The sequence below is a fragment of the Cervus elaphus genome, chromosome 30 (assembly GCF_910594005.1).
Source record: "Cervus elaphus chromosome 30, mCerEla1.1, whole genome shotgun sequence".
NCBI lineage: Eukaryota > Metazoa > Chordata > Mammalia > Artiodactyla > Cervidae > Cervus > Cervus elaphus.
Genome location: NC_057844.1, coordinates 52325849 through 52397937, shown reverse-complemented (window position 1 = coordinate 52397937; position 72089 = coordinate 52325849). Strand labels below are relative to the sequence as shown.

The window sequence follows — 72089 nt, the reverse complement described above, 5'->3', positions numbered from 1 at the left end:
GCAGGAGGAGAAGGGGATGGCAGGATGAGATGGTTGGAGGGCATCACTGACTCAATGGACCTGAGTTTGAGTAGACTCCGGTAGTCATTGATGGACAGGGAGGCCCAGTGTGCTGTGGTCCATGGGGTTGCAAAGAGTCAGATACAACTGAGCAGCTGAACTGAACTGAACTGAAAGTGACTTAACACACAGAGTTATTCATAAGAATCAACATGAGTCCATACACTTTTCATCTAAGAACACTGGTTTAGAAAGAATGCTATGAATTAATATGCTAATTTATTGGATTGTAAAGTTATTGAGTGCAAAGACTGTCAGTGTGATTATTTTGGTTTTAGTAGTGGTCAGTACATGGCCTTGCACAAAATTAAGTGGTAATAAGTGAATATTGAATCAAGTTGATGCCCTCTGTTAGTAATACTCCAAGTTAGCAGCCTGTGAAGAGGTATGAAGCTTCCCAGGTCAATCGTCATGCTGCTGCCCTCATCCAGAAAATCTTGCTTTGAATAAAACCTCAATTGAGCCAAACACTGGGCTTAACATTACAGTTGATTAAATTCCAAGCTGAGGGGCTTATCTCTTCTTGGATTAATAGCACAGAGTTCATGGATCTGTTACTTTGAGTATCAGTCTTCTAAGTCCCTTGTGTCTACGGCGGAATACTGACATCCCCTGATGTGCTCAGTCGCTCAGTCATGTCTGACTCTTTGCCAACCCACCCCTGTGGACTGTAGCCCACCAGGTTCCTCTGTCCATGGGATTTTCCAGGCAAGACTAATGGAGTGGGCTGCCATTTCCTACCCCAGACACCCCCTGAGGGAGGACACAAAACTGTCCACTGGAACCTAAGCAGAAAGCAACCCTTTCTTTTCATTTATCTTTTTATTCTTGGAACTTCATCAGTATTTTATCAATAGGTTGATAGAAGTACAAGCTTTTGTTTTTAAGAGGTTAAGCTCTTTTTCAATAGTTCTTTTATTTATTAGGGTATAGTTGCTTTACAATGTTGTGTTAGATTCTGCTGTACAATGAAGTGAATTAGCTACACATATATATGTATATACCCCCTCCCTCTTGTACATCCCTCCCACCCTCCCCATCCCACCTGTTTAGCTCCTTTTTCTATTCAGCAGCTTCTTGGTAGCCATTTGACTTACACATGGCCCCGTATATATGCCAATCCCAATCTCCCAATTCATCCCACCCCCTCTTCCCCGCTCCCATGTCCACGCATCCTTTCTCTGTGTCTGCATCTCTATTCTGCCCTGCAAATAGGCTCATCTGTACCATTTTTCTAGATTCCACATACAAACAGTTCATGCAGCTCAATATCAAAAAAGTAACCCAATCAAAAACTGGGTAGAAGAACTAAATAGACACATCCACTAAATAGAATACATACAGCTGTCCAAGAGGCACATGAAAGATGCTCAACATCACTACTTATTAGAGAAATGCAGATCAAAACTACAATGAGATATCACTTCACACTGGTCAAAATGGCCATCATCAAAAAATTTATAAGTGATAAATGCTGGAGAGGGTGTGGAGAAAAGGGAACCCTCTTGCACTGTTGGTAAGAATGCAAATTGATACAGCCACTACGGAATACAGTATGGATATTCCTTAAAAAACTAAAAATAGAACTACCATATGACTCAGCAATCCTACTCCTGAGCAGATATACTGAGAAAACCACTCAAAAAGACATGTGCACCCCCATGTCCATTGCAGCACTATTTACAATAGCCAGAACATGAAGTAACCTAAATGTCCATCAGCAGATGAAGTGATAAAAAAGATATAGTACATGTACGCAGTGGAATGTTACTCAGCCATAAAAAGGAGCAAAGTTGGGTCATTTGTAAAGCTGTAGATGAACCTAGAATCTGTCATACAGAGTGAAGTAAGTCAGAAAGAGAAAAACAAGTATACAGTTTATGAATGAGTATATATTTAGGGTCTATCTCACTTTTTGTTGTTTTGTTTCAGTATTAAAAATGACTTGAGTAGCTGTCATAAATAAGATATTGTTCTGGATGGACATGGGGATAGAAAGATTAGAGACAGACCCTATCCTAAATAGATTTACAAACTAGTTGGGTAGACAAGCTATAACCGAATGAACTATCAAATACAAAGTGAATGAAACAGATCTTTAAGAAAGAGTTCAGAACAACAGCAGAATAATTGCCACCAGAAAATATTAGTCATTTGGACGTTATAACAATTTCGTGCTGTTGCAGTTCAGAGGATGGAGTTGTCAGTCCAGTTGGCAGTGGAGAGAGAAGAGGGTAAGCATTTTAATGTGTTTTAAAGGACAGGCAGAGTTTAGACAGAGAGGAGAGCATTGCAAAAGCAGGGGAACTGGGGGATCAAACGCTCAGATGCAAAGAAGTCTGGTAGCATGAGGAATACAAAGTAAGCCATCAGGTTGAGAAGTTTTTTTGTGTTGAGGAGAAATGAAAGAGGAGTCTTTAAATGAAGACAGCCTCCCAAATGTGAAGAGTCTTCAATTTTCAGGTAAGCACTATGGACCTTTTGAAGATTTCTGATTATGTAAATTATGTGATAAATGGAATGCTTTGAAGCTTTAGGAAGAAAATTTTGACATGTAGCAATAATATAATGTATATGGATAAAGAAATCTATAAAATAAAATATATATTCATTAAGTCCTTCATGGTGTGTGGTGCTGTGCCAAACAATTTTGTGCCTCATTTAATCTACTCAAGGTCATTCAGTGAATTAGTGAATTAGTAGCAGGTTTGTAAGTCAACCCAAGCACCGAGTTCAAAACCCATAGTCATAAACACTCTTCTGTAGTGAAGGGTGCTGGGTACAGGCTAGGTAAAAAGGATGAAAGAGAGTTGGGATGGTGAATGGGAGGAAGAAAGCAAGAAGACTTTTGAAAATTACTGTGATAAAGGTAATAAAAACCTGAAAATCTGTAAGTGCCAATTCATAAAGTAAAAACTAGATTTGAAAGACACGTCAAGGGTAACACAGTGCCTTGAACAGCACATATACCTTTCAACCGTGCATGGTAGACTGTCAATACATAGTGAATGAGTGAAAGAATAAATGAATAAATGGGAATGTTTTGGAAGCAAGGGTAATAGAGCACTGGAGATTATGGAACCATTAACAAATGTCATAGCAATATAGTTTAGCAGAAATATATTACTACTGCAATTATTGTTGATTAATTGAATAGAGCATGTAGTGGGGGCAAAAACCCAATCCAAACTTGTGCAAAGATGGGTATAAAAAATCTGATTTTGAATTGTTCAAGATTTTAAATATACAGGCATATTAAACAAAGGACAATGATTTCAATGGGCATGTGATGACTTTTACTGGTGCCATTATGTCATTTACTTTCTTATTTGATAGAAATAGTGACAGGAATTTGCCGTGGGTGCACCTTTAAAAGCAGGGTATTTTAATTGGTGGAAAAGAAACATGAAGAAAAATGAGTTTTCTCTTTGAAATGCAACTTCATTTCTCTTCTCCATGCAAACTAAGAAGAAACAGCAGACTGCATCTACATGGCTATATCACATCAGTTCTTTCACCCCAGGAAAATTCAAGAGCATATATTCATAGTTTGAAATAAAGCAAGAAATGAGAATCTGTTAAGTATTCTGGTGCCACAAAGCAGTATTACATTAATGCACCAGGCTTTTTATTTGGACTGAAGCCATATCACGAGAGAAAACATTATGTTGCATACAAATATCCTTACTAAAATTATAAGTTTATTTTTAAAAATCTCTTGATTTCCATTTAAGTCTTAAATTTTTGGCAATATTTTAAAATATTTAACAGTGGTACTTATCTTTGTTTAAATCAGAAACCTCTAACTTCCATAACACAACTCAAATAGAACAATGGACAAGATAAATGACCGTGTTATTTTATCTTGAAAATTGTTATAAATTTACAAAGAAGGTTTCACAGTTTATTTTTCAAAAAAGATTCTTATAGTTACTAAACTTTGGGAACTTCCCTGGTGGTCCAGTGACTAAGACTCAAGCTCCCGATGCAGGAGGCCTGAGTTTGATCCCTGGCCAGGGAATGAGATCCCACATGCCACATATGACTAAGAGTTTCATGCTGCAACTAACATCTGACACAGCCAAATAAAGAAATACATATTTTTAAAAGGAAACTAAATTTTGCACCTCGCTATTGCTTTTAATAGTCTGGATTTGCTTTGATGCAGCTTTCTCTGATATTGGTCCGAGGTTCTTTGTAAAACCTATCTCTGCCCCCCACCCCAGATATAGGGAGTTAGATACCCAGGGCTGGAGTCCAGGAATGTGCATTGCAGCAGTGTGCTTGAAGTGATCATCCCTAGGTCCAACCATGTTGCTACAAATAACAGTATTTAATGAAACAAACAGTAGTGCTTTTTTATGGTTGAGTAATACTCCATTGTACATATATGTACCACGTCTTCTTTACCTAGTCATCTGCTGATAGACATCTGCTGTTGCTTCCAGGTCTTGGCTTTTGTAAATAGAGCTGCAGTGAACATTGGGGTACATGTATCCTTTCAAATTATGGTTTTCTCCAGAAATATGCCTAGGAGTGGGATTGCTGCATCATATGGTAAATCTATTTTTAGTTTTTCAAGCAGTCTCCATAGGCTCCACCAGTTTATATCCCCAATGATAGTGTAGGAGGGTTCCCTTTTCGCCACACCCTCTTCAACATTTATTATTTGTAGACTTCTTGATGATAGCCATCCTGACCAGTGTGAGGTGATACCTCATTGTAGTTTTGAATTGCATTTCTTTAATAATTAGCCATATTAAGCATCTTTTTATGTGCCTGTTGGCCATCTGTATGTCTTTTTTGGAGAAAAGTCTGCTTAGGTCTTCTGCCCGTTTTTCGATTGTTTGCTTTTTGATATTAAGCTATATAAGCTGTTTGTATATTTTGGAAATTAATCCCTTGTCAGTAGTATGATTTGCAAATATTTTTGTCCCAGCCTGTAAGTTGTCTCAATGTTTATTTTTAAACTGTAGATGGGAAATAATTGTGAGTTATATCAATAAAAATATGTTGTGAAACATTTAAATACATGAATTATAGTGTTCATAATAAAGCAATGTTCATCATCAATAATTTTTCATTTCTCTTTGACACAGAAATGCAGATAATTTTCTACCTTTAGGAGTTCTCTTGGATAGCAATGAAAAATGTGATGGAAGTTCCACTCAGCCTCTCAGAATATGCTCAGTCGCTCAGTCATACCTGATTCTTTGCTGCCTCGTGGACTATAGTCCACCAGGCTCCTCTGTCCACAGAATTTTCCAAGCAAGAATACTGGGAGCAGGTCATCATTTCCTTCTCAGGGGGTCTTCCCAAACCTGGGATTGAATCTGCATCTCCTGCACTGGCAAGTGGATTTTTTACCACTGAAACATCAAGGAAGCCCTTTAGAATATTAAAATTTATAAATAACTGGGTCATGTTTATAGGATAAAATAATCAAGTAACAAAGTGTTTTAAATAATATTTTTAAAAGATAATGTTAAATATAAGCATGTTTTATAAAATAATACTCATTTCACCCACCAAGGTTGTAGAATTAGAAGAAAACCATTGAAGTTTCAAAGAATGGAAAGAGAAAATAGTTAGAAATAACTCATCAACTCCTAACGCTATTATTTATGGTCCTAATCACATGGTCTCTGTAAATAATGATTTTGGTGGATTCAAGGTGATCATCAGGGTCTTGACCTTGACAGATTTCTACACTTTATCTTTTATCCAAACGACTATGTGTTCATATGTTCAGAGGGTTCGTCCCCTATTTACCAGACAGGATGCAGACAACTTTAAAACTCTTGCAAGAAAATGTCTAGGAGTAGGATTTTGTACACAGGAGCAATTCTTGGAGATTTGTGAAATTGTATCTGTCTAAATTTTGAATAATTTCCAAAATATTTGTAGGTCCCAGTCAAATCACCAACAACAAAAACTAGTTTGCTTTATTTACCAACTTAGAAGTTCCAAGAATTTTCAAACTCATTTTAACACGTCACACAGTTAAGAGGTCTCTATTTTCTCTAAATGCTGGGAGATGATTATTTGCTTTAAAATTGAGAAACAATTTGCATTGACTTATGAGTAGTCTGAGTTTAATTCCTCATATCACTCATTACAGATCATGATGAAAAAAACCCTAGATTATATTACATGTATTTGTTATTAAAATCACTGATATGTGAGCAATCCCTCCACCATTTTATGAGGCATACTCAGAAACTGGAATTTTACTTGTCATCATAGGCTATTTGCTGTTTTGTAATGGATAGTGGCTAATTAAACTTGCGATGACCTTGTTGTTCTAGTTGCAAATACAATAGTGTCTTGAGTCATTTACTGACTTGTCAGTGATGGATGGAAGTGCTTCTCAATAATTAGGTGGTAAACAATGGTAACTGAGCAATAATTCACACTAGCATAGCGAAGGTATTTTATAGAAACATGGCAAATGACACATCACGGCCATCTTTGTAAAATGGTGCTAGACCCCAATAAATCATATTCTTCATTGGTACAGGAGACATTAGAAGATTATCATATTTCAAATAAGCCAAAGAACATATTCCTCTCTCAAGTTTGTCTTATCCATGGAAAGGGCTTTCTCTTACAAGCAGTCCTTATTTGCAACACAAATTGGCAACTTTTCCAGACTGGCAAGACAGATGGCAAACATTTTTATTATTCTGGCTTGCTTGTCATATTTGACATGAGGGACAGAACAAGAACACAGTGAAGAGAATTCTAAGGGTCCTGACAAACATTTGGAAAAATAATAAATTAGATAACATAAATTTGCTGATTAGAGCAAATATTCCCCTTTTTATCAATTCAGTTATCTTCCCTTTGAAAAATCCAATATACTTTGACATGCAAGTTTGTTCAGTGGGTATAATTCTTTAATTATATAATTCTTATTTCTCTCAAAGTTTGGTAGATACAATTGTTTCCTCTGTTTCATAGATCAAGACATTGTGGTATAGCATGCTTAAACAGCAAAGGTGACAAAGTGAGACAATCGGTTCAGGCAAGACAATCCAGGCCTTTAAATTTCAAGTTCCACTTCACTCTTCATGAGAGTATGTGATGGCTTACAATGGTGACTTCTGCAACAAATTATGTCTACATCGTTAAGGTGATTCTTAAACTTGATTGTTCACAAAATGTAGAAGAAATGAATTGCTACGGTGTGCAGGCCATCCACTCTTAAGCTGGAAGTGGAAAACTTTAGGAAGATCACCATACTCTTCATTTAGAGAGGAAGATATTGAAAGGCAGTGCATTTTTGCTTGCCTGAGGACATGAAAGTAGTTGATGGCAGAATTTTAACCACAAGGAAGAGAATAGAATTCAAATGACTTTATGGCCAGGCAAGTAGTGAATCAGTGAGCTAGGTATTAGACTATAAGGGTGTTGTGGCCACTCAGAGGAATGTACATTCTGACTAAGTATACTCAAACGTAGCCCATAGCCCACCTGCTTCAAGTACTTAGCTAGAAGTTGGGTTTTCTGACTTCCTATCTACAGTTGCATCCACATTCTTATCAAGTCATATGAACTCTATCAGCTTTTATGGGATTTTAATCAACTATTTTACTATTCCCTAAATAATGCAAGAATAATTGCTATTATCTTTTTCAATACAGATTTTATTTTGAGTCAAACAATACATGTCCCCAAAGCAAATTTAGGAGAAACTGAAGAAGTGTCTTTCAGTGTCTTGATGACGCAGATAACCACAATAGCTTAACCATTCACCTAAAGCCAGACATTCTGGAATGCAAAGCCAAGTGGGCCTTAGGAAGCATCACTATGACCAAAGCTAGTAGAGGTGATGGAATTCCAGCTAAGCTATTTCAAGTCCTAAAAGATGATGCTGTAAAAGTGCTGAATTCAATATGTCAGCAAATTTTAAAATCTCAGAAGTGGTGACAGGACTGGAAAAGATCAGTTTTCACTCCAATCCCAAGGAAAGGCAATGACGAAGAATGTTCAAACAACAACACAATTGCACTCATCTCACAACCTAGCAAAGTAATGCTCAAAATTCTCCAAACCAGGCTTCAACAGTACATGAACTGAGAACTTCCAGAGGTTCAACCTGGATTTAGAAAAGGCAGAGGAACTAGAGATCAAATTGCCAACATCCAATAGATCATAGAAAAAGCAAGGGAATTCCCGGAAAACCATCTCTTTCTGCTTCATTGATTAAGCTAAAGCCTTCGACTGTGTGGATCACAACAAATTGTGGAAAATTCTTAAAGAAATGGGAATACCAGACTGCCTGACCTGCCTCCTGAGAAATTCGTATGCAGGTCAAGAAGCAACAGTTAAAACAGGACATGAAACAACGGATTAGCTCCAAACTGGGAAGGGATTGTGTCAAGGCTGTACATTGTCACCCTGCTTATTTAACTTATATGCAGAGTACATCATGAGAAATACTGGGCTGGATGAAGCACAAGTTGGAATCAAGACTGCTGGGAGAAATATCAATAACCTCAGATATGCAGATGACACCACCCTTATGGCAGAAAGTGAAGAGGAACTGAAGAGCCTCTTGATGAAAGTGAAAGAGGAGAGTGAAAAAGTTGGCTTAAAACTCAGCATTCAAAAAATGAAGTTCATGGCATCCAGTCCCATCAGTTCAGTTCAGTTCAGGTCAATCACTCAACTGTGTCCGACTCTTTGCGATCCTATGGACTGTAGCATGCCAGGATTCCCTGTCCATCACCAACTACTGGAGTCTACTCAAACTCATGTCCATCATATCAGTGATGCTATCCAACCATCTCACCCTCTTTCGTTCCCTGCTCCTCCCACCTTCTATCTTTCCTAACATCAGGGTCTTTTCAAATGAGTCAGTTCTTTGCATCAGGTGGCCAAAAGTATTGGAGCTTTGGCTTTAGCAGCAGCTTCACCAATTACTGGCTGCAGTAATCCAAGTCTATGCCCTGGTCCCATCACTTCATGGCAAATAGATGGGGAAACAATGGAAACAGTGACAGATTTTATTTTCTTGGGCTCCAAAATCATTGCAGATGGTGACTGCAGTCATGAAATTAAAAGACACTTGCTTCTTGGAAGAAAAGCTATGACCAACCTAGACAGCGTATTAAAAAGCAGAGACATTACTTTGCCAACAAAGGTCCAGCTAGTCAAGGCTATGGTTTTTCCAGTAGTCATGTATGGATGTGAGAGTAGGACTATAAGGAAGGCTGAGCACCAAAGAATTGATGCTTTTGAACTGTGGTGTTGGAGAAGACTCTTGAGAGTCCCTTGGACTGCAAGGAGATCAAATGAGTCAATCCTAAAGGAAATCCATCCTGAATAATCATTGGAGGGACTGATGCTGAAGCTGAAGCTCCAATACTTTGGCTGCCTGATGCGAAGAACTGACTTAATTTGAAAAGACTCTGATGCTGGGAAGGATAGAAGGTGGGAGGAGACAGGGACAACAGAGGATGAGATGGTTGGATGGCATCACTGATGCGATGGACATGAGTTTGAGTAGGCTCCAGTAGTTGGTGATGGACAGGGAAGCCTGGCGTGCTGCAGCCCATGGGGTCCCAAAGAGTCAGACACAACTGAGCAACTGAACTGAACTGAAGTGTCTTTATTGAAGGGACAAAGCAGTCCAGATTTTCCAGGATAGCAGTTTTAACCTATCTTCTTATTTTCTTTTTAAATAGACATTTATCACAGTCACTTATTCCTTGGTGGCTCAGATGGTGAAGAATCGCCTGCAGTGCAGGAGACCTGGGTAAGATCCCTGGTTTGGGAAGAACCCCTGGAGGATGGCATGCTAACCCACTCCAGTATTCTTGCCTGGAGAATCCCCATGGACAGAGGAGCATGGCGGGCTACAGTCCATGGGGTCGCAAAGAGTCAGACACGACTGAGTGACTACACACAGTACATACCTCTCAAAACTCCTCTTGCTCAGTTTCTCTTAAAATTTTCCTCCACACTGACTCATTGGTTCAAGGCCCATCATTTTTCACCTGGAATGTCACATTAATATCCCATGTGGCTTCTTCATGAAGTTTGAAACTTGTTCTCCTAATTGTCAGCATCCAGCAGAGTACCCGGCATATAGTTAAGTGAAAGTGGTAGTCCCTCAACCATGTCCAGCTCTTTGTGATCCCATGGACTATAGCCCACTAGGCTCCTCTGTCCATGGAATTCTCCAGGCAAGAATACTGGAGTGGGCTGCCATTTCCTAGTTCTCCAAAATGTTGGTTAAATAAAACTCAAAACTGGCCAGATGTCAAAGCAGATAATAAAATGCCTATTTCTGTAACTGGATCTCAGCATCCAGAAGCCTAATTCTCATAGAATGAGAGAACATCACACTGCACCGATGAAGCAACAAAGGAGATGCCCACTCCATTACTAGTTTTGATTGCAACTGATACCTAGGGACCTTGCTTCAAGAAATGTTAAAGGTACATTTACCTATGGAAAAGTTTATTAAACTTTTGATCAAGGAAACTCTTGATCATTACACTGAAAATTGTCATTTAAAATGGATTTTATAGAGATGCATGCTGTTTTAGTATGGATATAAATGTCAAAGCTGTGTAGCTTCTTCTTTGACACTAGCTGTTCATTGTCATCAAATGACCCCTTTTGTCCCTGAGGTCAAAAGGAAAGATTATCTCTTAGTGTTCTTTCTACTTGTAGATTCACAATTTTAGGGTTTTAATGTTGCTTTCTTCATGCATACAATTAAGTCTGCTTACTCAACTTAGAATTAATTGAAATGGAAAAAATAACCGTTTTTTTTTTTTTCATGTGTTAATTCCTTTAGGGAATAAAAGGGCAACTATCTTAAGATCACATGTTATTACAGTTATGGGAACATTGGTCTTTGAACCCAAGAAGGAAGTTAGAAAATTATTTATTCAATAGAAAGGACATTTCTAAAAATTCCTCAGATCTTTGCTGAGAGCAATTTAACATGTTAATACACTCTTTGTTTTTTCAAGTTACTTTCCTTGTAAATTTGAAGGAAAAAATTCAAAGCCACATGAAACTAAAAGATGAGTACTCACTTTACATTTTTGGATTCTTTCAGTAAATATTTTGGAATATGACAGTACGTGTTAAAGGTTTCTAGACAGCAGGGACTAAGTACCACTCAACTTTAAATTGCTGGGATATTGTAGTTTCTGATACATGACTGGAATTTACAAATATTTTTTAAGAATGAAGAGACAAGGGAATGAGAAAATGAAAGTAACCCATTAGGACAGGCAGCAGAAATTTAGAGCAGGCTTAAAAACAGGAAGGCATAAACTGCCCCCACCCCGATACCCTAGGATGAAAATAAGCAAGCATAGCCAGTGCAAGATATTTTGTTTACAGTAAGAGTGGACCCCTGAGAGCTGACATTCCCCTTTCCCTTCCTTTTCTAGTCTAAGATGATATACAAAGACAGTGAGCTCATACATAATGCTCCCACCTGGTGATTCCCTCTTCTGTGTGGCTACTATGACCACTAACTTCAGGTCTACATTTACAAGCAACAAATGCCCTGGGGATCTGAGTCTGTTCACAACTCTATGCATCCTTAATCATGAATATGCCCTTGGCAGGCTTGCTCTTTGATTTGATAATAAACAATAAGAAATGTTATCTTCATCCCTTCTGAGTTAATATTCTTTCCTATTCTCAAATCTAGACCAAACTCTGTGAAGTCCAAACTCACACATCAAGAAGTCAGGAAGGATAAATATTAAGGCATGAAAGTATAACTTGAATCTAACTAACTTGAAAATTTTTATTAAAATTCCAGTTGGGATATATTATAAGAATATTCTTCACCTGAATCAAATAAGCTACAGGGAGATGCTGCAATGCTAAACACATCTCATACATATGTTTCAAGTGACACTTATCTCTTAAACTCTGTACTCTACTCTCTTAGATTCCTTGTTACTATGTAATTCAGGGTCATACTGATTTCATGGTTGATGGATCTTTTTCATGGCTGATTTTCTAAACTAGCATAGAATCTTTTCCTTAATATCCTCTGATTCCACTAAGATATATCTTCATCTGTTATTTACATGTTTTTAGTGTCATGTAAGTTACATATAGAGAAGTACAAAAGTCATAGAAAATAAATTATCATAAAATGAACACACTCAGGTGACTACCATGCAGGTCAAGAAACAGATTACCAGTGTACTGGAATTCCTGTTTGGGTCCCTCATACTCCTTGTACCAACATCTATTTCCTCTTTCTTCTTCCAAATCAATCAATCACTATCTTGACCTCCTGACCTCTAACACCATGGATTGTTTTTTGCATGTGTTAAATTATATAAATGGAGTCATTATATATATATAAGTCATTTTATATATATATGTATGTATATATATATGACGTGTGTGTGTGTGTGTGTGTGTGTGTGTGTGTGCGCTAAGTCACTTTGGTGATGTCTGACTCTGCCACCTTATGGACTGTAGCCTGCCAGGCTCCTCTGTTCATGGGATTGCCCAGGCAAGAATACTGAAGTTGGTTGCTGTGCCCTCCTCCAGGGGATCTTCTGGACCCAGGGATTAAACCCACATCTACTGCATTGCAGACAGGTTATTTTACCCATGATCCACTGGGGAAGCTCTGTATATATGGCATGCTGCTGCTGCTGCTGCTAAATCGCTTCACTCGTGTCCGACTCTGTGCGACCCCATAGACGGCAGCCCACCAGGATTCCCCATCCCTGGGATTCTCCAGGCGAGAACACTGGAGTGGGTTGCCATTATGTACATGTAAATATATATCCTTTCACATCTGGCATCTTTGGCTCAGCTTTACATTTGTGAAATTAATTCAAATTTTTGCATGTAATTTTGGTTTTTCTCTTCATTTTCATTATCATATAGTATTTCATAATCATATCACCACTTATCTAGTCTGTGTGTATAGGAATTAAATTCCCAGTTGTATAGTATGTGATTACCTAATTTGTTATCCAACATTAAAGATTGTTGTACTAACATTCACATTGGTTGTACTAACATTCACATTATATGGAATATGAATGATACTGACATTACCTACATCTCTGCCAATACAAGATAACTTCAGTCTTTCATTTCAGCTATTCCAGCAGATATAGAACCATCTTTAGTGGGTTTACTATCCACTGAGATATCATCTTTTGTGAGATTCCTTTTCAAATTTCTTGCCCCTATCTCTATTGAGTTGTCTCCCATTTTTCTACTGATCTATAAGTATGTTTAATCTATTTTGAATATAAATTCTTCACCATTTATATGTGTTGCATATATTTTTACCAATGGCATATATATTTACACCCATAGCTTGCCTTTTTATGATACATGAAATTTTACCTTTAATATAGTCTATTTTACAAATACTTTTCCTTATGGGCTTGCCTTTCATATTTAGATCTATCATGTACCTAGAATCGTATATGGCATCTGGTAAATGAATTTTTTTCTAAATGAATATCCAATAGACCCAAGACCATTTATTTAAAAAGTGACTTTTTCCTTGCTACTCTGGAGAGAATTTTTTTTATATAAATCAAATGTACATATATGAATGAAAGCTGAAATATTTCTCCTGTAAAGGCTAGGACTGGAAAAAAATAGTTATTTTTTATGTCTGACCAGTTGATTGTAAACATCTGCGACACAGTACCAGTGTGTCTCACAGAGACACAGTGATCCTGAGGTCACTCTCTGGGCTCAATGAAAGAAAATTACCATTGAGTAACAGTGACCACCTTTGCCTCAGGACACACGATGAAGGAAACAGCATCTCTTTCATGTCCTTAGACTAAACAATTACAAAGGGAAATAATATCACACGAAGAAAGAGGGATTAAACTATGTTTTGTAAGCTTTAATATCCCAATTTTTATTCTTTCCTAATTCCCATCTCCCTCTATGTAATGTAAGTAGTACCTGAAAATAAGACAGTATTCTCAAAGACCTCAAAACTCTATGACTTCTACCTACAAGAGCATGAAGCCAAGAGAGAGAGTAAATGTCTTCTCTCCCCACCTAATATCAACCTCGCCTTCTGTGATAAGCAGTCTCCAAGATGGCCTGCAATTTATCCTGTCTCCTGGATTTTAATTTCTGACCTTAGGTTATAGAAAGACCTGACTCCACCTTGGAAGCTCTCACTGGGTCTTGATTCACTCGCTCTAAGGGAAGCCAGCTGCCTTTCTAGAGGGAGTCCTGTGGAGAAACCCATATAGGTGAGTTTGGAAGGTGTCTCGCTGTTCACACTGTTTGCTGAACCCAGGGTAGTCTAGGAATGAACAGGGAGGCTGGAAGAAGATGTGAGGAGCTGTAGAAACGGCAGACATGTTTATTATCTCCTCGCTGGTGCGGCCCCAAAGGGGTTCTCAGGTGGAGCTAATATAGACAAACAGAACACAAGTGGCCTGGGGCCAAGCAAGCACATCGTGATGATCGTGCGCAGTGCTATAAGTGATCTCCGCTGTTACAGAATCATTATTTACAAAACGTGGAGCGGGAGAGAAAGGCCGTGGGATGAAAGAGCCTGACGACCGCCATATTGGCTAATTTGCTCTTACCCTCCAGAAGATGATCTTCCAAGGCTCGCCGACAGCGGGGAGTGGAAGAAGATCCTCCTTTGGCTGGTCTTCAGATATGACTTCACTGCTGTCTCCTGAGAAACGAGAACCCAAACCACTTATTCTTTAAACTGCTCCTGAGTGCCACTGAGACTGTGAGGTAATAATTCTTTGCTGTTGTAAGTTGCTAAGTTTATGGATGATTTGTTCGACAGAAGAGCGAACTAAGGTACTTCCTTAGTTCTGGTTTATGGTTTGAGCAGGCATCTCTAAAAACTACCACCTTCAGAATTCTGTTGTTGTTGAGTCGCTAAGTGATATCAGACTCTTTGTGATCCCTGGACTGCAGCACGCCAGGCTTCCCTGTCCTTCACTATCAGAGTTCTGTAACGTAACAAAGGTTCACCAATATTAGTAAGAAATGTAAACCCATAGAAAATGTGTCAGGGTTATTTACATGTCTTATTACCACCTCCCTGCTTTTATCAAAAATATTTTTTATTGTATTTATATATATATTTTTTGGTTGCAAAATATATATCTGGGTCTTTGTTGCTGAGTACGGGCTTTCTCTAGTTGTGGCTAGCTGTGGCTAGGGCTACACTCTAGTTGCAGTGCATGGGCTACTCACTGTGATGGTGCCTCTTGCTGTGGAGCACGGGTCTAGGGTGCATGGGCTTCAGTACTTGTAGTGCATGGGTTTAGTTGCTCGGTAGCATGTGGAATCTTCCCACATCAGGGATCAAACCCATGTCCCCTGCATTGGCAGGCAGACTCTTATCCACCGTACCACCAGGGAAGTCCTTCTTGCTGCTTTTAAACCTTCTTTTCTACCACCTGGAATCATCTCAACCTGTCTACCTATCTGCTGCTGCTGCTAAGTTGCTTCAGTCACGTCTGACTCTTTCTGACCCCATGCAGCACGCCAGGCTTCCCTATTCTTCACCATCACCTGGAGCTTGCTCAAAGTCATATCCATTGAGTCGGTGATGTCATCCAACCATCTCATCCTCTGTTGTCCCCTTCTCTTCCTGACTTCAATCTTTCCCAGCATCAGGGTCTTTTCTAATGAGTCATCTCTTTGCTGCAGGTGGCCAAAGTATTGTAGCTTCAGGTTCAGCATCAGTCCTTCCAATGAATATTAAGGATTGATCTCCTTTAGGATTGACTGGTTTGATCTCCTTGCAATCCAAGGCACTCTCAAGAGACTTCTCCAACACCATAGTTCGAAACATCAATTCTTCGAAGCTCAACCTTTATGGTCCAACTCTCACATCCATACATGACTACTGGAAAAACCATAGCTTTGACTATATGGACCTTTGTTGGCAAAGTAATGTCTCTGCTTTTTAATAATCTAGGTTTGTAGATAGGTTTTCTTCCAAGAAGCAATCATCTTTTAATTTCATGGCTGCAGTCACCATCTGCAGTGATTTTGGAGCCCAAGAAAATAAAGTCTGTCACTGTTTCCATATTTTCCCCTCTATTTGCCATGAAGTTATGGGATCAGATGCCCTAACTCTACCTATCTACTTATTACTTATCCTTCAAATCCTTTTTCAAGTGATGCCTCTTACATAAAAGCTTCATTTTACTATCAACCAGACTATCTAATCATCTTTAAAATCCTATAATATATATTCCGCACAGTACAGTTGATCGGTCTTATGCTGTTTTGTCAACATGATCCATTTTAGTCTTATTGTCATAGCTAAGTGATCAGTCCTTGATGAGGTCTTTGAGGACAGCTACCTTATTTTATCATATTCAGAATCAACTAGCTTTCTTTTAAATACATATTAGGCATCTAATAAATCTTTATTAGTTGTTTGTCTTTTTCCAGCAACAGTATCAAACTATCTTAAACTTGACCTTCCTAGTGCAGTATTAAGAAACTTCTGTTTTTCTCTGTCATCTTCTTTCCATGGCCTGTCTGGGAAGTGGCATTATATGAGAATATTTTGGAATTCTAGTAATGCTTGCTTCATGAAGGAAAAAACTAAAAAAGTATTTTTAGAGAAATGTATAAGAACCAACACAATCAGAAATACCTCTATATTGCTTTATTATTAATAATAGTGTATGTGTGTGTGTCCACATTTTATACGGTGTACATTTGGATGGGGTGACATTAGAGGTAAACGTGATGAAAGAAACAATGTAGGCTTCACTAACTATGATGTTCCAATCACAAATAGAAGTAAAGACAGTTATTTAGACATAACTTACCAACAGGATAGCTACAGTGAAAACTTAATGATTTATAAAACGCTATTTTTCTTTCTAATTTCCCATGGGTCACATGGATACCTTAGTCTAGGTCGAAGCAAGGTAATGGACATTTCAGTGAAGCAACTGTTTTCCCTTGCTTCATGACTTCATATTATACCTATAAGGGCCAATTTCAGCCTACTGATGTATATGCATAACCCTCTCTTTTAAGAGGAACATTCAGTTCCCAAAGAGTTTTACTGATATCTACACATATTTCCAATTAGAATATTTCTTAATTATTAGAAATATATTACCTACCAAAGGACTACTAGATAACCTTACCTGGAACACATCTAAAGATGCAGATTATAAGTATCATTTGGGGGACGAGTTAAGGGGGAAATATAACAAGAAGTGTTGTGCAGGGGTCAGTTTCCAGTTCAGTGTTTTTAACATTTTTTCAATGACCAGGATGATGGACTATCAGGTACGCTTGTTAAGTCTGCCTATGACATCAGGTAAAATAAATAGCCAGTATCTTGGCAAACAGATTTAGAATTAAAAATAGCCATAATATGTGTTAACAGTGGTCACAAATGGAAAGAACAAAATTGAATGTATATGCTTTCCTGTTGTACATGTAATGTAGGATATGCAATGTACAGGTAAGGTAACAAAACACAAAGAAAAGTACAAGCCAACCACAAAGACTCTTTTTTTAAGGTCAGAGGAAATAAGTGAAATGGAATATTAATTTCAATTTGAAAGTCATTTGCTTTTTTATAAAAAGGGGCAAATAGCAACTACAAGAGCAGCAATAACAAGTTAAATTTGTTAGGAACAAATATGAACTGTTTATATAAAAAGCTGTCTGTAGCCAAAATAACTACTTACTACAACAATGTCCTTTCCTTACATCCTATCATTTTGAAAGGTTAATTATCTACCCAGGATGGTAACACTTTAGTGGAAAAATAGCAAAATGGGAGCATTCACACAAGTTTTTAAAAGTTATACATATGCTTTTACTCATCTGAGTTATTGTATGTAAAATTTTCACTTCACAAAACACTTCTCTGTAAATTTTTATTCATATATGTCTTGTCTCACCAACTAGACTACACAATTTTCAAGTGCAAAGACTGGAACTTTGAAGCATACAAAAATCACTGGATGTGGGAATTGTATTTTTCAGATAGTTATTTGCAATAGTGGACTTTTCTAGTTCAATTAGGTCACTCTTTGACATAGCACCATACTTTATTCTAACAAGTCACCTGAAAGTGAAAGTCACTCAGTTGTGTCCAACTCTTTGCGACCCCATGGACTAATACAGTCCATGGAGTGCTCTAGGCCAGAATACTGGAGAGGGTAGCCATTCCCTCCTCCAGGGGATCTTCTCAACCCTGGGATAGAACCCAGGTCTCCCACATTGCAGGTGGATTCTTTACCATCTGAGCCACCTGGGAAGCCCAAGAACACTGGAGTGGGTAGCCTGTCCCTTCTCCAAGGGAATTTTCTGACCCAGGAATCGAACCAGGGTCTCATGCACTACAGGTGGATTCTTTACGAGCTGAGCTATCAGGGAAGCCCCAACAAGTAATCTAGCAAATGGTAATAGACAGTATTTCTTTTGACCACCCAAGTAGTTCCTTAGTGTGAACCTTTTGGGGGATAATAGGATGAAGGTTTACTATTTTCATGTTCATCTGAACCAAGGAGGTTACTTTCATTATGCTAGCAGTTCTCAAGGTTTTGAGAGAACTGTTGTGGACTCCAAAGACCGCTTGGGGCTCATCAAAACCCTTTGTGGAGGTGCATGAGATTGAAAGTATTTTTAAAATAAAACTAAGATGTTTTCCACATTTTCACCCTACCTCTGTAACAACTGTGAAGTTTTCCATTTGTGTGTTATTGCAACAGAGTAAATGCAGAAGTGATTGGAAAACAAGCTGCCTTCAGTTAAACTACACATTTGCAAAAGTTCAAAACATTGCTTCATCCCTCACTAATATTTTTCATTTAGTAAAATACAAATTTTTACAAAATTATGTTTATTAATGTGTAATGGGTTTTTTGCTTTCATTTTGAAATTAATACTTTAAAATATCTGTTTTAATTTCTGATAATGTAAACATCAAGAGACATAAAAAAACTCTTCCATAATCTTTAATAGTGAAAACAAAATTATGAAAACCGTTGAATTACTCTAACAGTTTCTAATTTGTTAGGAACTTCCAATTCCATGGAATCATTTAAGACTGTCTTCTGGGGAGCAAGGTAGAGAGGAAGTATGGTACAGATCAATAGATCTTAACCCTGGGTGCACAGTAGAATCACCTGGGGAGTTTCAAAATGAATATTGGTGCCAGGATGCTTTTTTGCATTTATTTATCTTCATTTTTGGAGGCAGGGGTGGATTTTTGCTTAGGCATCAGGATTTTGGAAACCTTCCTGTGTAGCTGTAATATGCAGACAAGGTTGATCATGCATGGGATAGACTGTCCTTCCTCTATGCCCGTCTGATGGAGGTTTTAGATTTCCACCACACCATATGGTGATGCCCCCTCCAATCATGTTACCAAACCAAGCTTGGGTCCACTTGCCCACATGTAATAAAGCCAATCTACTGATAATATGTGGTGGTGAAGGAAAGGACAGTGTTTATTACAGGGTGCCAAGCAAGGAGTCCAGTTATCTAATGTTCGAAAGACCCAAACGCCCCATGGCTTTCAGGACAAGATTTTTAAAGACAGGGTGAGGGAAAGGATTACAGAGTGTGTGATTAGCTTGTGGACATTTTTCTGATTGGTTGGTGGTGAGGTAATCAGGAGTCACAATCATCAATCTTCTGGTTCTAACTTATTTAGGGTCTATGTGCTTGTGGGCAGCATACAGTTGTTGTTTAGTCACTAAGTCTTGTCTGACTCTTTGTGAACCCATGGACTGAAGCACCCCAGGCCTCCCTGTCACTCACTGTCTCCCAGAGTTTGCCCAGGTTCATGTCCATTGAATCAATGATGCTATCCAACCATCTTGTTCTCTGCCACCCTCTTCTCCTTTTGCCTTCAATCTTTCCCAGCATCAGGGTCTTTTCCAATGAGTCAGCTCTTTGTATCAGGTGGCCAAAGTATTGGAGCTTTAGCTTCAATATCAGTCCTTGCAATGAGTATTCAGGGTTGGTTTTCCTTAGAACTGACTTGTTTGATCTCCTTGCTGTCTAAAAGACTCTCAAGAGTCTTCTCCAGCAACTCAATTCGAAAGCACCAATTCTTTGACGCTCAGCCTTCTTTATGGTCCAACTCTCACATCCATACATGACTGCTGGAAAGACCATAGCTTTGACTCTGTAGACCTTTGTCAGTAAAGTAATGTCTCTGCTTTTTAATATGCTGTCTAGATTTGTCCTAGCCTTCCTTCCAAGCATACAACTAAATTCTTCTACTTACAGTTAAATTCTTCTGTTTGGTGGGGGTCTCAGTATCTGTAAAATAGCTCAAAGGATATTGCTTAGAATATTATCTGTAGCCCTTGAGGAGGAACTAAAGGTCCTTGACTTTGTTTAATAGCTAATTTATTATTATTTTGTCTTGCTTGACTGTTTTTCTCTATTTCTGCATTTTCTCACTTTTTGATTAAATGTGTTCTTTGGAACTTGGTGAAGGCCTAGGAGGTTAAAGTTCTTCTAAAAACAAGAGGCAGGTGGAGGACATGGAGTGGGGCAGTCTGTCCTGCTTAGTTACAATGGGACAGAGCCCATGCAAGACTTCATCATTTCTGACACCATCAGCTCTGGGTGATGCCTAAGATGTCCTAAGTCAGCATGTGCTTTATCTCTCTCTTTTTAAAAAATATTGCTTATGAATTTCAAGTGGTTATGATTGTGCATATTTTTCTTTATGATTCATAGTACTGAACTCAAATTATAATGTGTGTGTAGTGTGCTCCGTCCTGTCTGACTGTTTGTGACACCATGAACTGTAGCCTGCAAGGCTCCTCTGTATGGAATTCTCTAGGCAAGAATACTGGAGCGGGTTGCTATTTTCTACTCTAGGAGATCTTCTCCACCCAGGGATTGAACCCAGGTCTCCCTCCTGCATCTCCTGGATTTGCAGGCGGATTCTTTACCACTGCATCACCTGGGAAGCCATCATTGGTTTAATGATTAAATTACAATGATAAGGTTAAAAATTTAGCTCCCACTTTTCAACACAAAAGCATAAGGAATTATTTGGTATTTTGTAAAAATGTAAATGAAATAACTTGTTCCTTTCTTAGATCGAACTAAGAAGACAGGCTAGAATTACATTCCTGAAAGAGCATGTTATTTTAAGTATAAATCAAGTAACCGGGTGAGTTTCATCTCCCATCTGACATTTCATGATTAAGTTGGTTTCAGATATACTGGCTCCCTCAAGCAGTGGCCAATTCCATAAAGTCATAAAATGACAACTTCAAATTTAATGGGGAATTTAGAGAATTTAGATTTCAGCTTGATACCTCTCCCCTCTTATTTTTGCCCTCTGCCCATTTTAATAACTATTCGTAATGAATTCAGTCACTATCTGTGAATTTCATCTTTTCTTTCACATTGACTCTATATGAGTCTAATAGTATATATGTTGTCATTAATTTGTGTTAATTTCATAATCTCTGATACTTAATAGAATAAATCATATCTTTAAATATTAGATCAAAATTTGGATTTCAAAAATCAGGTATCATAGCCAAGATGGTAACTGGCTATAATATTTATGAAAATCTCTTAAAAAGATTCCATGTTTTTAAATCTGTTATTTTGATCATTCACACAAACCTGTGTAAACATTGCTCAAATGTCACTAATGTATGAATATTCAGTGTGGTATTTTCTGATGAAGTATGGGATCTCCTGTGAAATAATATGTACAGATGAAAATATATTATTCTATAAACTGTTTTCCATTTACAGTTGAAAAGAAAAAAGTACGTCATTTGATTTTCTCATGTTTATGGTCTGTTCCAAATCCGTATATTATAGAATGACTCCTAATGATGTTTGTTGCCCCTCAAAAATCCAGTTTGTTACAAAAGAGGAATCTTTTACTAAAAGATTGTTAATAAAATATTAAATCACCTATTAAAATATTATATGTGAGTTTGTTTATGATGCAAAGAAACTTTCTTAATATGCAGCAAATTAACCCTTTTAAAGTATTAATGCATAATAGGTTGAAGAGAAATATGTTTGCCAGGGACATATACTTATAAATATATATATTTTATTAGGTATAGTCTTTGCATAATTTACATTTTATATCAGTTTTTAAGCAATTAGTGAGGGAAGCAAAGATCTTACTTTGTGATTAAAACATGATATTATTTTAAAGTATATTTTCATTTTAGTACACTATTTTCTTTCCCTTTTTCTTCTTGATTACTGTTTTCTCCTTTATTATGTTGTAAGAGTCTGTATTTCTTAAAACAAACACCTTCATTCCTTCTTATGCTCATTTAACTTACTGCTCATGAATTGTAACTTGTCTTTCCTTTAGTAAATAAGCATAAAATATTAATTGTCGATAAGTGAAGCTTCTAAAAGGTATTGTGCACAATTCCATAATAGCTATACAGGAAAACTTTGTCTCACAGTAGCATTCCTTGGAGTTGATAAGAAAGTTCTCATTAACATATAATTCTCTGGCAGGATGAATGAATAGCATTACATACAGACAATTAGTAATGAAGAGTCTAAGAATCTATACCCAAGTAAAATATATTCATTAAATAAAAAGTTTATGAATTGCTTACTAGTGAGGGTCTGGATTCAATTTTTGTTGTTATTCTGCATTATTTACTCTTTCCTGAGAATTCTTTTCATTTATTTGTCTCTCCTCTACTGCACAATGGTTTTAAACATTATAAAAGAGCAATGTCAAGCTTCCTTCTTCACTTTTTACTAGCTTCTATTTACAAATCCATTTGGGGGGTTTCCCCTAATTTTGTATTGACTTATGTTTTGATATCACCAACTGTGTTTTCCCCCTTTTTATTTCTTAAGTAGGAAAGAATACATTATATTCCTTGTGGTTGCTTTTTCCTTACAGAATTCCCCTGGCTCGCCACTGACAGATCTTGATATCCAAGAGGGAGTCGGCTTGCAGGATTAAAGGCAAGAACCTCAATTAGACACTCTCTGATTTCTTCAGATGTTTTTTCTAATCTTTTAATATGGGATTATAGGCAGCTAGAACCTATGCTGCTGTTACAAAAATAGCGAAGACTCTTTGTTCTAAATCATAAGTACCCGACATTTTTTAAATGTCTATTTTTCTTAATTGGAATTAATTCTGGTCTAGATGAGGATAATGAACTTTGGTCAGCTCTTTGCGGTTCTGAGTACAAAATAGCTTGATGAGCACTGTGAAGCACACAGAATCTCCTCAGAATCTGCTGGAAAACTCCCTCAGAGACTGATTAGCTCAGGCTTGTCACAAATAGGGGAGATAATTATGGGGCTTAACAGTCTATGTGGTGGATCTTTTGAGAGGCAATGGGTAGATCTAAGACTGTCTTTGGATCAACCCTAATTCTTATTATTGCACATATCTTGTGAGGGTTTTTGTGTGTGTGTGTGTGTGTGTGTGTGTTTTTAGCACATCCCCAGAGACTAAACATTGTCTCTTCCCAGAGGATGACATCACATTTCTTTTCCAGAAGATAAAATTGTCCAAATTAGATTATCTTTAATTAGTCTAATCTTATGAGCCATTCCATAAAGTTTATTGCACCCGTGCTGGCACCATGTTACAAGATTCTTATTGAATGAACTAATCTTTCGCCACGGAAATGAGGCTTATAAACAATGTTGCTGATTCCTTTATTACAATAAAGATTTCCTTCTCTGAAGCTTCAGGTTTCAATAACTGTTATATGGTTCTCAGTAATATCAGATGACTTTGGTTTAATGAGAATGTTGACTTATTCCAAATTTCACTTGTTACTGAGTTATTCTGCTGCAAAGTGCCTTCACAGTGAGAAAAGGCAAATAATTAAAGTTTTAGAGAATTTCACTTTTACAGATTGTAATTCAGGATAATGTTATTTCCTGTTTTATTCTGACGACCATCCTCTTCAGTTTCATTCATCCTTGTTTTTTGGTGAGAGAACAGCTTGAGGGGCATCTACTCACACAGGACCTGAAAAGATCCCATTCATTAAAAGGAAGGTTCCAGACAGATAAAACAAACTACCATCACTAAAAATTATGCCCTAGTGATATTTTAGTCAATCCATTTTTCTGTCTCAACTGCCTTATGCTTAAAACTCTATCTAGGATGTTTCACAAAAATGTGCTTATATTTTAAGTCATGGATTAAAATGAATTACAACCGCCAAATTAAGATTGTTGACCTGATGATCCAAAAGACATTCCAAATCAGATGAAAATGTCTCAGGTTTAAATTTTATACTTTTTCAAAGCCTTTAAAAATCCTCCATGCCAAGATTTTCATCCTTAATTTTTAGAATTTCAGTTGCTTTATGACCTGGGTCAAGTCCCTTAACTTTGTGTGTTTCTGATCCTTATAATTAGATGGTTGCAAAACATGGTTGAAAATTTCTAAAAGACTCTGATTCTATGATATAAAGTGCTTTTGTTCTCTGGTGACTCTCTTCTTCCCAGAAAATGTCGCCCAACTGTTGAGAGTTAAAGGAATTACTTTTGTCAACAGGCTCCTTGGTTTCTTGAGTGATTGTAGCACCTTAACTTGTATAACTTCTGATAGAATTATTTTAACATCTGATCTAGTCTCTAAGACCTGTTTCTTTAAATAATAAGCTTTCTTAGGGAGAAAAATCCCTTAAAATGAAATAGATGACTGCCTCTTTTCTGTAAAAACACCTTCAAAATGAAATTAAATCATTTTTGTCCCTTAATTCTAACCAATATGACAAGAAGGATCATTAATATTTTTGTGCCATTACAATGTAAACAGAGGAAAAATATCTTGTTGCATCAGAATAAGTGTGTTTGCTTCCCAGAAGTTTTTATAGGAGGAAAAATGAGAAAGATCATATACTCAATTTTCTTTTATAACTTCCTTATAATGAAAAAAAATATTTCAAGTGAAAAATTTACTTTGGTGGTCTGTTTGTCAATTTGCTTACTGAAGCTAGAAGAGAAAAAGGAGATGATAATTATTGGGAATTTTGAGCGCTTTTCAAAATTAAAAAGCTATCTTATCAGTAAAATTGAATTCTTAGCAAAATGCTAAAATCATGTTTGAAAACAAAATTCATCTCTTCTCATTCTCATTTCTTTATATTTTCTTGTTTTCTCTCTTTCTCTTTCTACTCCCTCCCTAATATTTGAACTTAAAAGGAAGAGGTTGCTGCTGGTTTCTGTCTGACTTGGTTTGTGTAAGTAGAGAAGATCAGCATTATGTTTTTTTTCACAGAGTAATTGAGACTCAGTCAATCAGACTCAGTTCATTGATTTTTGGAGCTAGGCTGCAATGGTGCCTCTTACGTTAGCCACCCTGGTGAGGCTGAGCAAGGCCTCTAATCCTCTTAAACAGCAGTCAAGAAATGGAGATAAAAGCTGGTAATTCAAATTGTTCAAATAACAGATTTGACAAATTAGGGGGGGGTTCAACCCTACTAAGAAAAAAAAGTCTATCTTGGTGGTTATTATATACAATGGTTCAACATAGATGAGATGCAAATCAGGATATTATGTAGACAGTGTTAGACATACTAATAAGACAAGTAATTCACTTTATTTTATAAACACAACGAAAAGAAAATTATAATATAAATGAAATGGTAACATAGCGAACAATCCTCAGAATTCCAAAAGTCAAAAATTAGATATTGCACACTGACAATTTCTATGCCCTCTTCGATGAGGGGAAAAAAAAACATGAAAAATAAAAAATAAGGTTTAAAATAATATTTATTTTGCATATCTTATACTAATGTCATTTTAATTTCATTCTGTTAATAAATGAAACATGAGAACATGTGCAGTTTTAGTCTCTAAATAACTATAAATAGTGGAAATGCTTACACTTAGTTAATCATTCAAATAAATGAATAAATCCAACCAGGCAACTTAGTTGGTAATTTCACTGAATTCACTAAAATTATTGTTTGTTTCAGTCAAAGAAAAGTTGAGATTTCTGTTTGAATAGACATAGACAATGGATTTTTAATGAGAATTTTGGTCTATCCTTGGTGAGATCATAGATGTATTCTGAAATAGTTTTTATATTATCCTATGTTGTGTTCACAAATAGTATAGAATGCCCTATATATGTATGTGGGATGAAAAAAAAAGCCTTACATTTTAATTATAATATTTTCCTGTCTTATTTATCTTAAGAGAAGTAAAACATTATATCCATCTCACAGAAAGCCATTTTTGTGATATTCACTTAATTAATTGAATTGTGATATTCAATTAATTAATTCATGCAATTAACCCAATTGCATGTGGGTTAATTCTGTATTTCCTAAGCTTAAGCATTTCAAGTACTTTTCATTTTTCTTTATTTCTATCATTCTTTTTTTCCTTTCTATGTATGTATAATCAATATTTAGAATATTGTCCAGAATGTAAGTTGTTGGATCATTTTGGATCCAGCATTTGGATCATTGAGCATCATTTTCTTGCTCAATGAATGAATTAATTAAAATGTTTTAATTTAGATGAATTTTAGGAATCAAAGTAGTTGTGTAGCACCTATTCAGCACTTACAATGCCATTTATTTCCTTATTAGAAGTAAAGCTCAACATATTGGCTCTATATATTCAAGTATCAAATATTCTCTAACGACTTGGAAATTAACACTCGGCCAAACGTATCAGGCATCATTCTATATGGTGTCTCTACTACTGTATATTCCTTATGACCAGGGATTCAATCTAATTTGTCCCTTTATTTTCAGCACCTTACATGTGGTAAGAACAAAGTAAATATTAATTAAATGAATGAATGTGTAAATGAGTAAATGTCATCAACTGAATACCGCCGATATTAGTTGCATCTATGACACAATTTCATTGAAAAGCTGTAGCTAATTGGTCAGATCTGCAGCCTGGGGAGCAAGGGCACTTGAGGGCAGTCAATGCTTATTCAATTTGATGTTCCATACATTTATTGAACAGGCATTGAGCATGGGTCCACTCTACACAGCATTCTATAGTTGATCCCTTAGGAAGGTACATAAATATGAGGGGTTTATGTGTAATAAACAGACCAAGCAAAAACAAAAGTGTGCTTAAGAATATATTATAGGAACACTCCTAGATATGCCAGTGGATGAACTACAAAGTGAGGAGAGTAAGAGAGTATGCATCACCACCCTTTCAGGTTAGCTGCATGTCTATTGAAGTGATTGGAGATACAAAGCTGGCCCCCAACATCCTTTATTTCTCCTCTTGCTAGTGTATTACTTTATTTGGCCATTATTCCTTTCTCACAGACCTATTTTTAAATTAAAATACCACAAGGAGGAGTAATACAACAAACCTCCGCTACTTGGGTGTCTCCTTTCCTCTGTGAAAACAACATTCTCCACAAAGGAAGCTTTGAGACATGGGATGAACGGTGAGGGGAAACAGTGCCCTAATAGAAAAAATAAGTTTGACAGAGGAGATGAGGGTTTGCTATGAGTAACTTACTTATTTCCAGATGTGAGGCCCTAGGTGATGTTAGAAAAGGATAATCTCATCATTTGGAGTAGGAAATGGCAACCCACTCCAGTATTCTTGCCTGGAAAATTCCATGGACAGTGGAGCCTGGCAGGCTACGGTCCATGGGGTCGCAAAGAGGTGGACTGAGAAACTGAACACAACGTCATCCATCATGAACAGCACCAAGCTCATTGCGTGTTCTCAGAGTTGGAATAACCCTGTCCTCTGCCGCTGAGAGACTGTCACAAATGAAAATAAGATTAATGTATGTTTTATAACTATTATACATTTACTTATCTAACAAAGTTACTAAGACAATCTAAACTACTACCATCTGTTTTGCTATGGATAAAAATAATTAAACCCCAAATAATGACATGTTCTTTGTCTTTGTTAACCTAAAGTAGAGGAAAAAAATTTGCTGAATCTGTTCTTTTCACCACCTATTGAAGACGTTCCAATAAATAGTCATCAAATATTCCCAAAGGACACTTTGCAGGCAAAAGATGTCAATGTGCTGATCAAATCAATGCATATAAGAAAAGTTCACTTGATTATATCACTTAGGGAAAATATATTTGTACAATTTAATGAGAATAGAATAATTTGACTAAAATAGAATTCTATCAGTGTGGCTTATTTGACATCATAAACAAAATTACCTGAGTCAAAACTCATGTTGCCTGAATTGTAAAATGACAATTAGAGTGTTTCTACTAAGAAACTAACTCTAAATTATGTGAAAAAAAATAATGTGTAGCAAGAAGAAAAAACCTTTTCAATTAACCAGACTATTATGGCACTACCAAGGTCATGAAACACTGGCAGAGTTTTACTAATTGAAACAAAAAACTAGGAAGTACTAGCCTGTGTTTGACTTTATGACATAGACAATTTGAGTTAGTCATAAGAGTTGATGATATCTTAACTTTCAGTCCTCTTACATCTCATCTGCATCTGTCTTTTGTCACTGCAGTGAGAAGTCAGACCACGTACTGAACACCTAATATATGCCAACTGTTTGCATGCTCACAAGTCATTCAAGGTAGGTAGCATTATCCATATTTTACAGTATATAAATGGCAAAGTCAGGGGTTGACAGAGGCACTGGCGGTATTAAGCCCATCCTGGTATCTTCTTTGATGTTACTTTTCTCCTACTCATTTTGCCTGATCTGAAAAATCTGATGAATAAAGTACTTGGAGTTAGACCAGCAGTGCTAACGAGCAATCATCAGAGGATTACTTAAACACAGATAGACAGGGCTACACCTACAGTTTCTGATTCAGTGTATATGGGGTGGGGCTTGAAAATTTGCACTTTCTAGTAAGTTCTCAGATACTATTGGCTCAGGCCCCACACTTTGAGAATCATTGGGTTATATTAAGGTCTATATGCCTCCAAAGCTCAAACACTACACAGTATCATGCCACCTTCCCAAACTGTGTTGGGAGTGCTAGGTACCAGTATTTGGCAAGTGTTACCAGTCACTCCTAAAGAAATCAACCCTGAATATTCACTGGAAGGACTGATGCTGAACTGACGGTCCAATGCTTTGGCCACCTGATGTGAAGAGCCAACTCTTTGGAAAAGACCCTGATTCTGGGAAAGATTGAGGGTAGAAGAAGGCAGAGGATGAGATAGCTGGAGAGCATCAGTGATTCAATGGACATAAGTTTGAGCAAATTCTGGGAAAGAGTGAAACCAGGGAAGCCTGGTTTGATACAGTTCATGGGGTCTCAAAGAATGTCAGGCACTATTTAGTAACTGAACAACAAAATTGCATAAAAAGGATTGAGGATTAAATTATGTTTAAATTGATACTGTCACAGTAGGACTCCTCAAAGTCTTTAATATTCTAATAGCACATCTTCAAGAGTTAAAGCATAGTATACAGTGTTTCCCAAACTTACCTGACTCTGGAAATCCCCCTTTTACACTGAAGAACAAGTCCTAAAACTAGTGTTCTGCAAGAGCTGGATAGAAAATACCCTGAAACATAAGTTTTAAGGAGGGCAAATGTTTTTTAGGAACTAGTAAGAAAGAGTCTTCTGAAATAGAAGATGGAAATGAATAACTGTAGCTGGTCAGTGGGTTCAACTGACACATGCTAAGTGAGAAGATTACTAACATTTGCTTAAATTAGGTAAACTGAATTTCTTAAATTACAGGCACAGGCATATAAAACATTTAAAATACAAAGTATAACTTTTCTATTATAGCTCCTTCCTTCTTTTAAATCAATAGACAGTTTCCAGATCTTTTCTGAGTTTAATTGTCTTTCTCTGCTGATTAAGGAACAGGAAGGATTTGAATACAATTGGAAGCTTGGTTGTCAACAAAATTCATAAACTATTCTGTGACACAGACACAGCGATGACCACTGAGGAAGCAGAAGCCACCCCTCTTCACTAGCTCAGATATGTTCCAACAGTAAGATGGACCTGAGTTTAAGCCAGACGGAACCAACAGGTTACAGAAAAATCTAAAATTTCCACTAAGTCTAATTTGCCTCCCCAGACAAGATTGGAGATGAAACAACTACAATGGATACCTAGTATTTAAAAGTTCTTAGGTGAAAGATTGGGGTTAACAGATACATACTACTATATATAAAATAGATAAGCAACAAGGACCTACTGTATAGCACAGGGACCAATACTCAGTACCTTGTAATAACCTGTGGTTCCCATGGAGGACGGCATGGCAGCCCATTCAGAGGTTTCCCAGGTGGTCAGATGGTAAAGAGTCTGCCTGTGATTTGGGAGACCTGGGTTTGATCCCTGGGAGGGGAAGATCCCCTGGAGAAGGAAATGGCAATGCACTCCAGTATTCTGGCCTGGAAAATCCCATGTAGAGAGGAACCTGGCGGGCTACAGTCCATGGGGTCTCAAAGAGTCAGACACAACTGAGTAACTAACACTTTCACTTTGTAATAGCCCATAAGGGAAAAGAATCTAAAAAAAAGAATATACTTATGTATATGTGTGTGTGTGTGGGTGTATACACACACATTTATGTGTTTACAATTGAAATCACTGTGTTAATACAATATTGTAAATCAACTATGTTTGTTTAGTTGCCAAGTCATGTATTTTGGGATCCCGTGAACTATAGCCTGCCTGGCTCCTCTGTCCATGGGATTTCCCAGGCAAGAATACTGGAGTGGGTTGCCATTTTCCTCTTCAGTTAATCAACTATACTCCAAAGAAAAAAAATTTGCATAACAACAGCAACCAAAAGTCTTTAGGAAAAAGAATTAAGTTAAAGTACTTTAAGGTCCTGATATTTTAATTTACTTTACATTATTTTGAATAACCATTCTCATATAAATTTTATTGGGAAACTAGGTTTATTTGGAAGCCATATTTCCTCATCTTGTATTTGTTTAAAGAATAATAATCTCCATCATATAGAATACTCCCCTGTTTCAATCAACATACATGTTGAAACACTTCTTGCAGATAAAGTATAAGGTAAAGAAAGTTCTTAAGGATGAGAAACTAAATTACATCATGTAACAACAACTGGGTTGACCAACAGTGGTATGGTCAATATTGAGAGAGTATCTGAGTATTTAAAATGTGTCCTAGAGACCACGGATGTCCTAAAGCAAGTCTAGAGAGTACTACTGTTGGCATTTAAACTTAATATCTTTTTCTTATTGCATCAGAATGGCTGGTCTCACAAACAAGTCATGATTCCACCAAATTACCAACAAGATTCCATTATCAGCCATGAAGATTTATGTATGTTGATTCATCTCTCATTTGATGGCAAATCTCTTGACATAAGAACCAAGTTGAAAATTCACTGTTTACCCAGAGGCTGTAGCAAGTAGAACTCTCTAAAAATCAAATGAATATTCAAATTATAGGAGATAGGAAATTTTAACAGTTCAGAGGAGTTGATAAACATTTCAAATTAGCTTTTAAATGTTTAAGATTCAATACGATTGAAATGTTAGTCTAAAGGGAAATTTAATTCGTCACTGATGATTTTCTTATGAATTATTTTCCTGAACTGATATTTTATTCACCAGTTTATATATTTTAAAACAATAGCTAAGGGAAATTTACAAAAATTTAACATAATAGAGATTTAAGCTTAAGACTTGTTTTTAGAACAAAGTTAGTTGTTATGTATGTTTCTAAAATGAAATTTTCCCAGAATGAAAAAAAAAAAAAGAAATGAGCTTCTTTGGAGAGACTTTAGGACAATATTTGAGTACAAAGCCTAAGTTAAAAATACCAACTACAGACTTGCTCTAAATCTAAGTCTACGTGCTCCAAATTCAGTTTTCTCATTTGTAAGAAGGAAATAATTGACCTAGAAGAATCTTAAGTCCCTTATATCTCTAAGAGGTTATAAAGGAGTAATTATTCCATTTTTTTTTATTAATAGAAAATTTAAATTAGGAAATTTCGCCTCCAAAAAGGTAAGTCATTTCAAGATTTGGAGTCTATGGTCATTAAAGACATATTCTCAGCATTGTTACATGAACAATGCTTAAAATTGCTTTTTCATTTCCCCTATTTGCTATTTATTTCTGGGCATCATTCCCGGAATTTCAACTTCTACAAAGCAGAAGACTGAGTTGGGGGGTCCTTCTCACTGTGATTTTAAATGAAAACATATGGAGCACAGCTTTCAAATATACTTAATCTGTTTGTACTCATTTGTTCCTAATGATCCTGGTTTTCCATATCTACAACTATTGAATGTGTACTAGTCTCTCTGAAATAAAGTAAGACTATTTTTGGAAATATGTAGATGTAAAATATAAATTTTTGGAAATATATAGATGTAAAATATAACTTTTTATATTTTATATTTTAAAATTTAATATAGAATGTGAAACATTTATAATAAGAATATAAGAAAAGTAGAAACACTACTTATGTAATGAAACGTTACATAAGGAGCTGTAGTTTTTTAAAAGATATACAATTTGGAAGCTCAATGAAATGCAGTATGATAAATACCAGAGTAATTGTAGGATTAAATCAAATCCCTTGTTTCATCAGAAAGGATGTGGAACCCCTGAGATGGGGACCAGTTTGTTACTGAACTGCATTGCCATCCAGTGATCATTTAAGGTGGCGTTGAAGTGGGAAGAGTCCCAAAGTCCTTAACACTAAATCTTACAGAAGTGACAACATAATTCAAGATGGCACGTTTCTCATGCCCAGGGTCTTCAAGGGCGGTGGAAGAGGGAGTAAAGAAAACCGAGCAAATATTTCTCTATGGGACCTGTGTAAGCATGTGTGTATAGGCGTAGATAAGTGATGACTCTCAGCAAGGGGACTACAGCCTGAGCAGCAGTAGTGGAAAACCACGCTCATATTTCCAAAACAAAGACACACTGGGCGGCAGCGGGAGGCCTGACAGAGAAGCAGTACCACTTCAGGAACTGGAGGCAGCGTGCTATTAAGGCTCCCCTCCGCAGAGGATGGTTCTGGCAGGAGAGTACGGTGCAAAATATAAACCTTAGCAAAAGTCACGTAATCCATAGGCAGGTACCTCTTTTTCCCTGTAGATGAACACCTGTGAGGAACAGACACCCCCAGAATATTTGAGATCTGAAGTCTAATGGCTTTTCAGTTTCTTCCTCTTAATTAAAAAAAAAAAAAATTTATAATTGCATGTGGATATTAGGCTTTGCAAATGATTGTCTCCATGCTCAGCTAGAAATGGAATGGCCACTCATCTGACTTTTAGCTGCATCTTTTTTGTTGTTGTTGTTCAGAAAATGGAAGCAGTAAAGAAAATTTTAAAGGAACTCTTTAGCCCAGACCTCTTCTGGTTACAGGTGAGGATATTAGCAACAAGATAGGTAGATAAACTTTTGTGGGGTTTTTTTCCAGTTTATAGGGCTTCTTAGGTACAGAGTTAGGTGCAGAACCCTCTCTAAGTCTCCTTTCTCTAGCTAATGGTCTTTTTTGATACCACTTTATTAAGATATCTTATCAGCTGGATCAGTGGTAAAGAATCCATCTGTCAATGCTGGAGACAAGGGTTCGATCCCTGGGTTGGGAAGATATCCTGGAGAAGGGCATGGCAAACCAATCCAGTACTGTTGCCTGGAGACTCTCATGGACAGAGAAACCTGGCAGGCTACAGCCCATGGGGGTCACGAAAGAGTTGGACATGACTGAACACAACACAACAACAACAATCATAGATATGCTTCATTAAGATTTTATAACTGTTTACTGTCAATATGATATGCTGTACTGCCAGATTAATTTGAAACTGATGTCCCTTTTAGATTCCTACAATGTAAGCACATAGTGAATAAAATTTAAGAGACATAAAGAGGGGATCTTAGCCTGATAATCCTTGATGACATGCTGATTCCTTTAAAATCTACTCACACATGATGAAAAGTGGCTTAAATTTAGCCTGAGCACAGGGCAGGTGGACAAAGAACTTTTTCAGCTTTGAGTATAGACTTTAGATTGATTGTTCAATCAGGAACATGGTTACAACATTGTCCTCACAAAGGTATATAAAATATTTATTCCGTGTTATGTTCTTTCTTAAAGTTACAATAAAAAGAGGTCTCTTGCACAATGCCCAAAGCCCACAGGTGACAATGGCTGAGGAAGAAACAGGGCTCTGTGCAGAAATGAAGCAGAGACTCAGAGCAGGCCTTGCCAGGTTTGCATATGAAATCAGTGCAACGCTGTAAGGAAATATGTAGCCCAGGGTTATGAGACATCAGTGATTCATTTATCAAGAAATGGAGAAAAAAGAGAAATAGTTCATTGAATATTATCAGTCTCAAATTTTGCCAATAGATTTATGTCTTTATGTTAGTAAGGAGGGTAATAACCATGTCACTTAGGATGCTATATGTTATATGTGTAAGTATGCCTATAGTTAATAGAATTCATCAGGCAGTAGGTGTGGGCACCATTTAAACCATGGGTCAGAGGGGCATTAATTCTATTCAAAATGTCCATCTGTTGCTGCCCAACCTGCACAGAAGGTTGCATAGCAACCCGTGGAACTGCATGGATCTGGTTGGCCTCCCTCTGTTGCTTTTGTTTGCCCTGTGAGAGAGTTGCCCTTGATGGAGAAACAGTAGGGGTTCTTTTATTTATATATTTATTTATTTTTTTGGCTGAAGCTTGGCCTGGTGAGTGGGGGCTCACTATAGCCTGCTGAGCCAGATAGCATTGTGAGGCAATATCTGACATATGAATGTAATTTATCTTCCTGGCATGATTCTTAGTCCCAAATTGATTCCCAAATTCCTAGAACTGTGGAAGTAGAGCAATTAAAAAGAAAATACCAGGACCTTTTCCTTTTATTCCCCAGAAAAACACTCAGCAGTGCAGGCAGAGAGAAGGTTCCAGAAGTGTGACTCCATTCTGGGGCACTCACAGTCACAGTTCATGTGACTAAACATCGGTTTACCATATTTCTGAACTTTGTAACTACATGCACCATGAAATTTTCTAAATTAGAAGATTTCTCAGGAAATTGGACGTTCTTCAAGGCCTCTTTGCAACATATATCAATTCTAAATACCTACCTGTTCTTGGCTGTTATTGTTTTTTAGTTATTCAGTAAAATTTGCAATGAACTTAAGCATGTGTAATCTCACATAAAATAAGCATTTATCTGGTTTATTTTATTTCCAGTGTCAGCTGTAATTTGGGGATAGAGTAACTAGTTCCTGTGTGTTCCCTCGGTGTCGTGGATGTGACTGTGGGCCCCTGATAAATAGCATTCTTAACAGATCTTTGCAATCAAAGCCGTCAATAAAATGCTCCTGAAGAAAGCAAAGTTTTGACAGAAATGAAGACATCATATTTTAAGAGAAATAATTACAGTGCCCTAATATGTAACCATGACACTAAAATATTTTGTTTTAATTGGTTGTTACAGCTTGACTTAGCTGTTTATGTTTTACTCATGGCACAGGCTAAGAAACGCTTTCCCTTTAACTCTGAGGCATCTATGTATTTCGCTTTTAAGCAATTCTAATGCCTACTTCTTTCCGTTAATAATCTTTAAACTAACTTTTAATAAAGACTTAGTTATCAAGGGAACTCTTGAGAATATTTCTTAAGTGTCTTGGGGGGAAGTAGGTAATATGAGTAATAAGCTTTACCCTAACTGTTGTTAAAACTGGGGAGCCCAGAAATGAACCCACACTTGTATGGTCAATTAGTCTATGACAAAGGAGGCAAGAATATACAATGGGGGAAAAGACAAACCTCTTCAATAAATGGTGTTAGGAAAACCAATGAGTTACATATGAAAAATCAAACTGGACTATTTTCCCATACTATACACAAATGCAAGATGGATTAAAGGCTCAAATGTAAGACTTAAACCATAAAACTCCTAGAAGAAAACATAAGCAATGCATTTTCTGATATTGGTCTTAGTGATGTTTTCAGGGGAATGTCTCCTTAGGTAAAAGAAACAAAAACAAAAATAAATAGGGCTACAACTCACTGGAAAACGTTTGCACAGGGAAGAAAACTATCAATAAAATAAAAAGGCTGCCTGCTGAATGGGAGAGGATATTTTCAAATGATGTTTCTAATCAGGGTTTAGTATCCAAAAATATACAAAGAACTCATATAGCTCAACGTGAGGAAAACAAACAACCCATGCCTGTTGCAGCATTATTCACAATAGCCAAGATATGGAATCAACAGAAGTGTCCCTCAAGGGATGAATGACTAAAGAAGATGTGGGGTGTGTGTGTGTGTGTGTGTGTGTGTGTGTGTGTGTGTGTGTGTGTGTGTGTGCATAATGGAATATTATTCAATTAAGAGAATTAAGGAAACTCTGCTGTTTGCAACAACATAGGTGGACCTTGAGTGCATTATTGTTAGGTAAAACAACTCAAATGGAGAAAGATAAATGCTGTATGATCTCATGTATGTGTGTGTGTTAAGCCACTTCATTCATATCTGACTTTTTGCAACCCCATGGACTCTACCCTGCCAGACTCCTCTATCCATGGGATTTTCCAGGCAAGAATACTGGAGTGGGTTGCCATTTCCTTCTCCAGGGTATCTTTCTGACCCAGAGATTGGACCCACACCCCTTACATCTCTTACATTGACAGGCAGGTTCTTTACCCCTAGGACCACCTAGGAAGCCCAATCTCATGTATATGTAGAAGTTAAAAAAACAAATTTGTAGAAACAGAACTTATTGGTGGTTGCCAAAGGCGGAGCGTGGGGGAAATGGATGAAGGTGGCCAAAAGGTACAAACTTCCAATTATAAGATAAATAATTTCTGAGGATATAATGTGCAGCATGGAGACTGTAGTTGACAATACAGTGATTTCCCCTTATCTATGGCTTTACTCTCCATGGTTTCAGGTACCCATGGTCAAAAGCAGTTTAGAAATATTAAGTGAACAATTGCAGAAGTAAACAATTCATGTTTCTTTTTTAAAATTCCATTGAAAAATGGGTAGAGGACATGAATAGACCTTTTTTTTTTTTTTCAAACAAGGCATACAGATGATCAAAGGCACATGAAAAACTACATTGCCAATCATCAAGGAAATGCAAATCAAAATTACAGTGAAGATTTTCCTGGTGGTGCAGTGGATAAGAATCTGCCTACCAATGCAGGGGATGTGGGTTCTAGTCCCAGTCAGGGACGATTTCACATGCCATGGAGCAACTAAGCTCATTTGCCATGACGACCAAGCCCATGCTCTAGAGCCCACAAGCCTATGTGCTGCAATTACTGAAGCCCACGTGCCTAGAGCCATGCTCTTCAACAGAGGAAGCCACCACAATGAGAAGTCCACACACTGCAACAAAGAGTTAATCCCACTGGCCACAACTAGAGAAAGCCCTCACAAACCAAGAAAGATGCAGCACAGGCAAAAGTAAATAAACAATTTTTTAAAATAAAAAAATTCCAGTGAAATATCATCTCATACCTATCAGAATGACTATCATCAAAAAGGTCAGAAATAATAAGTGTTGATGAGGATATGGAGAAGAGGGTACCCTCACATACTGTTGGTGGGAATGTAAGTTGGTGTAGCTACCATGGAAGATATTATGGAGGTTCTTCAAAAAATTAGAAATAGAACTACCATATGATCCAGCAATTCCACTCCTGGGTACTTAGCAAAAGGGAAAAAAAAAAAACACTAATTTTAAAAGATTGTACCTTACTGCACTGTGGTCAGAAAAGATGACTGGAATGATTTCAATTTTTTTGAATTTTCCAAGACCAGATTTATGGCCCAGGATGTGATCTATTCTGGAGAAGGTTCCGTGTGCACTTGAGAAAAAGGTGAAGTTGATTGTTTTGGGGTGAAATGTCCTATAGATATCAATTAGGTCTAGCTGGTCCATTGTGTCATTTAAAGTTTGTGTTTCCTTGTTAATTTTCTGTGTAGATGATCTATCCATAGTTGTGAGTGGGGTATTAAAGTCTCCCACTATTATTGTGTTACTATTAATTTCCTCTTTCATACTCGTTAGTGTTTGCCGTACATATTGCGGTGCTCCTATGTTGGGTGCATATATATTTATAATTGTTATATCTTCTTCTTGGATTGATCCTTTGATCATTATGTAGTGTCCTTCTTTGTCTCTTTTCACAGCTTTTATTTGAAAGTCTATTTTATCTGATATGAGTATTGCGACTCCTGCTTTCTTTTGGTCTCCGTTTGCATGAAATATTTTTTTCCAGCCCTTCACTTTCAGTCTGTATGTGTCTCTTGTTTTGAGGTGGGTCTCTTGTAGACAGCATATATAGGGGTCTTGTTTTTGTATCCATTCAGCCAATCTTTGTCTTTTGGTTGGGGCATTCAACCCATTTACATTTAAGGTAATTATTGATAGGTGTGGTCCCGTTGCCATTTACTTTGTTGTTTTGGGTTCACGTTTATACAACCTTTCTGCATTTCCTGTCTAGAGAAGATCCTTTAGCATTTGATGAAGAGCTGGTTTGGTAGTGCTGAATTCTCTCAGCTTTTGCTTATCTGTAAAGCTTTTGAGTTCTCCTTCATATCTGAATGAGATCCTTGCTGGATACAGTAATCTAGGTTGTAGGTTATTCTCTTTCATTACTTTCAGGACGTCCTGCCATTCCCTTCTGGCCTGGAGGGTTTCTATTGATAGATCAGCTGTTATCCTTATGGGAATCCCTTTGTGTGTTATTTGTTGTTTTTCCCTTGCTGCTTTTAATATTTGTTCTTTGTGTTTGATCTTTGTTAGTTTGATTAATATGTGTCTTGGGGTGTTTCGCCTTGGGTTTATCCTGTTTGGAACTCTCTGGGTTTCTTGGACTTGGGTGGCTATTTCCTTCCCCATTTTAGGGAAGTTTTCAGCTATTATCTCCTCGAGTATTTTCTCATGGCCTTTCTTTTTGTCTTCTTCTTCTGGAACTCCTATGATTCGAATGTTGGGGCGTTTCACATTGTCCCAGAGGTCCCTGAGGTTGTCCTCATTTCTTTTGATCCTTTTTTCTTTTTTCCTCTCTGCTTCATTTATTTCCACCATTTTATCTTCTATCTCACTTATCCTATCTTCTGCCTCCGTTATTCTACTCTTGGTTCCCTCCAAAGTGTTTTTGATCTCATTCATTGCATTATTCATTTTTAATTGACTCTTTTTTATTTCTTCTAGGTCTTTATTAAACAATTCTTGTATCTTTTCAATCTTTGTTTCCAAGCTATTTATCTGTAACTCCATTTTGTTTTCAAGATTTTGGATCATTTTTATTATCATTATTCTAAATTCTTTTTCAGGTAGATTCCCTATCTCCTCCTCTTTTGTTTGACTTGGTGGGCATTTTTCTTGTTCCTTTACCTGTTGGGTATTTCTTTGCCTTTTCATCTTGTTTAGATTGCTGTGTCTGGAGTAAGGAAAAAAATTGTTAAAAATTCAAACACATGGAGGCTAAATAACACACTTCTGAATAACCAACAAATCATAGAAGAAATCAAAAAAGAAATCAAAATATGTATAGAAATGAATGAAAATGAAAACACAACAACCCAAAACCTATGGGACACTGTAAAAGCAGTGCTAAGGGGAAAGTTCATAGCATTACAGGCTTACATCAAGAAACAAGAAAAAAGCCAAATAAATAACCTAACTCTACACCTAAAGCAATTAGAGAAGGAAGAAATGAAGAACCCCAGGGTTAGCAGAAGGAAAGAAATCTTAAAAATCAGGGCAGAAATAAATGCAAAAGAAACTAAAGAGACCATAGCAAAAATCAACAAAGCTAAAAGCTGGTTTTTTTAAAAAATAAACAAAATTGACAAACCATTAGCAAGACTCATTAAGAAGCAAAGAGAGAAGAACCAAATTAACAAAATTAGAAATGAAAATGGAGAGATCACAACAGACAACACTGAAATACAAAGGATCATAAGAGACTACTACCAGCAGCTCTATGCCAATAAAATGGACAACTTGGATGAAATGGACAAATTCTTAGAAAAGTATAACTTTCCAAAACTGAACCAGGAAGAAATAGAAGATCTTAACAGACCCATCACAGGCAAGGAAATCGAAAGTGTAATCAAAAATCTTCCAGCAAACAAAAGCCCAGGACCAGATGGCTTCACAGCTGAATTCTACCAAAAATTTAGAGAAGAGCTAACACCTACCTTACTCAAACTCTTCCAGAAAATTGCAGAAGAAGGTAAACTTCCAAACTCATTCTATGAGGCCACCATCACCCTAATTCCAAAACCAGACAAAGATGCCACAAAAAAAGAAAACTACAGGCCAATATCACTGATGAACATAGATGCAAAAATCCTTAACAAAATTCTAGCAAACAGAATCCAACAACATATTAAAAAAATCATACACCACGACCAAGTGGGCTTTATCCCAGGAATGCAAGGATTCTTCAATATCCGCAAATCAATCAACGTAATACACCACATTAACAAATTGAAAGATAAAAACCATATGATTATCTCAATAGATGCAGAGAAAGCCTTTGACAAAATTCAACACTCATTTATGATTAAAACTCTCCAAAAAGCAGGAATAGAAGGAACATACCTCAACATTATAAAAGCCATATATGACAAACCCACAGCAAGCATCACCCTCAATGGTGAAAAATTGAAAGCATTCCCCCTGAAATCAGGAACAAGACAAGGGTGCCCACTGTCACCACTACTGTTCAACATAGTGTTGGAAGTTTTGGCCACAGCAATCAGAGCAGAAAAAGAAGTAAAAGGAATCCAGATAGGAAAAGAAGAAGTGAAACTCTCACTGTTTGCAGATGACATGATCCTCTACATAGAAAACCCTAAAGACTCTACCAGAAAATTACTAGAACTAATCAATGAATATAGTAAAGTTGCAGGATATAAAATTAACACACAGAAATCCCTTGCATTCCTATATACTAACAATGAAAAAACAGAAAGAGAAATTAAGGAAACAATACCATTCACCATTGCAACAAAAAGAATAAAATACTTAGGAGTATATCTACCTAAAGAAACAAAAGACCTATACATAGAAAACTATAAAACACTGATGAAAGAAATCAAAGAGGACACAAACAGATGGAGAAACATACCGTGTTCATGGATTGGAAGAATCAATATTGTCAAAATGGCTATTCTACCCAAAGCAATCTATAGATTCAATGCAATCCCTATCAAGCTACCAACGGTATTTTTCACAGAACTAGACCAAAGAATTTCACAATTTGTATGGAAATACAAAAAACCTCGAATAGCCAAAGTAATCTTGAGAAAGAAGAATGGAACTGGAGGAATCAACCTGCCTGACTTCAGACTCTACTACAAAGCCACAGTCATCAAGACAGTATGGTACTGGCACAAAGACAGAAATATAGATCAATGGAACAGAATAGAAAGCCCAGAGATAAATCCACGAACCTATGGACACCTTATCTTTGACAAAGGAGGCAAGGATATACAATGGAAAAAAGACAACCTCTTTAACAAGTGGTGCTGGGAAAACTGGTCAACCACTTGTAAAAGAATGAAACTAGAACACTTTCTAACACCATACACAAAAATAAACTCAAAATGGATTAAAGATCTAAATGTAAGACCAGAAACTATAAAACTCCTAGAGGAGAACATAGGCAAAACACTCTCTGACATAAATCACAGCAAGATCCTCTATGACCCACCTCCCAGAATATTGGAAATAAAAGCAAAACTAAACAAATGGGACCTAATGAAACTTAAAAGCTTTTGCACTACAAAGGAAACTATAAGCAAGGTGAAAAGACAGCCGTCAGATTGGGAGAAAATAATAGCAAATGAAGAAACAGACAAAGGATTAATCTCAAAAATATACAAGCAACTCCTGAAGCTCAATTCCAGAAAAATAAATGACCCAATCAAAAAATGGGCCAAAGAACTAAACAGACATTTCTCCAAAGAAGACATACAGATGGCTAACAAACACATGAAAAGGTGCTCAACATCACTCATTATTAGAGAAATGCAAATCAAAACCACAATGAGGTACCATTACACGCCAGTCAGGATGGCTGCTATCCAAAAGACTACAAGCAATAAATGCTGGAGAGGGTGTGGAGAAAAGGGAACCCTCTTACACTGTTGGTGGGAATGCAAACTAGTACAGCCACTATGGAAAACAGTGTGGAGATTCCTTAAAAAACTGGAAATAGAACTGCCATATGACCCAGCAATCCCACTTTTGGGCATACACACTGAGGAAACCAGATCTGAAAGAGACACGTGCACCCCAATGTTCATTGCAGCACTGTTTATAATAGCCAGGACATGGAAGCAACCTAGATGCCCATCAGCAGATGAATGGATAAGGAAGCTGTGGTACATTTACACCATGGAATATTACTCAGCTGTCAAAAAGAATTCATTTGAATCAGTCCTAATGAGATGGATGAAACTGGAGCCCATTATACAGAGTGAAGTAAGCCAGAAAGATAAAGAACATTACAGCATACTAACACATATATATGGAATTTAGAAAGATGGTAATGATAACCCTATATGCAAAACAGAAAAAGAGACACAGAAATACAGAACAGACTTTTGAACTCTGTGGGAGAATGTGAGGGTGGGATGTTTCAAAAGAACAGCATGTATACTATCTATGGTGAAACAGATCACCAGCCCAGGTGGGATGCATGAGACAAGTGCTCGGGCCTGGTGCACTGGGAAGACCCAGAGGAGTCGGGTGAAGAGGGAGGTGGGAGGGGGGATCGGGATGGGGAATAAGTGTAAATCTATGGCTGATTCATATCAATGTATGACAAAACCCACTGAAATGTTGTGAAGTAATTAGCCTCCAACTAATAAAAAAATTAAAAAAAAAAAAAAAAAAAAAGATTGTACCATTATTTCAATAGGCAAGATGTGGAAGTAACCCAAAAGTTTATCAATTGATGGATGTAGAAGTTGTGTGTGTGTGTGTGTGTATGATGGAATACTACTCAACCAATAAAAAGAAAGAAATCTTGTGAAAAGAAGGAGGGCATGATTTCTGAGTCAGAGAAATTCTTGCTACTTAAAAGTACTTCTTGGTATACTACTGTGTACTTGATTCTAGGACACCAAACAAATTGAAGGTCTTAACAATAGGGTAAATTTTTGACCAATGGAAATGGAAGTTGGCAGGTATATTCTTCTTCTCTTCTCTTCCTGAACAGATTTTCTTTAGATACAGTTGCTCATGTGACTTCTCAAAGACAATTCTGTGAGACTGAGTGATCAGTTACACTTGGTAACTCAATAGCATCTCAGTTCAGTTTTGATTCTGTCCTGTATCACTTCCCTTTTCTCTCACTTCTGCTGTCCTATGATATTTTCTAATAAATTCATAGCACAAAATCTTTGCCTCAGTCTCTGCTTTCTGGGGGAACAAAAGATTAGACATATCTCCTGCTTAAGACTTTTCAGCAACTTTACCTGTCAATCACTTCTCCAAACACACGTTGCCTTGTGTTTATGCTCTTATGACATCAACTCACTTTTGCCTCACAAAAAACCATGCTATTTTCCATCTTTGGACCTTGGTTTATGCTCTTTGCTCAGTCTGGAATGTCATCCTTCCTTCTCAATTAATTATCGTGTAGTAGTCAACTCAGGGGTTTTTTAATCAACTTCTGTGTTTTTTTCTTAGCTTCCTTTGTGGCTCAGATGGTAAAGAATGTGCCTGCAATCCAGGAGAACTGGGTTTGCTAGGTTGGGAAGATCCCCTGGAGCAGGGAATGGCTACCCACTCTAGTATTCTTGCTTGGAGAATTCCAAGGACAGAGGAGCCTGGCAGGCTACAACCCATAGGATCACAAAAAGTTGGACATGACTGAGAAACTAACACACAAAGAAACACACACACAAGAGGTATAAGGCATAATGACCTATCATTTGTCTTAGAGGAGATTGTCCTATACACCCTAGATTACTGATGCACTTGTAACCTCTCCAATGTAGCTGGACCCTCACTCTTCATGACATTTCTCTCCCACATCCTGCTACACATGTGTCATCCTAGGGCCTCTGCAATAAACTGGACAACCATTAGGAGACAATGTGAGGGAAAGTGAATCAGCCATGAGAAAATGTAAAGGGTATTTTGAAGCTTTTGGTTAAGAATCTAGAAGCTAGAATTCAAACTGTTGATTAAAGTAAAGGGGAATCTATACTCTGGGCTGGAAGGCAAAAACTCACCCAAGAGGGGGTAAGATTCAAGAATATGTGCTCTCCTTTGGAATGAAGGAAGTACTTTGCAATGAATAGGCCTGCAGGGGCAGATTTCTGACCCAGAATTTGAAAATTTAGAAAGCTCTGCTGAACAGAGGAATCAGGGTTGCATTTTATAAACCAGATGAATGTTGTTGATTATATATGACTCAAAGAGATCACATTTAGGGTAAAATTCACCTTCTACTTGCAGTGGAATAAGCTGGTTCTTCCTTCAGCCTGGGCTTCCCTGGTTGCTCAGCTGGTAAAGAATCTGCCTGCAATTCAGGAGACCTGGTTTTGATCCCTGGGTTGGGAAGATCCCCTGGAGAAGGGAATGGCTTCCCACTCCAGTGTTCTGTCCTGCAGAATTCCATGGACTATATAGTCCATGGGGTTGCAAGAGTTGGACACGAGTGAGTGACTTTCACTTTCGCTTTCCTTTAGCTTAGTTTTGAGTATTTAATCTTTGCTCTATGATGTACTAAGCACTGAGGGAAAAACATGAATCACACAGGGTCATTGCCCATAGTGAGCTTACCCTCTAGTGTGGAACACAGAACTGCCCTGCTGATAATGATCTGATAACATGGTGAGTGTGAGAGAGGTTTGCCCAGGGTGCCTTGGGGGCATGGGAACATGGATGGTCCAGGGTGAGTCTGCAAAGGAAACCCCACTATGACCCTTGCTTCCCCACATAGAGCAAGACAGGAAGATTAGAACTAGTCCCAAGGACTGTCTGTAGCAAGTAGCATCATTAGTTACGTGCTGTATGCTCAGTCATGTCTAAGTCTTTGGGACCCCATGGACTGCAGCCTGCCAGGCTCCTCTGTCCATGGAATTTGCCAGGCAAGAATACTGGAGTGAGTTGCCATTTCCAACTCCAGGAGTCTTTCCAAGTTAAGGATTCAACCCTTGTCTCCTGCATCTCCTGCATTGGCAAGCAGATTCTTTCCCACTGGGCCACCTGGAGGCCTCAGTAACATCAATAGCAAAGAGTAAAGACTGGGTATGGTATTCTACTGCAAATGACTGCCAGATTTTGTGAAAAGTTGGCTCATTTGATACCATTTTCAATGCTCTTTCTCTCTGATAACAGTAGTTGTTCTCTTTCCTGGTCCTTTCTAACTCAGTAGAAGATTTCTGAGTGTGATAAGGTGGTTTCTATCTGCCTTTTGTTTGTATTTAGTTCATTTTTCCCCCAGCATTTTAAAATGGTCCACTCCAGTTTTGTGATCTCAGTGGGCGTAGCCTCTTTCACTGGTATTTTGTAAATAAGCCAACAGTTCTTTCCAGGTTCAGCATTTAGGTGTCTGAAACTGCTTCTTTTTAAGCTCTTTTCTTTTTCTCCTCCAAGAAAACATCTTCCCCCTCCATCATAGCTAATGCTGTTTCCTTAAAGTCCTACCTCTGGCTTCTCTGATGCCATCCATCTGGATTCTTGCCCATTGGAGTCCATTCCTCCCAGGAGTGAGCACACAATTATTAAGACTATATGCTTCTTTGGATTCTGTTTGATATTGAATAGAGTTGCTTACTTCACTGTTCCAGAGAGTCAGACACCTAAAACCAAAGAGTTCACGTAGCCGGAGAACTGTATGTGGTTGTAATCTGAGCTGGAGTGCACTTGGATGGAAGGGATATATGTCAATTGAATGCGGGTCACCATAAGCACACGTGTTCTCAAGATAGCCGAGCAAATTTGCCTCCTTGCTTCCTGCTGAACATAGAGCCTCTTTTGTCTCGGGTTGTCTTCCAGCTAACAAAGAAGCCACTTGGTCACACAGAGCTCACGTTTTATTTATTTAGTTCCCCCCTGTAGTGTTTTCAGACCAAGCTATCCTACATGAAGGAATCATGTCTACTGATTAGCAAGGCTGGACTGTTGCTTGGAAAGTTTCCCTGTGACTAGAGAACAGATAAATTGTCTGCCTTAAGGAAGTCTCTTAACCTTGTGGTATTTCCCTTTATACTCTCCTAATAGAGGATAATCTTGCTGGAAAAGAAAAAAAATGACTTGATATCCACAAACGAGAAGCATCTCTTCAATGTCTTTATACATATAGGCTTCCCGTTACAGTGGTGGTATCATTATGTCCCATTTAAAATAATTCAGGAGAGTTCTAGAAGACTGTTCTCTGGATAATAAAAACAATGTCAAGGTTTTATCTTTTTTTTGTAAAATGTTTTGTTTCAACTAATCAGAAATTTGTGATAGTGTTTTAAATGTTCTTGCTATTTTCAAAGTATTTTTTAAAAATGTTTAAAAATGTCAAGAGGCTGATAGTGCACATCTACCATTTTTAAATGGAAAGTAAATGCATAATCCAATCCAGAATTGTAGTTAATACCAGAGATGTAATACCTTAAAATGATACCTGAAAAAGGCAGTGTTTGAGACCTGGTCCACGACTGTATGTTATGGGAAATCCTGACTTGGAATGAGTGCCAAAAACAGAGGGAGGAAAAAAAAAAGAAAAACAGAAGCAAAGCAATCTATTGTCATGATGTTTGAAATCAAAGGTTTGCTGTGTAGTGGACTAAGCTCTACAGAAGTAGCATAGATAGCTAGTGGAAAGTTGCCAGAGTACAGGGAACTCAGCCTGGTTCTCTGTAATGACCTGGATGGGTGGGAGGGAAGCCCAAAAGGGAGGGAATATATGTATACTTATGGCTGGTTCATATCTTTGTATGGCAAAAACCAATACAACTTTGTTTAATTTAATTAAAAATAAAAAGGCTGAAGAAGAGCTGTCATAGTAAATGAATGTTGACCTAGGAAAGCATTCCACAGCAATAAAGCTTACACAGTGACCCTTGCCTTTGTGTGCAATTACAAATTTTTAATCTAAATTTTAATGTTAAAATCCATCAAATTGCTAAGCATTGAGAAACTTCTCTTTATCAGAAGAGGAGTTTGTTTAAAGTTGCCTTTGTTTACAGTTAATTTTTTAAAGTGGAACAGCTTTATGCCATTTTTTGGCAAAGTGTTAAGAAAGGTGGTACAGAGTTGTGTTGGAGCAAACTGCTGGATGGATGAAAGAAACTTATCTATTCATCTGCACTTTTCTTTTTCAGATCTTACACAGATTTGTTATACTCCAAGGACTTCAGTCCCAGTACAAATAGGTTTATATTTTGTATTTTTCTAGAAGTTTCTTCACTGTTTACATTACAGTGTTGCTCTGAGCCAACCAGGCTCCTCTATCCATGGGATTTCTCAGGCAAGAGTACCGGGGTGAGTTGTTATTTCCTTGATGATGGTGATCATGGAGGAAAAATGAATTTATAAATAATAAATAATACATAAAAAAATCAAATTAATGTGATTTTTATAAAGAAAATTTAGACACCTTCTAAGGTGGTTGAAAAACATGGAGATGGAGGGCTTCAGCCTGGCCATTCTAGAAGAATTGGTTGTTATTTACAGTAACAAGTTATGAGATTAGATTAGAAAAACAACTTGTAGGAATCGCAAAGCAGGGACAAAAGGCAGGCAAGAAAGATTTAAAAAGCAGAGGAGGCTGCTATCAAAGTGATGTGACATCATATGACTTTTAAAAATGGTTCAGCAGAGATGAAAAGAGCTGAATGTGACTACGCTGCTTAGACTGACTTTCCACAGCTGTGGCTGCTGCTGGGTCCTCATGTTTATGGGAAACTTTTAGTTCCATTCATGTTTTAAGATTTAGTCTGAAGTCAGGCAGTTGGCTACAGCCCTGAATTTGGTAAGATATTTAGTTTGCTTTTTTTTTTTTTTTAAGTCTTGAGATGTTCCTGAAATTCTTTTCCTCTAAAATTACCACAGTTACAAAAGCTTGACAAGAGAGTTCACTTAAGTTCTTTTAGTTCCATTTTGCCCAGCAAAGGGTAGAATGGTGGAACTGGCTTGAATTAACTTTAACAACGTCATATTTATTCTTCAAACTAGTATCTTCAAGCACTTTGCTTTATACCCTTATATGCATCTAATATGAATAATCAATATTTATTCAATGAACCATGTCTGTAAACAGCAACACCCAAGAGCAGTTATCCCATGGAAACTAGACTTGAATAGTAGATATACCCTATGGACTATAAAGTTAGACAGCATAATGTAATATAAAAGTTTAAAATACATAAGCTCACCACTCACTATTAATTTACTTTCCTTATAACAGGTGTCTGACTCAGCTTCTACTATAATTATTTTAAATAATTATGTTTATATTGCTTATCATCTGCATCCCCCCAAAAATTATTATACACATTTAGGGTTCCCTAGTGGCCCAGTGGTAAAGCATCTACCTGCCAATACAGGAGACTCGAGTTCAATCCCTTGGTTGGGAAGATTCCCTGGAGAAGGAAATGGCAAACCACTCCAGTATTCTTGCCCAGGAAATCCCATGAACAGAGGAGACTGGCGGGCTATAATCAATGAGGTTGCAAAAGAGTTGGACATGACTTACCAACTAAACAACAACAATAAACTAACTATTCCATGAATGCTCTAGTCAAAGAATGTTCCTTTAGTTTAGTTTCGAATGAAACTTGGGAATTTAATTCCTTGCTGTTGTTGTTCAGCCACTCAGTCGTGTCTGACTCTTTGCGAATGCAGCAGCCAGGTTCCCTGTCCTTCATCAACTCCCAGAGCTTGCTCCAACTCATGTGCATTGAGTTGGTGATGCCATCCAACCATCTCATCCTCTGTCGTCCCCTTCTTCTCCTGCCTTCAATCTTCCCCAGCATCAGGGTCTTTTCAAATGAGTCGGCTCTTCACATCAGATGGCCAAAGTATTGGAGCTTCAGCTTCAGCATCAGCATCAGTCCTTCCAGTGAATATTCGGGATTGATTTCCTTTAGGACAGGTTTGATCTCCTTGCGGTCCAAGGGACTCTCAAGAGTCTTCTCCAACACCATAGCTCAAAAACATCAATTACTTTGACGCTCAGCCTACTTTATGGTCCAACTCTCACATCCATACATGATACTGGAAAAACCATAGCTTTGACTATATGGACCTTTGTTGGCAAACTGATATCTCTGTTTTTTAATATGCTGTCATAGCTTTTGTTCCAAGGAGCAAGTATCTTTTAATTTCATGACCATGGTCACCATCTGCAGTGACCATGGACAAATAAATGGGAACATTTTAATACACAAGTTTGAACAAACACACTTTTAAAAATTGATAAATCTTTACAAAAGCACATTTTTTGAAAAGTAAAAGGTTAGCTAAAGGGCTAAAGCCAATTTTAGTCACTGAAATCAATATCTTCCTTTGTGGCTCCTGACTATTGAACTGGGACCATTATATGTTCCCCTAACAAAAAGATGGTTAGGGATTTTGAAAAAAGAAAATCTTTAAAATGAGAACAATTTGAGTCACTAATTGTCCCACTAATTTTTTGCCTTGAAAAATACACAATTTTTATCATATATTTTTGCTGACAACTAAAATTAGCTTACATATGTTTTATCAATAAAGCAGAGCTTTAAGTGTAAGAATGGAGGGATGGAGGCATACTGTTTCTAGCACATTATCCGCATGGTGAGAAATTTAAAGTGATGGAAGAATTGAAGCAAAATTAAAAATTTGATTTTTAAAAATTTTCTGTTTAAAATATAAGAGGAATATAAATGGGAATATGGCTCCTAAGGTATAATCATTTATACTATTATTTGTTCGAAAATTTGGCATTTGGCCACAATATTTGGGAAGACATAAAATATCCTCTATGTAGATTCTTCTTTCTCTTTGTGTGTGTGCTTGTTTTTTTCTCTCTCCACCCAATACCTTGAAACCTCAGTTCCACAGCATTTTCCCCTGATCCTATTCCACCATAGCTCTCCTCACATTTCTGAGGAGATCTAGTGCACTTCCCCACTTTTAATTAATATCTGCGTGCTGATGACTTTCAAACCTTACAGCTCTTGATCCTGAATTTCAAGCCTTCAGGAAGTCTCTATGTTACTGTCACATAATGGGTGCTTAGTCGCTCAGTTATGTCCACCTCTTTGCATTACTTTGGACTGTAGCTCACCAGGCTCCTCTGTCAATGGGATTCTCCAGGCAAGAATACTGGAGAAGGTTGCCATGCCCTCTTCCAAAGGAGCTGCCTGACCCAGGGATCAAACTGGAGTCTTCTGTGTCTCCTGCACTTCAGGCATATTCTTTACCCACTGAGCCATTGGGGGAGCCATCCCATCCTGATTCAAATGCAGTTGTTTCAAAGTTGATTTTATCATCTTCCATCTCTCACCCCTACCTTGGCCCCAAGAACCATTCTCCTTACACGACAGTTCAGTGAATCACATTATCATACACTAAATGACTCTTGACATCATACTGCTCCTATTCTCTTATTCATACTTTCCTCTCCCCAACACATGATTTTTAATTGATGCATAGTTGATTTACAATATTGTATTTAATTTCTGCTGCACAGTGAACTGACTCAGTTCTATATAAATATATATATATATATATATATATTCCTTTTCATGTTCTTTTCCATTATGGTTTATCACAGGATATTGAATATAATTCCCTGTGCTATACAATAGGATATTGTTGTTTATCCATCTTATATATAACAGTTCACATTTGTTAATCCCAAACTACTGGTGTCTAAAATATGACACAAATAAACATATCTATGAAACAAAAACAGACTTACATATATAGAGAGCAGACTTGTGGTTGCTAATGGGTGGAGGGGCAGGGGGCGGGGAGAGGGAAGGATTGGGAGTTTAGGATTAAGATGTTTACTTATTGCCAAGTCTAACAGTTCTATCTCTTGAAGAAATCACAATTTATATGAGATGTCACATTATTTTTAAGTTTACATAAAGAAATAAAATGCTTTAATTTTTAGTGTTTTTAATATTTTAAATTACAGTTTGCTAAAAATATTAGTTTTACCGTTTGTTCATTTCCTTTATTCCTATCTAAAAGCACATTTCCAGTACTAAACAAAAGGAGTATAAACAAATAATTTGGAAAAGCTAATACAAAGAAACACTGAATAAGGTGTTCCTATAGGCACCGTTTTGTGATACAGGAGACAGCTACCTAAGGAAGAAAAGGGAGAAGCATGTATCCCTTGACTTTCAATGCCTATTAGGTTTCGTTTGGTCGGTCCGTACAGTATAAGCATCGTCCCAGTTCTGGAATGCTTGAATATTGTAGAAACAATGTAATTAAATTTCAAGAGAAATGGACAAATATCTATAAAATTGCCAAACTAATCTATCAACTTTAAAAAGATAAATTATAGTATAGTCTTACAACTGACTATTATCCCTCACTGAAAATTAATAAAAAATCTAGCTCTTTTTCAACATGGATGGACTTGTCATACTGAGTGATTATCATACTGATTATCATAGAGTCAGACAGAGAAAGAGAAATATCATATGATATTCCCTTATGTGGAATCTAAAAAGAAATGATACAAAGGAACTTATCCACAAAACAGAAATAGACTCACAGACTTTGAGAACAAACTTATGGTTGCCAGAGGCAGAGGACTGGAGGAAGGGATAGTTAGGGAGTTTTGGATCATTATGCACACACTGCTATATTTAAAATGGATAACCAACAAGGACCTACTGTATAGTAGAGGGAACTCTGCTCAGTATTATGTGGCAGCCTGGACAAGAGGGGAGTTTAGGAGAGAATGAATGCATGTATATGTCTGGCTGAGTCCCTCTGCTGCCCACCTGAAAGTGTCACAACATTGTTAATTGGCTGCATGCTCTGCTTAGTCACTTGGTCATGTCTGGCTCTTTGCGACCCCATGGACTGTAGCCTGCCAGGCTCCTCTGTCTATGGGAATTCTCCAGGCAAGAATACTGAAGTGGGTTGCCATGTTCTCCTCCTCCAGGGGATCTTCCTGACCCAGGGACCGAACCTGGGTCCCCTGCATTGCAGAAGCCACGAGGAGCTGATTTTACCATCTGAGCCACAAGGGAAACCCCAGAATACTGGAGTGGGTGGCCTGTCCCTTCTTCAGGGGAACTTCCCAAACGAGGAGTACTACAAACAAAGTTAAAAGCAAGAAAAGTAAAAATAAGATAAAAGGAACCAATTCATCCAGAGGTGCAATAATGGTAAATGAGCATACACCTACTAATTAAACTGAACAAAAAGTTGAAAAAAATAAAAATAAATTCCAGCTGTTTTCAACAATATGGATGAATCTCAGGAAGACACATTTACACCTAAAACCCAAACAGAAGCATCTGCTTTATAAAGTGTTCAGTTCAGTTCAGTCGCTCAGTCTTGTCTGACTCTTTGCGACCGCATGGACTACATACAGCACACCAGGCCTCACTGTCCATCACCAACTCCCAGAGTTTACTCAAACTCATGTCCATTGAGTTGCTGATGCCATCCAACCATCTCATCCTCTGTTATCCCCTTCTCCTTCTGTCCTCAATCTTTCCCAGCATCAGGGTCTTTTCCAATGAGTCAGTTCTTTGTATCAGGTGGCCAAAGTATTGGAGTTTCAGCTTCAGCATCAGTCCTTCCAATGAATATTCAGGACTAATTTCCTTTAGGATTGACTGGTTGGATCTCCTTGCAGTCTAAGGGACTCTCAAGAGTCTTCTCTGACACCACAGCTCAAAAGCATCAATTCTTTGGCACTCAGCTTTCTTTATAGTCAACTCTCACATCCATACATGACTACTGGAAGAACCATGGCTTTGACTAGATGGACCTTTGTTGATAAAGTAATGTCTCTGCTTTTTAATATGCTGTCTAGGTTGGTCATAACTTTTCTTCCAAGGAGCAAGTGTCTTTTAATTTCATGGCTGCAGTCACCATTGGCAGTGATTTTGGAGCCCCCCAAAATAAAGTCTGTCACTGTTTCCATTGTTTCCCCATCTACTTGCCATGAAGTGATAGGACCAGATGCCATGATCTTAGATTTCTGAATGCTGAGTTTTAAGCCAACTTTTTCACTCTCTCTTTCACTTTCATCAAAAAGCTCTTTAGTTCTTCTTTGCTTTCTGCTATCAGCGTGGTGTCATCTGCATATCTGAGGTTATTGATATTTCTTCCAGCAATCTTGATTCCAGCTGTGCTTCATCCAGCTTGGCCTTTCTCATGATTTACTGTGCATGTAAGTTAAATAAGCAGGGTGACAATATACAACCTTGACGTACTCCTTTCCCGATTTGGAACCAGGCTGTTGTTCCATGTCCAGTTCTAACTGTCGCTTCCTGACATGCATACAGATTTCTCGGGAAGCAGGTCAGGTGGTCTGGTATTCCCATCTCTTGAAGAATTTTCCACAGTTTATTGTGATCCACTCAGTCAAAGGCTTTGGCATAGTCAATAAAGCAGAAGTAGATGTTTTTCTGGAACTCTCTTGCTTTTTTGATGATCTAACAGATGTTGGCAATTTGATCTCTGGTTCCTCTGCCTTTTCTAAATCCAACTTGAACAAGTGATCAGTTTTCAAAACAAAATATTTCTCAAGAATAGAAATAGGTAGAGAAAAACCATAAAGATAAACATGAAGTTTAGAACAGTGATTAATACTGAGGAGGGATGGAATGCAGAGATAGGAGGATGAAGAAAAAAGCAAAGCAGTCATGTTATTTTCCTTAAACATGCTGACAGGGATATGTGTGTATATCATACAGTTATTCTTTAATCTTTATAGTATACACATATTTTTTCATGTTCCTTTGCAACTTCTCAAAATTCAATTTATAAAATTAGTATTGAATAAGAAAATGAATTCTTTAAAGACTGTGTTTAGTCAGAGAACACACAAATGAAGTGCCTGCATTTTTAAATATGTGGAATTGGGTATTTTCTGACAGTCTTCAGTGAATATTTCATACTCTCACAGACATCCTGGTTCTGAAGGCTAATTATTATTGTCTATTCAGTTATCATATGTTAATTTAGTATAATTACTCATACAAGTTAGTATCAGAGATACCTTGCCATTAGAACTGTGTCTTTGTTGACCATGGACCTGATTTTGGTTAAAATCATAATCTTATTACATTAAGCCAGCAGCATGATATTTCCCTCTCATTTAATTTTGCTTTATTTTACTGGCAACCAGTTTTCTCTCTAGTAAATTATTTTTATGTTTCCACTAAACATTTTTCCTGCTTCCCCTCATGTTAATAATTATATTGGCAAAACTCTAATTACTATCTAAAGTACAAGAGTTTTAGGGAACATAATAAATTCACATTTTAATATATTTTGCTGTCTTTGGGCTTTGTAAAACCTAATATGATGTCTTGTATTTAACGGCATGTTACTATATTATTTCTGCCACAGAATGGCATCTTTCTTTCTATACAGAATCTTATTTATCATGGTGAAATACTTTCCTTCCAATTAATTATTAATACAATTTTAGCATGAAGAGAACCCATTTTATATCACTTGATTTTATAATAACTGCATTCTCAAGAAAATAATCTTTTCAGAAAACTGAACATATTTTAGTGTGTAGCAAATTATACAATCTACTTAATTGTCAGATATTGTTTAGAAAATATGATACTAAGGAAAATTACAAATTCAATTACAAAAATCTTTTGAAATAGACAAAAATCCTCATTTAACTTCTCTTTCTCTTAGTTTAGATATCTAAAAGAACAAATAAAAGAGTATTTCATTTAAAATTTTTCACTTATATAAACAGAAAGGGGCAGAGTTCTGCTAGTATTTTCTGGGTTATTTGTATCTATGAGAACTACTTAAATTGCCACCGTAGGTCCCTAAGAGGACACTATGTTATTTACGAAGGGATGGCAAAGGAATAGTTGTGAAAGTGGATGGGTGGATAGATAAATAGATGGTTTTCTTTCACCTTTCTTATTTTGATTTTAGCATACTGCCAGTATGTGAAAAATCTAGTGGCCAGAGTACTTATTTTGGTGGGGGGATGATCCATGATAAAGTCCTTGTGCTGATTTCTCACCCCCAAATTCTAAGTCAGTGCTCAATAATGTTGAGCTGCTGGGTGATGAAATAGACATTCCAATGCAAGCAACAAAACAGACCCAGTTAGCTTTATGTCAATATCCCATTAACAGCCAGAGACAGCCTTGGGGGAACTATAAAGCTGCTTTGATCAAGCTTCCCCTGCAAGGTCATACCAGACTATTCTGGAAATACCTATTCATGTCTCTTCCTTGTCAAGTCAAATCAGTTTTCTACAGGCATTCCTTAACTGTGCATACTCTAGAACTGCCAGATGACCATGGTTAACCCCTGAAAACCCCAGGAAGCCCAGAGTTCCTCACCTGGGTATAGAAAGCAACCATACTGGGCTTCCCAGGTGGCATTAGTGGTAAAGAACCCACCTGCCAATACAGGAGATGTAGGAGACATGGGGTCTATCCCTGGATCAGGAAGATCCCCTGGAGGAGGGCATGGCAACCCACTCCAGTATTCTTGCCTGGAGAATCCCATGGACAGAGGAGCCTGGTGGGCTACAGTCTATAGGGCCACAAAGAGGCAGACTTGACTGAAGCAACTTAGCACACACACATACTGATGTCAAAGAGGGAAAGTCAGGGCTGGCACTTCACTGCTTGTGGACCTCATGTCCTTAAGCCAAGCTTTGACTCACTGTCTCATATTCCAGGAGAAAGCTTCTGTGAAGACAGTGTTGCCATGTTCTGAGATTTCCTGCACCCAACACTCACCAGACCCCAAGTGTCTCTTCTCTCCCAGATTACTTTGAGTATCATTATCTCAGGCTGTGTTACTAGGCAGGATGACTCTAGACAACCTTGGAGCAGAACTTAACAGCCTGTGACATTTTCTGAGCAATGTAAATGCTCCAGAGAAATCCAGGAACCAAACCCATGACTACTGCTCCTCCTATGGGTTGTCTTTTCTTTAGCACTAGTCTAGAAAATAAATCCCTATATTGACTGTGAATCATTGTTCTTTTGGATCAATCTTTAGAAAACACAAAGGTGGACTTGCCTGGAGACAAGCATCTTTTTGCTTCCTTGGAATTCTAGCCTACATATTGGCTTTATTTAACCAAGAAATTAGATGATCATTTTACCTTACCTCATTTCGACTCTTCTTCTCAAAAACAGAATCCCAGGCACACATACTTCTGGATAAGCAAGAGAAGATTTAATAGACACAAGGAGAAAGAACAGGCAGGCTAGCCACAATTAATCAGTTGTCTGTCCTTGCATCACTCTTCTTTCAACACTACGGCACACTGACTCCTAAGTCTTCCAAAGTCCATTTCCACCCTCCCCAATGTCTCAGCATATGGGACATACTTTCAGCAAGGGATATTTGCATGATTCTTTGGACATTTGTCACTGTCCTCTCTGCATATTGAAAATAATTAAAATGCCTCAAAAAGGTATGGCCCAAGGCATTGGCTCTTTGCTTCTCTCTTTCACCTGCCTATAAGAGACCAGCTCAGGCTCCTCTGACCAGCTGTGGTGGGAGGCTGAGCTGTTATAAATGATTTTAATAAATGCAAACTACAATCAGACATTTTTGGTCTTCTAGGGTTTGCCCTTTAAGTTGATTATCAGTTTACAAGTTATTTTGTAAGCAGCATACATGAATTTTACAGAAGTAGTGATATTACTTGGATCCAACTCTCATTTATCAGTGAGATGCCACATGACCCGGTATTTAATGTTTATGGTCTAAGAAATGCTAAATGTTTTAATAGTTAGAAACTGAAAAATAAAATTTGGCCCTGATTTGACCAAAGTGACATTAAATGGCAATATTTCAGTCCAGTTGCTAGATGTAAATCCATTTCCTCCTCTTTTTGGTAAAGATCATTCACTTTTACTTACTTACTGTATAGCATCCTTTATGGTTTTGTGATTCTCTTTTGTAAGAACCAGAAGCCCTGTTTATTGTTTTTCCTAATTGCACATTCAGCCTTGTCCACATTCCTTCTTGCACATATGTGCTTAAATTTATGGGGTTCTTGTTCAAATACTCACATTTTCCCTTCTGGGTGTAAAAGAAATCTTTAAAAAATTATGTGCAAGGAATTGTATATTCGTTGTAGCTGACCCAGTGGAGAGATTAGAGTGGATATTCTCAATGTTTTACTCTGTACAAGGTATGCAACATGTTTTGTCTATATTATAGAAAAAAACAGGACCCACTTGAATTTCTTTAGCTTTATGTCAAGGGAAGTGTACCAGTAGAGGGTGGTTAGATATTTTATATGATCATTTACTCACTTGTACTTAAAGCTTGAGTACAAGGATGTTAAGCAGTCTTAAAATGGTTAACTTCTCCTTACAGAGCTTTGTTATTTTTTTTTCCTTTATTTTTCCTCTATGGTTAAGAACATCACAAAGGAGATTTCTCATTGAAATGAATGTTATTGATAGTAGTAATAACATGTAGAAAATATTAAAAACAGATTAAATTGGTGGGAAAAAAGCAATTTTAAGTAATGCCTCTGTGTTGATCTCCCACTCTTTATGCTCCAGGGTATGTATCTAAAGGAATATACACATAAATCTTATTAGTGTTAATAGTCTAGATACCTGAATTCCTTGGCATGTCTCTGAATATTTAAGTCAGATTGTAACAAAATCACATACTTGTTCACTTTACAAAGGTGCGCTGGGAAGATAAAATGGCAATAACTTATTTTATCTGTAAGGTTTGAGGTTAAGCAATATTAATGGTTGGTTAATGGCTTAATGAGTGGGCTACAAACCATTTAAGCATGCAGTGAACCTTAGCTTTTCAATGACTTTCCTAATGAAAGATCTATATGACTGCATGTCTTGTGTCACAATAGAGATAGTAGGGAAGGTACCTAATCAATGGTGATGGTAAATCAATTGATCTGTAACCCTGTTTTCATACAATGAGAAAGATATGGAGAGAGCATTTTACTACAGCTTTATTTCCAGCTGAAGATCAATAAATAAAAAAGACAGCTCACTATTTGAAAATGTTCCCTTTTACTTGCTTCGAAAGCCAAGGCAGGCAGATTGATGTCTTATTTCATAGATGTGTCGGTTTCCTTTGTCACTTCTCAAAGATTTAAAGTTCTTCAAAATTAAATATATGATAGAGAGTATCTGTGAATCTAGACTTTATTGTCATGACCAAGGTTCAGATTGAAGATAAAGCTGTGGCATGATAAAAATTTGCTATTTGGCTTTATAATATTCATGGATATCATTTTTAAATTGTCCATCATAGAAAAGATTCTATTATTCTCATTGGTTGATTTTTCTTTCAGAAAAATATAGAACATATAAAACTTATCATATAACTAGTGGTATTAACATTTCAAAATGTAATAATTTGAGATATTATTAAGAACATGAAAAGACAAGCCACAGACTGGGAGGAAAGACTTGCAAAACACGTATTTGATATGGAACTTACATCCAAAATACACAAAGAATCTGAAATTTTCACAATAAAAAAATAAAATTCAATATAAAAGTAAGCAAAAGATCTGAACAAATACTTGATCTAAAAAGATATATAAATATCAAATAAATACATGAAAATACATTCAATACCATTAGTCATTAAGGAAAGAAAATGAAAACTTCCATGAGATACTGTTACCCACCTACTGGAATGAAAGACTAAAAAGAGCTGACAGTACCAAGCAATGGAGAGGATGTGGAATAATTGGAACTCTCACACATGGTTAGTAGGATTTCAGTGGTACAGTTTTTTGATAAGCGGTTTGGTAGTTCCTTGTAACATTAAACAAACACCATACAACCAGCAATCTGACTCCTAAGAATTTAATCAGGAGAAACACAATATGTATTTAAACAAAAGCCTATTCACAAATGTTTATAATGACTTTATTCACAATGACAAAAAATATAGACAACCTAAATAGCCACTCAGAAATATTCACACAATGGAAAAATGTAAAAAAAGGTATAAACAACTGATATATATACTATTTTGTATAAATCTCAGATGTGTTATGCTAAATGAAAGGAGTCAGACCCAAAAGACTTCATAGTGGATGATTTCATTTCTATGACATTCTTGAAAAGGGGAAGAAAGGGGGGCAGAAAACAGGTCAGTGCTTGGCAAGAGCTAGGAGTTGGGGGAGAGGTTAACTACTAAAGAGCATGAAGGAAGAACTTTTCTATATCTTAATTGTAATAGTATTTCATAAATGTACATATTTGTCAAAACTCATGGAATTTTACACTAAAAAGAGTAAATTTTATTATATGTAATTATATTTCCTTAAGCTTAAAATTGCAATAACAAAGAATTAGCATGCTATCAAGAGTTATGATCTTTCAAAATTACATATATAAATGTTTTAATCCTTTAACTGTATAGGAGATGGTTAACCTGTGACTGGTCTAGGGTAGGGATTAGCAAACTTCAACCCATAAGTCAAATGTAGCTCACCACTTTTATTTTCTGGCCTCACTCCATTATTTGTGGGATCTTAGTTTCCCAACCAGTTATTGAATCTGCATCCTTAGCAGTGAGAGCCTCAGAATCATAACTGCTGAACCGCCAGGGTGTTCCCCACTTATTTTTATAAATAAAATTTAATTGGAATAGTCAAACTTTGTTTATGGATGCTTTCACATTTCAATGGGAAAGGTGAGTATTTGTTACAGAGATCATATGGCCTGGTAATCCTCAGACGGTGATTATCTGGCCCTTTCCAGAAGGTAGTTGACTTCTGGCTGAATATCACATTCCTTAAAACTTGATCATCCTATAAAATTTAGTATGTTCTTAAAGATACCCATGGGGCTTTGCTCATGACTCGGTGATAAAGAAAGTGAAAGTGAAAGTCACTCAGTCGTGTCCGACTCTGCGACCTGCCAGGCTCCTCTGTCCATGGGATTTCCCAGGCCAGAATACTGGAGTGGGTAGCCTATCCCTTCTCCAGGGTATCTTCCCATCCCAGGAATCAAACCGGGGTCTCCTGTATTGCAGGAGATGCAAGAATCGGCCTGCAATGCAGGAGATGCAAGAGATGATCCCTGGGTCAGGAAGATCTCCTGGAGAAGGGATAGGCTACCCACTCCAGTATTCTGGCCTGGGAAATCCCATGGACAGAGGAGCCTGGCGGGCTTCAGTCCACAGGGTCGTGAAAGAGTCAAACACGACTAAGCAACTGAACAACAACAACAAAGATACCCACGATTTAAACAAATGCAAATAAAGGAAATGCCATCAGTAATACAACCAATCTCACTTTATAATAAACATTTATTAAGCATCTACTATGTGCCAAGTAAATAAAAGTGAGATAACTATTTTTGCCTGAATTGCAAAAGTTAAAATTCAGTTGATGGAATTTTTTCTTAAAATATGAAAGCTATATTAATAAGCAGAGATTAAATTTGGAGGAAGAGTTGTTATTTCATTGAATATTTGATTCTTCCTTTCGATTTCCATTTCCACTGTTGTTTTTCAGACTTTGAGTTTTTAATGGACTTCTGGCCTGGCCTCCATGCTCATCAATTAGTTGACCTTCACACTAATGCCAGTAATATCATGCTCCCTCTCAGAACAGTTCAACATCTCTGTGCTGTTCTTCCAGTTATTTGCAAACCACTTAGCATGTACATATGACCCTTTACTAATGTCCTACTTTATTCCTTACATCCCAGGTTGCTGCTGCTCTAGAGTATTCCCAGCCCTTAAACTTGCAATATTTTTCTCTATTTACTTATTTACTTCTTTACCCTAGAAGGTCAATTTCTTGCATTTTTGCTCTAGAATTCCAATTACTCCTCAAGGCCAAGTTCAATTCTCTGTGAAGCCTTGCTTGGTTTTGTGGTTGCTGTTCAGTCACTAAGTCACGTCCAACTCTTTGTGACCCCGTGAACTGCAGCATGCCATACTTCACTATCCTTCACTACCTCCCAAAGTTTGCTCAAACTCGTGTCCATTGAGTCGGTGATACCATCCAACCATCTCATCCTCTGTTGCCTGGTTCTCTTTCTGCCCTCAGTCTTTCCCAGCATCAGGGTTTTTCCAATGAGTTAGCTCTTCAAATTATGTGGCCTAAGTATGGGAGCTTCAGTTTCAGCATCAGTCCTTCCAGTGAATACTTAGGGTTGATTTCCTTTAGGATGGACTGATTTGATCATCCAAGGGACTCTCAAGAGTCTTCTCCAACACCACAGTTTGAAAGCATCAATTCTTTGGCACTCAGCCTTCTTTATGGTTCAACTTTCACATTTGTACATGACCACTGGAAAAATTATAGCTTTAGCTATATGGACTGATGTAATTGCTTCTTCCTGTTTCCGCAGCATTTTGCTTATGCTTCTAATTCTAACACTCCTGTCATGTTGCCTTATTAATGGTCCCATATTTGTCCCCCTATCTTGCTCACATGCACTGACAGGAGGGACCACATCCTGTCATTTGGTTCCCTTCCTCCACATCACCTAAGATTATATGTTGCACATCGTAGGTATTTGATAATTACTCTTTTATTTTAATTTAATTAAATCAAATTTTAGATAAGCTATGTTTTTGTAAAATCTTATAATAGTGATGTCAAATTCAAAATCCATTCCCAATATTATTTTATAGTGCCTGCACCTTCAGATATATCATATACCTATTTTTACACCCTCAACATTCATAGCAGTCCAGTTCATGGAGTTTACTGTGTATTTTTAGAATTATTAGTCAAAACTCCTCTAGTCCCTTTAATTTTCCTAATCATTTTGATGTTCTACTCTCTCTTTAATTCTCTCCATGTATACAAGTTCACATGGATTTATGGGACAGTTGTTCAGGTATGACTTTACTAGAAAGTGTTTGTCACTCAGTCGTGTCTGACTTTGTGATCCCATGGATCATAGCCTGCCAGGCTCCTCTGCCCATAGGATTCTCGAGCAAGAATACTGGAGTATTCAATATACATCCCTAATACATTCCCTTCCCCAGAAGATCTTTCCGACCCAGGGATCAAACCCAGGTCTCCTGCATAGCTGGTAGATTCTTTATCATCTGAGCCACCAGGGAAGCCTGATTTTACTAGTGGCAGAGAGAAAAAGAGCCAATGCTTTTAGAATCTAAGTAGATAAAGTCTTTTTCCTACTTCTCTAATGGGAAGTCTTTTTCAGCCAAATATGCCTGGGCCAACAGGATTGTTTCCATGTGTACAAATATGCTTGTGCACATGGATTATGTCAAGAGCCACTATTCTGTGTCCTTTACCTTTAGTTACAGCTGCTAGAATAAATGGAGAAGGCATTGGCACCCCACTCCAGTACTCTTGCCTGGAAAATCCCATGAACAGAGGAGCCTGGTAGGCTGCAGTCGATGGGGGCGCGAAGAGTCAGACACGACTGAGCGACTTCACTTTCACTTTTCACTTTCATGTAGTGGAGAAGGAAACAGCAACCCACTCCAGCGTTCCTGTCTGGAGAACCCCAGAGACGGCAGAGCCTGGTGGGCTGCCGCCTATGGGGTCGCACAGAATCGGACATGACTGAAGCGACCTAGCAGTAGCAGTGACAGCTCAAATAAAAGTGTCATTACGTTCAAGTTGTTCTCGTTTGCTGTCAACATGGAGCAAGTTTTTTTTCATTAAAGTAAAATATTCTTTCACTATTCTTTCAATATTGATTCATCGCACTGCTCTTGATCATTCCAATGAGGCTTCAATGGTCCGCCTCACCCGGTGGTTAAATGGTGGAGCCCAAATGTAAACTTGTGCAGCCAGCAGCCACCAGGAATTACCATGCATGTGGTCTCCAGACTTTTTTCAATGGTTATTTATTTACTTAGTTATTTTTGGCTGTGCTGGGTCTTCATTGCTGAGCATGGGCTTTCTCTAGCTGCAGCCAGTGGGAGCTATTCTCTAGTTTCTCTGCACACGTTTCTCATTTCAGTGGCTTCTATTGCTGTGTAGCATGGGCTCTAGAATGTGAGGGCTCGGTAGTTGTGGCTCAAAGACTTAGTTACCCTGCAGTACGTGGAATCTGCCTGGACCAAGGATCAAACCTGTGTCCCCTGCATTGGCAGGCAGATTCTTAACCACTGGACTACCGGGGAAGTCCTGGCCACCATATTTTTAATGTCTCCTCTCTCATTCTTAGCATCAAGACTTCTAAAGACCAGAGTGTCCTGTGCAGTCACTTCCGTCATCTCCAACTCTTTGTGACCCCATGGACCATAGCCCGTCAGGCTCCTATGTCCGTGGGATTCTCCAGGCAAGAATACTGAAGTAGATTGCCATGCCCTCCTCCAGGGGCTCTTCCTGACCCAGGGATCAAACCCACGTCTCTTATGTCTCCTCATTGGCAGGTGGGTTCTTTATAACTAGCGTCACCTAGGAGGACCAGCGTAGACAAAACAAAGTATGAAGGACCTCTTTAATATGTTTTTAAAAACAAACATTTTTTTCTGGATGTTACCTTGTCACCTGTCATTTATGTGCTCCAAGTATGTGTCCCATTAGAGTTAGTTAGATATTAATATATCTGGATAACAAATATATTATGGAATCCTTTAACATTTAGGTTTTATTCATATTTTCTTGGCACTTCTAGCATTGACTGTCTTTTATTATAACAAGTTTTCAATATGTCTTGGTAAATAAGTACCTTAAAGCGTATCTTTAATCCTAAGGATGACTTGATCATCCGAGGTTCTCACACTCTTCTTGAACTTCAGAAGTAAGCCAAATCTTCATCTTCTGATGGTTAAAAGTAAAGAATTGGTAGTTAAGTATTCCCTATGGAATATATTTGAAACTTTCACCTAAGATAGAATCATATGAAATAAGACCACTATGAAGTTATATAAAATACTCAATTCTAAGTTAGCAAGGTACAAAATGATTTTTCAGTTAATTTATTTTTTATTGAATGATAATTGCTTTATAGAATTTTGTTTTCTGTCAAACCTCAAAATGAATCAGCCATAGGTATACATATATACACTCCCTTTTGAAACTCACTCCCCTCTCCATCCCCATCTCACCCCCCTAGGTTGATACATAGCCCCTGTTTGAGTTCCCTGAGACATACAGCAAATTCCCATTGTCTATATATTTTACATATGGTAATGTAAGTTTCCAGGTTACTCTTTCCATACATCTCACCCTCTCCTCCTCTCTCCCCATGTCCATAAGTATATTCTCTATATATGTTTCTCCATTGTTGCCCTGTAAATAAATTCTTCAGTAACATTTTTCTAGGTTCCATATATATGCATTAGAATATGATATTTATCTTTCTCTTTCTGACTTACTTCACTCTGTGTAATAGGTTCTAAGTTCATCCATCTCACTAGAACTGACTGAAATACATTCCTTTTTATGGTTGAGTAATATTCCATCTGAATTAAAAGATGCTTACTCCTTGGAAGGCAAGTTATGACCAACCTAGATAGCATATTAAAAAGCAGAGACATTACTTGGCCCAACAAAGGTCCGTCTGGTCAAGGCTATGGTTTTTCCAGTGGTCATGTATGGATATGAGAGTTGGACTATGAAGAAAGCTGAGCACCGAAAGATTGATGCTTTTGAACTGTGGTGTTGGAGAAGGCTCTTGAGAGTCCCTTGGACTGCAAGGAGATCCAACCAGTCCATCCTAAAAATCAGTCCTGGGTGTTCATTGGAAGGACTGATGCTGAAGCTGAAACTCCAATACTTTGGCCACCTCATGTGAAAAGTTGACTCACTGGAAAAGACCCTGATGCTGGGAGGGATTGGGGGCAGGAGGAGAAGGGGATGACAGAGGATGAGATGGCTGGATGGCATCACCGACTCGATGGACATAAGTTTGAGTAAACTCCAGGAGTTGGTGATGGACAGGGAGGCCTGGCATGCTGCAGTTCATGGGGTCGCAAAGAGTCGGACATGACTGAGCAACTGAACTGAACTGAATATTCCATTCCGTATATATACCACAATTTCTATATCCATTCATCTGTCACTGGACTTCTAGGTTGCTTCCATGTTCTAGCTATTGTAAAAGTGCTTCAGTGAAAATGACATGCATGTGTCTTTTTCAATTTTGGTTTCCTCAGGGTATATGCCTAGGAGGGGGATTGCTGGGTCATATGGTGGTTTTATTCCTAGTTTTTTAAGGTATCTCCATACTGTCTTCAATAGTGGCTGTATCAATTTACATTCCCACCAACAGTGCAAGAGCATTCCCTTCTCTCCACACCCTCTAAAGCATTTGTTGCTTGTAGACTTTTTGATGATGGCCATTCAGACCGGCGTGAGGTGATATCTCAAAACCTTGTAGTTTTGATTTGCATTTCTCTACTAATGAGCCATGTTGAGCATCTTTTCATGTGTTTGTTACCCATCTATATGTCTTCTTTGGAGAAATGTTTGTCTAGGTTTTTTCCCCGACTTTTGATTGGTTGTTTGCTTTTCTGTCATTGAGTTGTATGAGTTGCTTGTATATTTTGGAAATTAATCCTTTGTCACTTGTTTCATTTGCTATTATTTCTCCCATTCTGAGGGTTGTCTTTTCACCTTGCTTATAGTTTCCTTTGCTGTGCAAAAGTTTTATGTTTAATCAGGTCCCACTTGTCTACTTTTGTTTTTATTTCCATTACTTTAGGAGGTGAGTCATAGAGGATATTGCTTTGATTTATGTCATTGAGTGTTCTGCCTATGCTTTGCTCTAAGAGTTTTATAGTTTCTTGTCTTTAATCCATTTTTAGTTTATCTTTGTGTATGTCATTAGGAAGTGTTCTAATTTCATTCTTTCACATGTAGCTTTCCAGTTTTCCCAGCACCATTTTTTGAAGAGACTGTCTTGTCCCATTGTATATTCTTGCCTCCTCTGTCAAAAATAAGGTACCCATAGGTGCATGGGTTTATTTTGGGCTTTCTATCTTGTTCTGTTGATCTATATTTCTGTTTTTGTGCCAGTACCATACTGTCTTGATGACTGTAGCTTTGTAGTATAATCTGAAGTCAGGTAGATTGATTCTTCCAGCTCCATTCTTCTTTCTCAAGATTGCCTTGGCTATTCAGGGTCTTTTGTGTTTCCATATGAATTCTGAAATTTTTTGTTCTAGTTCTGTGAAAAATGTCATTGGCAATTTGATAGGGATCACATTGAATCTGTCAATTGTGTTTGGTAGTGTAGTCATTTTTACAATATTGTCTCTTCCTACTCAGGAACATGGAGTATCTCTCCATCTGTTTATGTCACCTTTAATTTCTTATATTAGTGTCATAATTTTCTGTGTACAGTTCTTTTGTCTCCTTTGGTAGGTTTGTCCCTAGACAGTTAATTCTTTTTGTTGCAATGGTGAATGGGATTGATTCCTTAATTTCTCTTCCTGATTTTTCATTGTTAGTATATAGAAATGCAAGTGATTTCTGTGTATTGATTTTGTATCCTGCAACCTTGCTAAATTCAGTGGTTAGCTCTAGTAATTTTCTCATACTATCTTTAGAGTTTTCTATGTATAGTGTCATGTCATCTGCAAACAGTGAGAGCTTTACTTCTGCTTTTCTGATCTGGATTCCTTTTATTTCTTTTTCTTCTCTGATTGCTGTAGCTAGAACTTCCAGAACTATGTTGAATAACAGTGGTGAAAGTGGACACCCTTGTCCTATTTCTGATCTTAGGGGGAGTGCTTTCAGTTTTTCACCATTGAGAATAATGTTTGCTGTAGGTTTATCATATATGGCCTTTACTATGTTGAGGTAGATTCCTTCTATGCCCATTTTTTTAAGAGTTTTCATCATAAATGGGTGCTGAATTTCGTCAAAGGCTTTTTCCTGCATCTGTTGAGATTATCATATGGTTTTTATCTTTCAATTTGTTAATATGGTGTATTACATTGATAAATATTCATATATTGAAGAATCCTTGCATCCCTGGAATAAACCCAACTTGATCATGGTGTATGAGCTTTTTGATGTGTTGCTTAATTCTGTTTGCTAAAATTTTGTTGAGGATTTTTGCATCTATGTCCATTATTGATATTGGCCTGTAGTTTTCTTTTTTTGTGTTGTCTTTGTCTGGTTTTGGTATCAGGGTGATAGTGGCCTCATAGAATGAGCTTGGAAGTGTTCCTTCTCTGCAATTTTTTGAAAGAGCTTTAGAAGGATAGGCATTAGCTCTTCTCTAAATGTTTGATAGAATTCTTCTGTGAAGCCATATCATCCTGGGCTTTTGTTTTTTGGGAGATTTTTGATCACAGCTTCAATTTCAGTGCTTGTAGCTGGGTTGTTCATAATTTCTATTTCTTCCTGGTTCAATTTTGGAAGATTGAACATTTCTAAGAATCTGTCCATTTTTTCCAGATTATCTACTTTATCGCCGTATAGTTGTTCATAATAGTCTTTTATAATCCTTTGTATTTCTGCACTGTCTGTTGTAATATCTCCTTTATTGTTTCTAATTTTATTGCTTTGATTCTTCTCTCTTTTTTTCTTGATGAGTCTGGCTAAAGGTTTGTCAATTTTGTTTATCGTCTCAAAGAACCAGCATTTAGTTTTATTAATCTTTGCTATTGTTTCTTTCATTTCTTTTTCATTTATTTCTGCTTGGACTTTATGATTTCTTTCCTCCTACTAATTTGGGATTTTTGTTGTTGTTCTTTTTCCAGTTGTTTTAGATGTAATGTTAGGTTGTCTATTCAATGTTTTTCTTGTTTCTTGAGATAGGATTGTATTGCTATAAACTCCCCTCTTAGAACTGCTTTTTCTGCATCCCATAGGTTTTGAGTTGTTGTTTTTTCATTGTCATTTGCTTCTAGAAATTTTTTAATTTCCTTTTTGATTTCTTCAGTAACTTGGTTATTTAGAAATGTGTTGTTTAATCTCCACGTGTTTGTGTTTCTTACAGTGTTTTTCTTGTAAATGATATCTAGCATTGTGGTCAGAGAAGATGCCTGATACAATTTGAATTTTAAATTTGAAATTAAATTTACGATTTAAACTTACTGACGTTTGACTTGTGACCCAAGATTTGGTCTATCCTAGAGAATGTTCCATGTGAATTTGAGAAAAAGGTGTATTCTTCTGCATTTGGATGGAATTCCTGAAGATATCAATGAGATCCATCTCATCTGATGTATCATTTAAAATTTGTGTTTCCTTGTTAATTTACTCTTTTGATGATCTGTCCATTGGTGTAAGTGAGGTGTTAAAGTCTTCTACTATTATTGTGTTACTGTCAATTTCTCCTTTTATGTCTGTTAGTGTTTTTCTTATGTTTTGAGGTGCTTCTGTGTTGGGTGCATAGATATTTACAATTGTTATGTCTTCCTCTTAGATTAATCCCTTGATCACTATGTAGTGTTCTTCCTTATCTCTTGTACTCTTCTTTATTTTGAGGTCTATTTTGTCTGATATAAAGATTGCGACCCCAGCTTTCTTTTGCTTCCCATTTGCATGGAATATATTTTTCCATCCTCTCGCTTTCAGTCTATACGTGTCTTTAGGTCTGAAGTGGGTTTCTTGTAGACAGCATATATATGGGTCTTATATTTGTATCCATTCAGCCAGTCTGTGTCTTTCAGTTGGAGCATTTAATCCATTTACATTTAAAGTAAGTATTGATATATAAGTCCCTGTTGCCATTTTGGGCTTCCCTAGTGGCTCAGACAGTAGAGCATCTGCTTGAAATGTGGGAGACTCAAGTTTGATCCCTGGGTCGGGAAAATTCCCTGGGGAAGGAAATGACAACCTACTCTAGTACGCTTGCCTGGAAAATCCCATGGACAGAGGAGGCTGGTAGGCTACAGTCCATGGGGTCGCAAAGAGTCAGTCACAACTAAGTGACTGCACTTTCTTTCTTTCTATTGCCATTTTCTTAATTGTTTGGGGTTGATTTTGTAGTTTTTTCTTCTCTTCTATTTCTTGACTACATAAGTCCCTTTAATGTTTGTTGTAAAGCTGGTTTGGTGGTACTGAATTCTCTTAACTTTTGCTTGTCTGAAAAGCTTTTTATTTCTCCATCAATTTTGAATGAGATCCTTGCCATGTACAGTAATCTTGGTTGTAGATTTTTCCCTTGTAATACTTTAAATATATCCCGCCATTCCCTTCTGGCCTGCAGAGTTTCTGCTGAAAGATCAGCTGTTAAGCATATGGAGTTTCCTTTGTATGTTATTTGTTGCTTCTCCCTTGCTGCTTTTAATATTCTTTCTTTGTGTTTAGTCTTTATTAGTTTGATTAGTATGTGTCTTGGTGTTTTTCTCCTTGGGTTTATCCTGTATGGGACTCTTTGTGCCTCTTGGACTTGATTGTTTACTTTTCCATGTTGGGGAAATTTTCGACTATAATCTCTTCAAAAATTTTCTCATACCCTTTCTTTTTCTCTTCTTCTGGGATCGCTATAATTCGAATGTTGGTGCATTTGTTACTGTCCCAGAGGTCTCTAAGACTATCCTCAGTTTTTTTCACTCTTTTTACTTTATTCTGCCCCTCAGAAGTTATTTGTACCATTTTGTTTTCCAGCTCACAGATTCGTTCTTCTGCTTCAGATATTCTTCTATTGATTCCTTCTAGAGTATTTTTAATTTCAGTAATTGTGTTGTTTGTCTCTATATGTTTATTCTTTAATCCTTCTAGGTCTTTGTTGATTGATTCTTGCATTTTCTCCGTTTGGTTTTCAAGGTTTTTGATCACCTTTACTATCATTATTCTGAATTCTTTTTCAGATTGTTTGCCTATTTCCTCCTCATTTTTTTTTTTTTTTTTTTGGACTTCGATGTTTCTACTTTGTTCCTTCATTTATGTAGTATTTCTCTGCCTTTTCATTTTTTTTTTTTTAACTTATTGTGTTTGAGGTGTTCTTTTCCCAGGCTTCAAGGAACGTTGAATTCTTTCCTTGGAGAAGGTTGAATTCTTTCTTCTTTTTGCTTTCTGCCCTACTGAGGTTGATCCAGTGGTTTGTGGAAGCTTCATAGAGCATGAGATTTGTGCTGAAGTTTGTTTGTTTGTTTGTTTTTCCCCTGGTGGGCAAGGCTGAGTGAGGTGGTAATCCTGTCTGCTCATAATTGGGTTTGTATTTTTGTTTTGTTTTGTTGTTTAGATGAGGTGTCCTGCACAGGATGCTACTGGTGGTTGGGTGATGCTGGGTCTTGTATTTAAGAGGTTTTATCTGTGTGAGTTCTCACTATTTGATACTCCCTAGTTAGTTCAATGAAAGTCTGACTCACTGCGACCCCATGGACTATACAGTTTATGGAATTCTCCAGGCCAGAATACTAGAGGGAGTAGCCATTCCCTTCTCCAGGGATTCTTCCCAACCTAGGGATCGAACCCAGGTCTCCAGCACTGCAGGTGGATTCTTTACCAGCTGAGCCACCAGGGACACTACCAGCGTTAGTTCTCTGGTAGTCTAGGGCTTTTGGAATCATTGCTCCCACTCCAAAGGCTTAGGGCTTGATCTAATATATGGTTGTAGCTATGTCACTGGATTCTTCCTCCAGGAGACAGGCCTTTCTTTCTATTCATGGGGTTCAAGATTTGAGAACTGGCTCAGGTCTTGACTTTGTTTTTCAATTATCAAGCCTTTTCCTCCAAAGGCATCAGGTTGTGGAGTGAACAGCTTGCAGTTTTTTCATAAGTTAGTGAACAAGGGGAAATAGATAACTGAGAATTTAAAAAATGATAGGAAAAAATAGCTCAAAGAGTGGTGGGTGAGAAGAAGGAAGCCCAAATTGATTTATTGGTTCCTTTTTTTGGCACCACACAATACAAAGTATTAGCACATTTTATTAGATTATCTTCAAAATATTTTCACTAAAGCCATGCTACTGTGCATCTCTAAAATTCTTTAACCTTATAGTTTATTAGGTTTTCTTTCTTTTATCTTTTTTTCAGACTATTTTTAAGAAATGCTATACCTAATGCTCCTACCACTATTCCCTAATCTCTTTCACCTCTTAGGGGTTTTATAAGTTCCAGAATATTTTACACATATATTAATATGTTGATATGATATAGTCTTACTCTTCCTTGTTTTCATATACCACAAATAGCATGCTACCTGTTCTGGACCTAGCTTTTTTCATCCAACAATGTATTCTCTGTCTCTGCCATTCTATATACAGAGATATCCATATCTCTTCTTTCCAGCTGCATAATATTCCAATTTGTGACTATATCATAGCAGATACTGGTTTGTTTCTGATATTTTATTATTATAAGTGACATTAGAGTATAATGTAATTAGGCTATTTGAATTGGCAGTATGCCTTCAGGCTAGATTCCCAGAAGCAGGATTTCTGGGCTCAAGAGTAAATGCATCTATAAATTTGTCAGCCTCTGCCAAACTTACCTCCATAAATGTTTTTCAGTTCAGTTCAGTTCAGTCGCTCAGTCATGTCTGACTCTTTGCCACCCCATGAACCGCAGCATGCCAGGCCTCCCTGTCCATCACCAACCCCCGGAGTCCACCCAAACCCATGTCCACTGAGTCGGTGATGCCATCCAACCAGCTCATCCTCTGTTGTCCCCTTCTCCTCCTGCCCTCAATCTTCCCTGGCATCAGGGTATTTTCAAATGAGTCAGCTCTTCGCATCAGGTGGCCAAAGTATTGGAGTTTCAGCTTCAACATCAGTCCTATAAGTGTTGTACCACTTGTCGTTTTGCCAGAAATGCGAAACAGTGCCTACTTCTCCACTGACCTTGTCAACAGAGCATCTTATCAACTTTTGGGGATTTTTTTGCCAATCTGAAAAGTAAGAAAGGATATCTACTTTCATTTTACATATACCTCATTATGAATAAGGTTTATCATCTTTTCACATTTTTAATACCAGTGTGTTTATTTTTTCTATGAACTGTCTGTATGAGGCTTGCTCTTTTTTTTCTATAGGATTATTGGACAATTTCATCTCATATATATTATGCTCTTTATATATTATGAAGTTTAGCCTTTTTATCTGATTATGAGTTG

General features: G+C 37.3%; 1 long non-coding RNA gene across 1 annotated transcript; it reads left to right on the top strand.

Moving 5' to 3' along the window:
* The first annotated feature begins 28532 nt into the window (after positions 1-28532).
* LOC122687037 lies at positions 28533-35318 on the top strand. Its single transcript, XR_006338999.1, has 3 exons — positions 28533-28582; positions 31942-31975; positions 35190-35318. It is a non-coding gene; the product is annotated as an uncharacterized LOC122687037 (long non-coding RNA).
* The last annotated feature ends 36771 nt before the right edge of the window (positions 35319-72089 follow it).